General features: G+C 38.8%; 1 protein-coding gene across 4 annotated transcripts; it reads right to left on the bottom strand.

Moving 5' to 3' along the window:
- Nucleotides 1-29,105: 29,105 nt before the first annotated feature.
- On the bottom strand, nucleotides 29,106-49,981 carry LOC307172112 (NACHT, LRR and PYD domains-containing protein 3). 4 transcript variants are annotated; one of them, XM_079894174.1, is made up of 14 exons: nucleotides 49,930-49,981; nucleotides 48,857-48,978; nucleotides 47,139-47,226; nucleotides 40,568-40,678; nucleotides 40,333-40,443; nucleotides 40,004-40,172; nucleotides 39,664-39,883; nucleotides 37,814-39,578; nucleotides 37,401-37,574; nucleotides 34,761-34,934; nucleotides 34,507-34,674; nucleotides 33,638-33,811; nucleotides 33,400-33,446; nucleotides 29,106-30,257 (listed from the first exon to the last, which is right to left on the bottom strand). In XM_079894174.1, the coding sequence occupies exons 3-14, from the start codon at nucleotides 47,207-47,209 to the stop codon at nucleotides 29,740-29,742; spliced, it is 3,702 nt and encodes a 1,233-aa protein (XP_079750300.1). In that variant the 5' UTR covers nucleotides 47,210-47,226; nucleotides 48,857-48,978; nucleotides 49,930-49,981; the 3' UTR covers nucleotides 29,106-29,739. The 4 variants fall into 4 exon arrangements, with proteins under 4 accessions (XP_079750300.1, XP_079750302.1, XP_079750303.1 ...); XM_079894176.1 differs by having other exon boundaries at nucleotides 40,004-40,169; XM_079894177.1 differs by lacking the exon at nucleotides 40,568-40,678.
- Nucleotides 49,982-72,089: the final 22,108 nt, after the last annotated feature.

Here is a 72,089-nt window from a genome sequence, read left to right as displayed (position 1 = left end):
TCTATGACCTCTGGAAGCATCTCTTTCAGTAGCTTAGTCGGTATAGGGTCTAACATACATGTTGTCGATTTAGATGATTTAACGAGTTTAGTAAATTCTTCCTCTCCTATAGCAACGAATGAATCAAATTTTTCCTCAGGGAGACTACAATGCACTGCCTGATGCGATACTGTAGTAGACGGTTGCATAGTTATAATTTTGTCCCTGATATTATCAATCTTATAAGTGAAGAAGTTCATAAAATCATTACTGCTGTGCTGCTTGGAAACTTCTGTGTTTGAAGCTTTCTTTTTCGTTAGTTTAGCCACTGTTTCAAATAAAAACCTAGGATTATGTTTATTTTCTTCTAATAGGGTTGAAAAATAAGCAGATCTAGCAGCTTTTAAGGCCTCTCTGTATGCAATCGAGCTCTCTTTCCATGAAATGCGAAATACCTCTAGTTTTGTTTTCTTCCAGTTGCGCTCCAGTTTTCTGGCTGCTCTCTTAAGGGCCTGAGTGTGCTCGTTGTACCACGGCGTTGGATTATTTTCTTTAATCTTCTTTAAGCGCAAAGGAGCAACTGTGTCTAAAGTGCTGGAAAAGAGAGAGTTCAAAGTTTCTGTTGCAATATCAAGTTCTTCTAAGCTATCCGGGATGCTAAGATGATGAAACTGATTAGGAAGATTATTGATAAAGCAATCTTTAGTGGCAGAAGTGATAGGTCTAACATATTTGAAACACGGAGCTTTGCAGCCTTGGCTAAATGTAATTTACACAAGACTAGATAATGATCTGAGATGTCATCGCTCTGCTGCAGAATTTCAACGGCATCAACATCTATTCCATGTGATAATATTAGATCTAGAGTATGATTACGACGATGAGTAGGTCCTGACACGTGTTGTCTAACTCCAATTGAGTTTACAATGTCTTTAAATGCCAAACCCAATGCATCTTTTTCATTATCGATGTGTATATTAAAATCACCAACAATTAGTACTTTATCTGCAGCCAATACTAACTCTGATAGAAAGTCTGCAAATTCTTTGATAAAGTCTGTATGGTGCCCTGGTGGCCTGTATACAGTAGCCAGCACAAATCTTAAACGTGATTTATCATTTATACTATATATTTTTACATTAAGCACTAACACTTCAAAAGAATTATATTTAAAACTTGATTTCTTAGTGGTTTTGAAAATATTACTATAAATTACAGCAACACCACCCCCTTTGCGTTTCAGACGAGGCTCATGTTTATAAGAGTAATCTTGCGGGGTGGACTCATTTAAAGTAATGTAATTGTTTGGTTTTAGCCAGGTTTCTGTCAAACACAGGTCACATGTGACCAAAACATTTTTCATTAGAGTGTGTGGGGTGGGCTTCTTTTTTTGCATTTGTATCTATGATTTCAACATAGAAGTAGTAGTAATTTGAGAGTGTAAGGAAACAGACTCTATGTAAAGTGCTTCATGGGAATGGGTGGAGCTCTTTTAGAGCGATTTGCTTGGCGCCAATCTCTGATTGGTCAAGTGTTTATTTTTCTTTTCTTTTTTTTGACTGAACAGCCCATACAACTTGTACAGTGGCGGCATTTTCTTTTTGGTTTGCTTAATTGACAGTGTGGGGTTTTTGTACGGGCATAATGCATTTGTCAAAGGTTATTTTTTTTTATTTTATTTTTTTCTGACAGATCGGACCATCAAACACACAGATCAGCGGCCTATTGGTTGTTTTCTTAATTGACAGTGGGCTGGCCCAATCACATATTTAAACACCTCCTCCTTTGGGCTCTGTGCGAGTGATGAGCGTGCAATGTCAGTGTGCATCTGTCAAAATAGTCGGACAGATGGAGAAGAAACACAAGGTGCAGAGAAATTGTGAAAAAGAAAAAAAGAAACAGGCCATTCAATGATACAGACATGCTTTCTGCAGCAGCGAGACCTTCATCAGCTCCCGTGGCTGGCTGTTGATGATAGTGTTGGTGGTGGTGGCAGCACCAGCACACACAGTGAGGAAGATAAGTAGAGGGAGAGAGATGAGGGAGTGAGTGTAGAGCCTGCGATAAGCAGAACTGCATTCAAAACATGAGTGTAGAAACCAATTACCTCTTGATAAAACTGAGCCAAAAACACAAGTGGTGGGCAAACTAGCTGTTTGCAAAATTATGGTGATAACACTGCAATACAATAATTGCATGCTATAACGTCTCAGTATTTTCCATCAGAACGGCTAGTTTACACATTGTGTACAACTTTCTAAGACAATTAGCAGATCTTTAAGCTAGTTTGTTTTTTGTTTTTTTTATCTTCCCTGCTGTTTTTTAGTGTCTCTGATACGTTTTCTTGCTGAAATTGAGAACATTATTTTGTTAACCACCATTCATTAACAATAGTAAGTCAGTAAGTCAACTGGCAGTATTCTTGTTTAGTTCATTATTTATTCCATCTATTTCATATATGTATTGTTATGCCAATGCAGCTTATAGCTTGTTTTAGGATTCATCACTGTGGAATGGTAAATGGTAAATGGACTGCATTTATACAGCGCTTTCAACAGACCCATGGCCTCCAAAGCACTTTACATATTGCCTCACATTCACCCATTCATTCACTCATTCATACACCGACGGCGGTGTCAGCCATGCAAGGTGCCATCCAGCTCGTCGGGAGCAGCTGGGGTTAGGTGTCTTGCTCATGGACACCTCGACACTTGGTCAGGTGGAACCGGGGATTGAACCACCAACCTTTCCGAATACACAGTTTAATTTTTTTAATAACTCTCACTCATACCTGCTTACTCATTACATGGCTTTAGTGGTTTTAAGGAGAGTGGGAATTGGTATTCAAGGGTGCGTAAACATGGGTGGTGTTTATGATCATATGTAGTGGACCAGTCTGGGCCAAAATTCCAGTCCAGCCCTGCTTTCAAGGAAAGTCTGTTCACTCTGTGGTCTGCAGGCTGCTATTTTGGGCACCTAAGTCCAAGTCATACTTAAATCAGGTAATCCTGATATCTCAAAAACTACTTGCCATACTTACATTTGAATGTTTCAAATCAGCAAAAAAACAAAAAGGACATGAACTGTCCCATAAATGCTGTTTCTTATACTCAAATAGCATTAAAAAAATTATATTTCAGACTGTGCCAGCCAATGAGCATCTGCAGTCCTTAGCATGTGTCTCAGGACACAGACTGTTTCTACTGCTGACTGGCTCTTTAGAACTTATATATTCTATAAAATGAATATTAGATCTATAAAATAAATAAAAACTTTTTGGTAGCACTTTCTATGAAGACCATGCTTATAAAGAATTATAGCTCCATTTGTAAATATAAGCTCCATAAGTAAATATTACTATTTTATAAATATACTTATAAAGACTCATTAATATCTATACTGCATTACAAGTACAGTTATAGTTACATTTGTTATTTTTATAATTGCTTATAATAAGTCATGAATTTTATTTTTCAATGTGCATGCTCATAATCCATTATACACTGATTTATAAGTATTAATGAATCAGTCGTATGGTTCCATGAATGTATTTATAAAAATGCAACTTGCATTGCTATGTTTAAGTTGTTTATTTGTAAATAACTAATGAACAATAAAAAATAAATAAAAAAACAGAGATAATTAATACTATTAAAAATAGACCTAAGTGGAAATCAGCCTTTAAAATTACTTACAGTGCATATATAATAACAATGAGGCAATAAATAATAAGAAAGTATCAAAAGCAAATAATTGTATGGTTTTATTGAACAACACTGTTAAAATACATAATGTAATATACATAATATAAACAATAAATGTATGTACATTATGTGTTATAACAAATACCTGCCGAGGGTACCAATGACCTGGTGATTATTGTTGTTACACTTTACAGCAGATTTTTTTTTTTTTTTTTTTTTTTTGGGGGGCATTTTATTAAAAAAGTCCACTTAATCTTTAATATTTGGCCACTTCTTTACGATACAAATGCTACAGCCACTGTCATTTCTTGAGCAAGAACATGTGGACATCAAAACATGCAAACATGCGACAGCTGTTGCTGGTTTAGCTTTTATTTTGAAATCAGGGTGGGGAAAAAACACATCAATGTATTCTCCTAAGCATAGATTTATAAATGATAGCACTATGCTATGCTATATTAGGATTTTTAAATGGTTTTAATAAATCCAGGGGTGTAATTTGGGGGAGGTAACCCCTTCCCAATAACCAAAACAAGCTAGTACGTTAATGGAACCCTATTTACCGCACCCATTCCGCACCAAACATACAAGTAAACCTAGGCCTAGCTATCCAAAATCTTTGTCTGCAATTTAATAATACTTACCTATCAGTGATGCGCGGGTCAATGTATAAACAACCCGCACCCGACTAACGTTTTCAACTAACCCGCCCGCAACTCAGACCGCAAAAAAAGAAAAAGAAAATATTGTCCCCGACCCGCTTCCTGGCTCCATTTTTTAAAAGTAGTAAATGCTCATTGTAGCGTCATTGGTCCATAGACGTAGGAACTAGGGGTGTGGAGGAGTAACAGGCCCACCCAAAAAAAACAAAAAAAAACTTAATATATTCTAATTTTGTCAAGAATTATAAAAAATCGTCAATAAGCTCATACTTTGTACTAAAATAGTCTAAATGTTTAGTTTTAAAACAATTTTAAAAAGCTGGCTATGTCTATTTTGATGTTTCTGCGCAAGTTCAGCAGACAGTGAGGTTCGGGTTTGTTCCGATCAGAGCTCGTGAGAGGAGAGCGCATTTCTGAATATTCCGCTCCCCTTACTCATTCCGTATAGGGTCGCTCGCTCAACCCAGAATGGCCTAAGCCTGGTTCGAAAATATGTGGAATAAGGGCTGCCTCCGACTATTTTTTTTTTTTTTTTCTAGTCGACTAGTAGATATAGCCTATATTTCTCAAATCTGTGAGGAACAAGCGGAGTTTCGGCGCCCTCCAGTTCACATGCAATGCAAGTGATCGTGCACATTGTCTGCTATATATTTGCTTCTTATTTATTAAATAGGGGCAATTGATTGATAACACATTGATCAAAATTAAGATACAATTTATACAAAACGAAAATCTTTTAAAAAGAGTTTTCTATAAAACAAAACGTAATGAAGTCGTCAAAATCATTTTACCAAAAACAGCGCTGTTGCTAGGAGGGCGCCAGCGCCTCTGCCTCCCGAGTGGATGACAGCCCTGAAGACGCCTAGCAATGATATACCTTTAGTGGTAGTAAACCTTTAGTTAAGTTATATGTCACAGGTCGGGGTGGAGCGCCAGCGGGCCGCCCACCCCTTCGCTTGCGTGCCGCCCCTGAGGAGCCGGCCGTGGACACGAAGGACATGGCGGACACAGAATTCAAAATAAATATACTCTTTATTAAATAATAAAACAATCTTAAAAGTCTCTTCAGTTCAGGTTATCTCTTCATGCATCTCTTCGCATTTCTCAGCACCTTTGGACAGAGAGAGGAATGGACATAATCCACAGCTTCTGCATTCCCTTCAGCGTTCTCTTCGCGTTTCTCAGCACCTTCAGACAGAGAGAGGAATGAACATGATTCACAGCTTCCGCGTTCTCTTCTTCAGCGAGCTCTTCGCGTTTCTCAGCACCTTCGGACAGAGAGAGGAATGGACATAATCCACAGCTTCTGCATTCCCTTCAGCGTTCTCTTCGCGTTTCTCAGCACCTTCAGACAGAGAGAGAAATGAACATAATTCACAGCTTCCGCGTTCTCTTCTTCAGCGTTCTCTTAGCGTTTCTCAGCACCTTCAGACAGAGAGAGGAATGGACATAATCCACAGCTTCCGCGTTCTCTTCTTCAGCGTTCTCTTCGCGTTTCTCAGCACCTTCAGACAGAGAGAGGAATGAACATAATTCACAGCTTCCGCGTTCTCTTCTTCAGCGTTCTCTTCGCGTTTCTCGGCACAGCATTAGCAGGCTCTTCACTGGACTCAGACAGAGGGAGGAATAGACACGTGTAACTCACAGCATTAGCAGGCTCTTCACTGGACTCAGACAGAGGGAGGAATAAACACGTGTAACTCACAGCATTAGCATGCTCTTCCAGCATTAGCATGCTCTTCCAGCATTAGCATGCTCTTCAAGCATTAGCCGGCTCTTCAAGCATTAGCCGGCTCTTCAAGCATTAGCCGGCTCTTCAAGCATTAGCCGGCTCTTCACTGGACTCAGACAGAGAGAGGAATAGACACGTGTAACTCACAGCATTAGCAGGCTCTTCACTGGACTCAGACAGAGGGAGGAATAAACACGTGTAACTCACAGCATTAGCAGGCTCTTCACTGGACTCAGACAGAGGGAGGAATAGACACGTGTAACTCACAGCATTAGCAGGCTCTTCACTGGACTCAGACAGAGAGAGGAATAGACACGTGTAACTCACAGCATTAGCAGGCTCTTCACTGGACTCAGACAGAGGGAGGAATAAACACGTGTAACTCACAGCATTAGCCAGCTCTTCACTGGACTCAGACAGAGGGAGGAATAAACACGTGTAACTCACAGCATTAGCCGGCTCTTCACTGGACTCAGACAGAGAGAGGAATAGACACGTGTAACTCGCAGCATTAGCAGGCTCTTCACTGGACTCAGACAGAGAGAGGAATAGACACGTGTAACTCACAGCATCAGCAGGCTCTTCACTGGACTCAGACAGAGAGAGGAATAGACACGTGTAACTCACAGCATTAGCAGGCTCTTCACTGGACTCAGACAGAGAGAGGAATAGACACGTGTAACTCACAGCATTAGCAGGCTCTTCACTGGACTCAGACAGAGAGAGGAATAGACACGTGTAACTCACAGCATTAACAGGCTCTTCAAGCATTAGCAGGCTCTTCACTGGACTCAGGCAGAGAGAGGAATAGACAGCTGTGATTGCGAGTGAACAGCAAAAACAATTCCCACACTCACATTTCCACCACACACTGTAAGGTTTCACTCGTGCTCACTTCCACAATAAAACTGCAACTCAACAGACCCTCAGTGTACCAAGGCCTCCGCCCGCATTCCAGCCGAAGTTCTCTCTGGCCCTCTTATCTGTCTCTCTCTCTCGTCCTCTCTCTCCCGCGGCCTCCCGCGGCCTCCCGCCGCGACCGCGGCCACGGCCGCTCACGTGCTGCGCGCCTCCCCTCTCACCGTGCCCTTCTCTCCTTTTATGCTCCTCTTAGACAACGTGTCTCATTCTCAGCCCTCGCTCACCTCGGGGCCCAGCTGCCAGTGATCTCGAATAATTAATTCCTGTTTACGGGGCGCTTACGCTGGTTCAGGCTGTGTAGGTGTTTCACTGTTTAGGTTCCGGGGGAGTCGCGACAAATTTTAGTTCCGCTCTACAGGGGACTGATGTATTTAGTCACCCCGTGACATATACCTTAAAAGAAGAACTCCGGTCAATTTTAACATTGAGCTCATTTTTTTGTACATTTGGAGTGCTGTCAATACAGAGAACAACGACAAAAATCGGTGTTGCCTACACCGTGTTATCCTCTTTTTAAAATTTGCACCCTGTTGACTTCAATGGGGCAAGTTTTAAACCTGCTTTTAGCCTCTTAACATCCTTGATGTGTCATTACAAGTGCACAGGTCGTGAGTGATTCCTTCGGAGTGAACGCGGGTCAATCTGACTGCAGTAGATGTGAAAGATATTAATAAAAATGATGTTTATTCAGCCAGCGCACATACCTGTATTTACATCCTGTTTTCGGTCAAAGTCCATAGTAATCGATTGTCGAGTTCGGGCGCATGATCGTACGTACTAAACCTATGCGCGTGAACTCGACAATCGACTACTCTGGACTTCGACCGAAAACAGGATGTAAATACAGGTATGAGCGCTGGCTAAATAAATAACATTTTTATTCATATCTTTCACATCTACTGCAGTCAGATTGACCCGCGTTCACTCCGAAGGAATCACTACTGCACCACTCTGGCTGTAGCTTGCAGATGATTTATTATTAAAGTATATATCAAATTAATCATAATTCTAACATCTAACCTTACTTCTCCTTTAGGCCTAACATTCTGACAAATGCACTCTGAAGTTTGTGTCGAAACCAGTGGAAAATCCTGAGATGCTGGCTAGACAATATCAAAAATATAACAGTCTAGAATAGTCTCATGACATATTGAGTAATCAGCTGAACTTCTAACCTTTTCCATTGTTTTGTATGATTTGATATATAAGTTGCTTCTACCTAGTAAAAGAAGGGTTTGCATATGAAGAACCAATCAAATTGTGGAGAAATTATGTAATGTATCATGTCATTTTTGCCATGCTCCTATTCTAAAAAAACAGTTGTATTCTTTTTGCTGAAGGGATTCTCTCTGAAATTTGTCTAAGATCCTCAGGCCGTGATTAAAGCATATCGTCGCTGCCCGATGAAACTCACGTATTTGTCCAAAACAGTTACTTTTCAGGAAGTGAAAAAAAAGAACGTCGCGTTGTCATACTTGGTACGGCATCTTTAAATGAAACCATATTCTTGCCAGTGTAATGATATAATCCACATTTGACCAAAATCGAGTTTAAATGGACATACGTACATATTTTACAGTAACAGTGGTCGATACGCGTTTTTACGATCATTAATTAGAATTGCCAAGTCGCGTTTCATATTGACAGATGAATAGGCTACGCTCAGTTTATTAAATAGCCTACGTCTCAGTTTATTAAATACGCTCAGTTTATTAAATGTCTCTTGCAAACTACGAAGGGACAATGAATCAATACACTGACATGGCAATGCTAGACAGATACTTTGTTTGCACAGTCCTACTGTAATTTTGCCACTCCTCTCCACTCCTAGACGTACGTCTGGCGTCAGGGGGGAAACGTTTACCTCGATAAAGTTAGGCCTTCTGTAAAGGAAAGTCATTGTCTCACCAGGCTTTGTTTATTTGGCACTGTATTGCAGAAAAGAAAAGTGAAACTTAAGATGAAACTTCACGAGACCGGCGAGATGCCTCCACAGGGTGGGAGATATGCGGCGTGATTGACAGCTTTGACACCAAATGGATATACGTGAAAATCAGATGACATGATTTCACAACTTTTCATTGGTCATCTAGATACAGTGCCCTCCACAATTAATGGCACCCCTGGTAAATATGATCAAAACTGGCTGTAAAAAATAAATCTGCATCGTTTAACCTTTTGATCTTTCATTCAAAAAATTAATTGAAGTAAAAGAATTGAAAGTGGGGGGAAATCACATTATGAAATAAATGTTTTTCTCCAAAACACGTTGGCCACAATTATTGGCACCCCTAGAATTTTTTACGAGTAAAATATCTCTGAAGTATATTCCCATTAATATTTACCTTTTTTAGCACACCAGGGTGACTATGAACATGAAACTGTCCAGCTATGACTTTGTGTTTCACAGGAGTTTAAATATGAGGAAACACAAAGGCCAAATCCCCTTAATCATCCATCACAATGACTAAAACCACAGAATATAGTTCTGATGCGCAGCAAAAGATTGTTGACCATCACAAAATAGAAAGTGGCTGTAAGACAATAGCTAAAGAATTGTAAATCCCCATTTTGACCATCAGGGCAATAATTAAGAAGTTCCAATCAACTAAAGATGTTACGAATCTGCCAGGAAGAGGACGTGTGTCTATACTGTCTTAATGCACGGAGAGGATGAAAGTTTGAGTGGCCAAAGACTCTTCAAGGATCACAGATGGAGAATTGCAGAGATTAGTTGAGTCTTGGGGTCAGAAAGCCAAAAAAAAAAAAAAAAAAAAAAACTACATCCCCACATGTTGTTTGGGAGGGTTTCAAGAAAAATCCTCCTCGCTCATCCAAAAACAAACTCCAGCAAATTTAATTGTCAGACATGACTGGAACTTCAAACGGCACAGGGTTCTGTGGTCAGATGAAACTAAAAAAAGAGCTTTTTGCCAGCAAACACGCTAGATGGGTTTGGTGCACACAAGGATAAAAAGTACCCCATGTGTACAATTTAATATACCATTGGATCTTTAATGTTGTGGGCATATTTTTCTGCTGGAGGTCCTGGACTTCTTGTACAGATACATGGCATCGTGGATTCTATCAAATATCAACAGATAAAAAAACCTGACGCCTTCTGCTAGAAATCTTATAATGGGCCGTGGTTGGATCTTCCATCAGGACAACGATCCAAAACAAACATCAAAATCAACACAAAAATATGTTGCGGAGCACAAAATGAAGCTTCTGCCATGACCGTCCCAGTTCCCTGACCTGATGAGTGGGCTGAACTGAAGAGACGAAGCACAAACATGGATCTGGGAATCTGAAGGATCTGGAGAGATTCTGTATGGAGGAATGGTCTCTGATCTCTTGTCAGGTGTTCTCCAAACTCATCAGGCATTATAGGAGAAGACTCAGAGCTGGTATCTTGTCAAAAGGAGATTGCAAAAAGTATTTAATAAAAGGGTGCCAATAATTGTGGCCAACGTGTTTTGGAGAAAAACATTTATTTCATAATGTGACCAGTAATTTCCTATTACTTAATTCTGAAAAAAAAAACAGAGTTCTAATGATTGGACCAAAAACCTTTGCACATACTTTTTTTTTCACCTTTGTTGCCTTTGGCTTTTGGCTTGCTTAGTTGGGGACATTAAATGTAACATTTAATTTAATTTTCAACAATATTATTGATCTATTATTGATCCGACAAGTTCCATTTCGCCCTGGATGGCACCACAATACCATCCATCACTGAGAAGCTAGTCAAGAGTTTGGGAAAACTCTTTGATCAGAGCCTTAGAGATGTGGCAGCTGTCCAGTTATCCATCAAGGAGTTAGAGACCTGGCTTAGCAGAGTAGACAAGTCAGGGCTGCCAGGAAAATTTAAGTCCTGGATTTACCAACACGGCATCCTGCCCCGCATTCTCTGGCCTCTGCTAGTGTATGATGTACAAGTCACATTAGTAGAGGCAATGGAGAGGAAGATCAGCGGGTGCCTTCGGAGGTGGCTAGGATTGCCACGCAGCATCAGCAGCGCAGTTCTGCGACTTCCATTCAAAAGCATCACAAAAAGCACTAGAGAGGCACTGCAGTACCGAGACTCAAAAGACCCCAAAGTCTCAGCGGCCGACATTGAAATCCGCACAGGCAGGAAATGGAGTGACATTAGGGAATTGGAGGTGGCAGAAGCAAGGCTGAGGCACAAGGCAATGGCAAAGGGAAGAGCAGGCTTCGGGAGCTTTCCATCGCCTAAGTACAGCAAGGCCCAGGGCAAGGAGAGAAGGTGGCTTGCTCAGGAGGAAGTGAGAGCAGGGGGGAGAAATAAGATCAAGTAGAATGGCAGGCATAAGACAGCAGGGGGCTTGGATGAGATGGGAGAGTGCGATGGAGCGAAAGTTTACATTGACCGACATCTGGCGAGCAGAGCCCCAGCGCATAAAATTCCTGATCCAAGCTGTGTACGATACCCTTCCCAACCCGGCAAATCTCCAGCTCTGGGGCAAGGCTGATACACCGTCCTGTCCTCTCTCTCAGCTGCACAAAGGCCCTGGGGGATGGCCGATACCGCTGGCGACACGACCAGGTGCTGAATGTAGTGGCCGAGTGTGTCTCCTCAGCAAACAGAGTGCAGGCACCACCACCCCCCCAGAAAGTACATGTCATTTATAAAGGCAGGAGAAAAGTTCAAACCACAGCCAAGAGTTGCTGAAGGCCTGCTCGCTACAGCACAGGACTGGCAGCTGATGGTCGATCTAGGTAGACAACTCAACTTCCCGGCACATATCGCAGTGACATCTTTGCGACCTGACATCATCATTCTGTCAGAGGCCACGGAACTGACTGTGCCCTGGGAAGACCGCTTGGAAGAAGCATTCGAGAGGAAGAATTCCAAGTACCAGGAACTTGTGGAAGAATGCCAGAGGCAGGGGTGAAGACCACATTGCCACCCAGTAGAAGTAGGATGTAGGGGTTTTACGGGACGCTCTCTCTACAGAGCCTATACTCGGCTGAGTATGAGCGGGCCATTGAAGAAAACAGCCATCGGGGCTGCAACAGAAGCAGTAGAGAGAGCTTCTAGATGGCTGTGGATAAAGAGGGGAGATCCGTGGGCTAACGCTGCTGGGATGCAAGTCGGGGCTTTATCAACCCCGGCTGGGTCGCCTGGGCAAGGGTGTATGATGTTGTGAGACCCGAAACACCCAGTGAACCCAGGATACATAACTGATGATGCATCCTAGCGCATCCGTAGGATGTATCATTCACCATCTGCCTGCATTGACACCATTATATGAGAACTGAACTGAGCTGGACGATGACGTCACAGTTTTTTCCAGAGCGGTTATATAAAGTAATTAAATGAATAACTTTTTACAACAAAAATGAAACCTCACAGAACTTACTTATGCTGGACTGTGAGCATATTTTCTTCTGGAAACAAACTTTGTTGCATTATTTTCCTTTTATCTCTGTAAAGCTGCTTTGAAACAATCTGTATTTGTAAAAAGCGCTATATAAATAAATAAACTTTTTTTTTTATTTGTAACTCTTTGGCAGATTACACATTTATAATTTCTATTACATTACTATTAGTACTGTTACTACTTATAAAATCGATCCACTTAGCGGCGCCCCGGTTCCATGTCGTCATCTGTCTGAGCGATTCATGCAAATGGTCGGCTATAAATCTCCAAGAATGCTATGTACGATACATGATGACAGTGGTCTCCCAGTCCCCTTTTTTGCAGGAGATAAAATACCAGTGAAATTATGTGATTTCTGCAATAATCTGCTGTCAGAAAACCATCGCAAAGTTCTGTTGTTAATTGTAGGTTGCATGTACTCCAGTGCTCAGGTTACACTACAAGAGACCCTCACAATTTGCAAGCTCTAACACCCCATACTTCATACTATAAATCGCACAGATGAAGGAAGGGAAAAAGATGCTGTTCTTCTGTTCAGCCCTGTTTTGACCTGCCGGTAAATTTGCTCCCCACAATGGGAAACAAACTCAATAAAGAAGCCCACTAAGCTTGAACCCAGCCGTGTGTGTGGCTGCAACGTCTCAGGGGTCCTGACGAGCATGTGGGTCTGTGGAAAAGTAATTCAACGCCATGGGCTTGTGTTGTGTTCTGCTAGCCCTGCTCTTCTATAATGAGCTTGGGATTAAACCAGCCCAAGTTGACATGTGAAACAGGCATTACTGGCAAGCTCCAGACTTCTCTGAGAGAAGCGGCTCATTATTAAAACATATTGCCCAAAGCTGGAATAATCGAGGATAGAACATAAGAATCATGTTCCTTCTCTATTTTTCTCTTTTCCTCGTTGAAAGTGAGCATGGAGGCTATGGAAAATCTAGATGTAGTTTTAGGATGATTTATGATGCTTCAATTGAACGTCACAATTCGCTACTGATGTATTTGTGTTAGAATCTTAATTTATGATTGCTTTGCTTTTTTAGCTCAGTCTGAAATCTAGTAACAAAAATAATTTATTCCCTAAATGCAGTAGCAGGTAAATTCAGAAAACGTGTACACTTTAAAACAGCTTTCCATCAAAAGGGATTAACAAATATTACAGTGAAGAACTATTTCACACCCTCTCCCCAGTCAATTTCAAAATAGACAAGACTTTTTAAGTATTGACTAAAAGCCATTGAACATGTACTTTATTGGCCACATTTTTTATTTTATTTTTTTTTACAATTAACTCACGTTTGTGTGTGTGTATATACACTCACCTAAAGGATTATTAGGAACACCATACTAATACTGTGTTTGATCCCCTTTCGCCTTCAGAACTGCCTTAATTCTACGTGACACTGATTCAACAAGGTGCTGAAAGCATTCTTTAGAAATGTTGGCCCATATTGATGTGATAGCATCTTGCAGTTGATGGAGATTTGTGGGATGCACATCCAGGGCACGAAGCTCCCGTTCCACCACATCCCAAAGATGCTCTATTGGGTTGATATCTGGTGACTGTGGGGGCCATTTTAGTACAGTGAACTCATTGTCATGTTCAAGAAACCAATTTGAAATGATTCGAGCTTTGTGACATGGTGCATTATCCTGCTGGAAGTAGCCATCAAATGATGGGTACATGCCATGGTGGTCATAAAGGGATGGACATGGTCAGAAACAATGCTCAGGTAGGCCGTGGCATTTAACCCTCTGGGGTCGGCGCGTTTTGCTGGATTTTCTTCACATAGTAGCACAATAAACTTAAATTTCTCCATCATTTATGGTCATAAAGAAAAAAGAAATATGAAAAAAGAATCTGTGATATTTCTACTTTTGTATGTGTCCACTTACAATCGAATCAAAACATTGTGCTTTTGTAAAATAAAGAAAATAAACAGGGTGTGCTTTCTGCCTCTCTGTCGCGGTGAACTTTTTTTTCTTGAGCACGTCTATAAACTGAAACAAAACTCAGCGAATACTTGTCACACATTTATGAGCCATATACCTTTATAAACATTTAAGTGTGTACTTTTAAATGATCGGATTCAAACTGAAAACAAATATTCTCTGTTTAAGTAATTTGTATAAAACCAACAAGATGTCCAGCTTCTCACGCGCTTGCTAATTATTATTAATTTGACCACGCCCACGCGTGCAAAAGAGATTCACATGCAAATCTCCACATGGAACGCGAACGCGCACGTTACCTCAAAAACAAAGCAAAAACAAACTTCACAAGTCTCTGCTTTTCGTCGAGTTTGAAAGACGTGCCGTGAGCTTACATTGGATTTACCTCCTCAGAAGAAGAATGCGATTTGAAGACAAGAAAGATGTAAGGTAAGAAATTCTTAATTATTAGTTCATGTTATTGTGGCATAAACTTCACATTGCAGTTGAACTGTTGCTAGATATATGGTGAATATTATATTTGGACCCGTGTTTACTGTTACTGTGTTTGTGGATATCTGCTCAAACGTAGATATGTATAATATGGTAACCATAATGTTTCATATTTTGGAGCGAGCTCTGGTTTTGAATGTATCGCGATCGCGTTTGAAAAGCAAAACGCACCAAACAAAGGCTTCATGTTTTTACTATTATCTCATTTCATATCATCATAACGAATGGAAACATTTGAAGTAACATATGATAATCAATATTTTTTTCTCTAGCGTAGTTGTTACTGAAATGTTTTGGAAGATTTATATGCTGCTATAGGTTATTGTTATTATTATTTTATGCAGCACTGTGCATAGCCTATGCTTACAAGGCACAACAAACCTGGTGTTCATTATATTATATATTGTTGGAAACATTTGTGTGTGTGTGTATTCTGAGAATTTTAAAAAGCAATTTTAACCAGAAAAATCTAAAATTTATTCCCAATAAATGTTAGAACTATATTCCCTATAGTTTCTCTTTATATCAGTATGTTCACTTTTTTTTTTTTTTCAGGGACCAGATGCCACTGAGTCCTGCTGACTTCAACATTCACATGAGTCTCTGTATATGAACATGGTAAAGTGAAAATCAAACACCTTGGAAATTAAAAGTATGTATAATGTTTTTAGGAATGGCACAAAGGTCTCTGTCTTTGGATCATTGTTTTGAATAGTGTGCTTTTTTGTCATTTGTTGTGTATATTTGGATTATGTTGTGTTGTAAATAAATCCAAACAATCAAAAAGCCATTCTTTTTTTAAATATCCTCATTCTTTGTGCAAGGTTGCTCAGAATGACAGGGCCTGATAGCTCCTAATAGGGCAGTTAGGGAGTGTCTTTGTCTTTCTCATGTGTGAAAGGCTTACATATTAATGAGGTGATCCGCCCCTTCGCATAAAGCTTTCTCACACAAACACGTCTTACAAATTTTAAATCAATATATTGTCTTCTCTGAATGAGCAGTCAGGATGATTTTCACATAGTTTTGGAGCAAATATTCTAGGCTACGTGATACAATTTTCAAAAGTCTTGTGAAGAAATAATCAGTAGGGGTTTCATGACCTTATTTCAGTGACAATTTTTTTTTTGTATTTTCACAAACCACGCATAAATGTCATTATCTCAAAACTACAAACTTTTACATACATGCTGCTGATATATTATTGTAGCAGAGTTTGTGCTGAATACAGTGTAATCAGACTTTAGCCATGAAAATGTCACAAGTAACAGAAATAAGCACAAATGTCAGAGCATGTCAGAACACCTCCAGGCCCAGAAAACCCCTCAGATCCCAGAGGGTTAAACAATGCCCAATTGGCACTAAGGGGCCTAAAGTGTACCAAGAAAACATCCCCCACACCATTACACCACCACCACCAGCCTGCACAGTGGTAACAAGGCATGATGGATCCATGTTCTCATTCTGTTTACGCCAAATTCTGACTCTACCATCTGAATGTCTCAACAGAAATCGAGACTCATCAGACCAGGCAACATTTTTCCAGTCTTCAGCTGTCCAATTTTGGTGAGCTCGTGCAAACTGTAGCCTCTTTTTCCTATTTGTAGTGGAGATGATTGGTACCCGGTGGGGTCTTCTGCTGTTGTAGCCCATCCGCCTCAAGGTTGTGCGTGTTGTGGCTTCACAAATGCTTTGCTGCATACCTCGGTTATAATGAGTGGTTATTTCAGTCAAAGTTGCTCTTCTATCAGCTTGAATCAGTCGGCCCATTCTCCTCTGACCTCTAGCATCAACAAGGCATTTTCGCCCACAGGACTGCCGCATACTGGATGTTTTTCCCTTTTCACACCATTCTTTGTAAACCCTAGAAATGGTTGTGCGTGAAAATCCCAGTAACTGAGCAGATTCTGAAATACTCAGACCGGCCCGTCTGGCACCAACAACCATGCCACACTCAAAATTGCTTAAATCACCTTTCTTTCCCATTCTGACATTCAGCTTGGAGTTCAGGGGATTGTCTTGACCAGGACCACACCCCTAAATGCATTGAAGCAACTGCCATGTGATTGGTTGATTAGATAATTGCATTAATGAGAAATTGAACAGGTGTTCCTAATAATCCTTTAGGTGAGTGTATATACTGTGTATATATATATATATATATATATATATATATATATATATATATATTAGTGGTGGGCCGTTATCGGCGTTAACGCGCTGCGTTAACGCGAGACTCTTATCGCGCGATAAAAAAAATATCGCCGTTAATCTATTCCCCAAATTGGGTTGGGAGATGATGACGCAATCTACCCGCGGCCGCGAGGTAAACCCGGCTGCAACGCATATTCGTCGTCATCTTAAGTAAACACGGCTGAAAGTGAAAGCTGCAACATCCATTATTTGGACTTGGTTCGGATTTAAGCCGTCCGACAAACAGCAGCAAACTATAGACAGAGTGTGTGGGGTAACGGTTCGGTAAGTTAACACACGACTAATCCGTTCTATCACCTCAAATTCAAAACGAAACATGATATCACTGAATACCAGCGCGCGCGTATTATTCTCATTCCAATATATCTTAGTGGTGTAACGTTAACACATAATCTCTGTCTATGCCCGATTTTAAGAATCGTTGGTGTGTTTCTTTTTAACTGAAAAGACATCAGTTAGACAATATTATCACTTTAAATTTGGGGTTTCATAAGCTCAAAGCTATAATAAACATTAGACCTACTTAAGTCTCTGCAGCTATAGTGTACTTAAATTTTATTTATCTGCAAAATTATGTTGTATACTTACAGTTTTGCACAATATATGTTCTCAAAACTACATATAGGCCTACCCTTTAAAAAAAATACATTTAGCAGTTGTTTAGCAGGGTCTGTGTAACCTGTTCTGAAATGGTTTTATTATAATATACTGTATATCGTTATCGCAAGAGGCTGCAATGTATATCACAATATAGATTTTAGGCCATAGGCCTATCGCCCATCCCTAATTGATAGTAGTTGATAATAACATAGGCCTACCTAATGTTGCCTACGGACGGTAACAGTACAGTAGTAACCTTTACAGTCTATGAGTAGAACAGCTTTCTCAAGCAGTTTGTGATGCATTTTGGAAACAGGAGATGAGCCCCTGGTCTAATGCGCCACCTGGCTTGAGAAACCCGTTCACAAAGACTTTTATAGTCATTATTTGGGTAGCACACGTATTCTGAATGCCTTCGGCAGAATTCAAATGAGCCATTTTAATCTAGATTAATCTAGATTAATTTCAAAATTAATCTAGATTAATCTAGATTAAAAAAATTAATCTATGCCCACCTCTAATATATATATATATTAGTGCTGTCAGTTAAACGCGTTATTGACAGCGTTAATGCAAACCAATGGCGTCAATTTTTTTATCGCGAGATTAACATTCTTTTTGGCCTAGCAAACTTTGTAGTTTGGATCTAGCTAGACCGGAAACAAAACAACAGGCACACTGCACACACTTGTTTGGGCTTGCGAGCCGGCCGAAGAGTAGTAGGCTAACATTAAGTTTTGAGTGGATGGTGAGCACGAGACGCTGAAATGGATGCCAATAAGATTCTGAATGGAAAGTTTACTTTTAAAAAGTTTCCAAATGGATCCATTGACAAGACCAAAGTGATCTGTGTGTTTTGTCGTTGTGAACTGGGCTATCATCGCAACACGTCCAGTCTGAAACACCACTTGATGGCCAAGCACACAGCTGATGCGAATTCTCTGATGCGATTATTTGCTCCAAGTGAGAATGTTTGTGTGAAATTGAACACTACAGTATATGCCAATGTTATTTTAAATAAAAAAATAAAACAACATTTGCACAAAGCAAGGCGATTCACTTTTCCATGTTGATAAGAGCATTAAAATGAGAAAAAAATAATGGGACAAAAAGAAATCGAGGGACATTTAGAATAGATAAAAATGTGCGATTATTTGCGAGCTAACTATGACATTAATGCGATTAATCGTGATTAAATATTTTAATCGTTTGACAGCACCCCGGGATTTTTCTACACAGAATGGACTTCAATGGCAACCAACTATACCAATGTTCAAAGAAGGTTCAAATGTCCGTCTCAATGCAGCTTCAAAGTCTCTACACGATCCCAGGCGAGAAATAAGGGTCTTATCTCGCGAAACGTTTGGTCATTAAAAAAATAAATAAATAAAAAATAAAATATATATATATATATATATATATATATATCACAAATGCCCGTCTTTTACCATCTCTGAGATGTGCCACGCATTGCGTCATCACGTTGAAAAGGTCACGAAAAAAATACAAATAATAATAATAAAAAATTAAAACAAAGATGTCAGACGATTTTGAAGTTGGAGGAGAAAATGAGATGGAATTTTTCGTCCTTCCCTACCTTTTTGAACCGGAGTACACAGACAAATAACTTAGATGACGTGACGCGTGACCTTTCCAACGTGATGACACAATGCGTGGCACATCTCAGAGATGGTACACGACGAGCATTTGTGGTTAAAAAGTATATTTAAGTATATATAAGTATATATATATATATATATATTTTTTTTTTTTTTTTTCTTATGCGTATTGTTTACGCACCATACTATAGGCCTGTATGTATTTGGGCTGTTAACAATTTTTATATAAACAAATATTAAATACAAAAATACAAAAGCGAAAATTATAACAATGCAATAAACTGTAAAAGAGTGTCAGCTTAAGCCAGGGACACAGTTGTGAATGTAATTTGATACTTACAACTGATCATGCCCAAACGCGCCGAGTCAGAGACAGCTGTGTTCAGTCTGTGTTCACAGTCTGTTTAAAATCTGCTCAAGGAAAGCTTCAGTCTTGGGCTCAATCCCAATTCACCCCTTGCCCCTACCCCTTGGCCCCTACCCCTCCGTTTTGCGCGTTCCCGTGAAGGGGTAGGGTTGTCTCGATTCTCTTTTGGTTGGAGGGTTAGGGGAAGGGGAAGGGCCAGATAGCCCTTGAAACGAAGATTTTTTGGGACCACACTTCAAACGAAGGGGTATGAGAAATGTACCTGCATACACCGGCTACAGAGGAAACATGACTGCCATAATCATTTTCTTTATGTCACATTCAATCTTGTGTTCATATTTACGGTCATGTTCTTCAAAGAAACGGTTACAAAAAATCAACAATATGACGCGTGTAAAAAGCAAAAGTTTGAAGCGAAGTGGACGCGCGAATGAGGCGAATTCGCGTCCACCGCGCCGCGCTAAACGCCTCATTCGCACCGCAAGACCTCCAGACGGGCGTAAACGTGTCTTAATATTGAAATCACTCGCGCCAGACGCTCTATTCGTGTTTGGTGTGAACGCAGCTTTAGGCGTCGAAGATATCGTCATCTCCGTTGTTTTCAGAAGAAAAATGCAAAAAAAAATAGCTGCACGCAAGACTACAGCTGACGACGGCATCTTGGAAGTTTGTGATAAACATTGGCGCATCTCCTGTGACGTAGGCGCTAGCAACGACGTATAATGACGTGTAACGGTGTAGTAGTGGTGTCCCATTTCTTAGGGGAATATTTTCACCCCTACGCCTTGCCACTCTGTTTCAAGGGCAAGGGTAAGGGGTAGGCGAAGGGTTAGGGGTAGGCGAAGGGGTATAAAATAGAATTGGGATTGGGCCTTAGAATGTTTCAGGCAGCTATATAGTGGTTAAGTGTGTCCCTGTAACGGTTACCAGCTGGAGTGCCCTTGAGAACCACCAGAGGGCACTCCACACCAGACTCTCACGTTCACTCACAGACTACATCTCCCATCATTCTCTGCCTGGACTCATCAGCACTCATTATCACATTCCCCTGTATCTCATCTTCTTGTTTAGTTCACCCCATATAAGCCCGGTTCACCCCTTCACTCACTGCGAAGTTTTGTATGTTGTTGCACTGCATTTCCGAGCGTTTTCCATGGTTTCATGTCTCTTGGTTTTTGGATTTCTTGCCTGTTCCGTGGATTACTCTTTTGCCTCTGACCCCTGCCTGTTTTGTTTGTTTGTTTGTTTGGACGGCCTACCTGTGTTTTGACCTATTGCTTGTATATTGGATTACGTGTCTGGATTGCCCCTTTATTAAAGCTGCGTTTGGATCTTTCATGTCTCGGAGCAGTTCGTAACAGTCCCTGGCATTAAGGTAGCTATAAGCATTTAATGTGGTTAAATATCAAAATAACTCAAATATTGTACACTAGAGTTCTGTTGGGTGGGGGTAAATTAAGCGTGATCTTCTGTGAGGTCACAATCATGGTGCATTGTGGTCTATGGATCTACCCTTGGTCAAAATCGAGGGGTCGGGGGTCTGTCCAAATAAACTTCCCTCATACACTTGAAGTGCTTTGGGGAGTTCGCGAGTGCATGTCTAAAATTGTACTTGAACGCAGCAGATTGGGAGTGCCCTTGGATGCCAACATGCCCAGTGCATTATAGGTATTGAAGTTTTCCTACCTGTTTGACAAAAGGGAAGACAACAGCCCCTTTTCTCTGTTTTCTCCAGCTTTAGCACCAATTTCAAAAATGTTTCACCTTTCTACAGCGTAGGCAGCCTAGTTTTATTGAAAGCCCATTTTGCCAGCAGTGAATTACCCATTTAAGCATTATATGATGTTATAATTTTTGTTCAAGACTTATCAAATCAATGGAAGTTATTACAGAGTGTGACTGTACCTTTAATATTAAGACATGTTTTCATGGAGAGAGATTGTTAAAGAATGCTACATTATAATTTACGAGGTGCTTTGTTTTCATTGTCACTTCCCATGAGCCCACATTCTCACTGTCCTTTGTTCTGATCAATAGTGTGAAGGTGACGTTTCCACTAGTAAGACAGGTTTCCTTCCTTGGCTCTGGTCAGGCCATAACTCACTGTCATAATGAATATCTCCAGGAGGGGCAGATAGGGGCCAGATTAATGATCCTCATTGCTTATAGTATAAGCTCCTTACTCCTATGGATGCAGATTAAAGTACAGCGATGAAAGGTTCAATAATAGTTCATGTGTGACTCCCACCGAGGGCTGCAGTCACTCAGACTCATACTGCTACACAGTACACTGATCTCCTGTGTCTAAAGTGTGTGAGGTACAGCCTCCTTTAGAATCACAGATGAAATGTCAGAGCATTTATTTATTAATCGTGTTGTCTGTTTGACTAGTATACATCAGTAAACCACTAGTGCATGAGAAAACACAAGGGATTGTGCAGAAAATGTTTTTGAATAACCTTGGACTATGCATGAGGGGAGACAAGTTGGAATAACAGCACGTCTGATCATCACATGGCAGCAGGTCATCACTGTGTTTGAGCAACAGTGCTGTAGTTATTCAGTCTTTGATTTAAACCTCTGACACAAATGATTATACTTCCATAATCAATTCATTTGACTTCATTATACAGACTTCATCCAAAACTTATTGTTTGTTGACCATTTTTTTTTTTTTTTTTTTTTTTTTTTTTGCATATATTTGCATATTGTCATTGTCTTTAATACATGTGTTAACATTCACATGAGAGGCAGAACTGCATTCCATTTATGCAGGATTAAATTCTAAAAATGTAACTTGCCTAAATCTTTAACACTACTCGTCTGCTGCCTTGCAAGTACTTTAACAAATCTTTTATGAAATACTGGACATTGTACACCCTTCAAAATGGAGGTTCCTTAAGGGTTTTTTTCTCAGTGATGCCAGAGAAGAACCATTTTGGTTCCTCAAATAACCTTTCAGTGTACAGTTCTTAAAATATACTTTTTTTTTTGTCTTAGTGTGAAGAACATTTTAATAACTGAAAGAACCTTTTTTCCACTATAAATAACCTTTTGTGCAATGCAACTTCATGGAAGCATAATTGCCAATAAAGAATGCTTATTTCTGTGTACAGACCAATAATGTTTTTGTTTTTTTGTAATTGGAACATTTAGCAGCTGCAATAAAGCAGGCTCTAGTCTTTATTCTTTATCCAGTGTAGATTTGTGGCATGCCAAAGCAGCATGCCTACAGATAAAGGATAACCTCCACAGTCCAGCATCGGTGAGAACATGGAGTTTCCTGGTGTAAGTAATTGTGTTGCTATTGGCATTTCACACACACCAGGCTGTTGCCCAACTGAACCCCTACAAGATTGCAGCCTGCTCAGCTCCATACTGGGGGTCTGAAGCTCACCCTGTGCTGACTGCGTGAAGATAGGTGTGTCCAAACATACCAAACACACTTAATACACAGGGGAAATACAATTTTTTCCGAAGGCTGAATGCAGGGTTTAATACTTCTGCTCTGCCCCATACTGAGGAAGCTCTTCCAGCCCTGTGTTTGAGGTGTGCAAGAGCCATTCATCGGGTTATTTCAAACTTGTGATGCATTTGTATGGATAACACATTATGCAGCTCAGCAGGTGTCACGCTCTAGCTGCGTCTCGCTTCAGGTATTGCTCGCTGCAGGCCATCATTTTGCGGGTGGTGGGTTTCATAAATAAGTAGAACAGGTAGTAAGGACTTCCTGGAAGCATCCAGCTAGGTATTGCGAATTTCTGTTTTTCGTCTTGAAGTGACTTCATGGTTTTATTTGTAAAAGGATATGCCATCCCACCCACACCTATTCTCACTTCCAGACATCTGATACTGCCGCATGTCCAAGAGAAATTTATGTCAGCGTACAGATGACACAAGCAGTATATGGCTGCGGTAACCCATTTCTTTGAGAAACATTATATGTCAATATACTGACAACACAATTGCTAACAAGCTTTTATCAATACTTAAAGTCCTTTTTCTAAACTCTTAACACAGCAACACACCTACATCACACAATTAGACAAATTGTTAAAGCTACACTGTGTAACTTTTTTAGTTGATTCTTAGCAAAAAACACTTAGTTCTTTCAAAAATATATGTGCTCATTAATGTATATTTACTTCTTTCAAGTAATAAAGTATTCTCTTAAATTTATAATCTGCCATTGAAAGTACATACGGGTGAGGGGTTCGAATGCCGGTCGCCATGTTGCCCCTCCATCTTGAAACTACATTAGCCAAAGAGGGACATACCTGTAAATTCAAGCTTCACCTTTTGCGTTTTTCACTCAGTGACACCTGACGAATGCGAGGGGGAGATTACTCGCGAGCTCACGAGTGCCGGCAGATTTGAAAGATAGTGTGGTGTGTGTGTGTGTACTCACATTTGAACGTCAACGCGACAGACAAATCAGCAAGACCATAGTCAATATTGGAGTAACTTTTCCCAGATGGAAAGAGCTCATGAGGAGAAAAGATTTTAAAACGGACGCCGAGGTTGCCTGCTTTCTTCTCGACAGGTAATTCAGCCTGTTGTAATTAATTTGTGTAAATTCGAAGTTTTATAACTTTGCTTGTCTAAACATAGCATGGTTGTGCATAACGCCAGAACGACCTCTAGTATAACTTCATCCTCGCGTCAATGGTGAAAAAGTATTGTTTACCTTGTAACATAAATCTGTGCTGCGACGGATCACAGGTGATGAATAGTTTTAAAGGCGCAATTTTTTAAGCTATATATAAAAAAAAGGACACTGTAAATTTTAGTTATTTTTAATTGCTTTTACTTTGTACACATTGTAACGTTAGCCTAATCTGATTATGCTGGGATAGCCGATTCCAAGGGTGACGTTTACCTCCTGACATCTGTCCTGTAGTTTTATTCATTTTAGACGTATTGTTTATTATTGTCATGGACGAAGTCGATAACTGGAAGCCATGTTAATCTTGGAATAATACGGCCACCGTAGGAGTTAAAACGCCCTCGGAATTGAGAGGAACAGAAACTAATATTCACTGGGTAGTCATATACAATTTCACCGCTAGATGGGGGTAAAAATCACACAGTGTAGCTTTAATTTTCTGCCCAAAACCACATTTTGTTAAATAAATACAAACTCTATATTTCAAAATGCTAAAAACATTTTTTAATGTTTAACTCTATAAAAACAACAAACCAAACTCAAAATTGAGTAATTCTGTCAAAACGTTATCACTAGTTTTCTATTCAACATGAACATATAGTAAATCATAGTGCAATGATATAATGATATATGAAGGAAATAGATATTCATCAAAAAGTGAATAAGTCATTACTTTATAGAATGTAGAAAAAAACGAAAAAAAAACAAACAAACAAAAAAAACATAAGTGACTGCCACTGGTCAAATGGGTCCCCTATTCAGATTTTCAGTTGCCCCCTCCATTAAACTTGTTTTCAGGGGGTGGGGTGTTGATGGTGCCCCCAGTTAGTGCCCTATGCAGAACGCATATTCTGCATATACAGAACAGTGGTAATGGAAAGCTTTTCATAAAGATTTTACTGAAATGAAAACATGCAATTAAAGCAGTTTATCAACACCAAATCCAACATACATGACCTTTGGTTACTATAGAACAAATTAGTATAAAAAGTATAGATAATTGTAAGTTTACATCTCACAAATCTGACTTTTTTTTCCCCTCAGAATTGTGAGATATAAACTAGGAATTGAGAGGGGTAAAAAAAAGTCATAATTGTGAGATAAAAAGTCATTTATTTTCTATTCCATGGTAGAAATAAGCTTTCATAGGTTCCACATGTATAAGGGGGAAAAACATAAAGATGCATCCAGCACACATTATTCCTTCTCTCCCTGAACTTTTCTTCTCCCTTGTCCTGATTCAACTACTCCTCTCCTCCTTCAACTATTCCTCTACCTCTATCAATTATGCCTCGCCCAGATATTATTTGTCTTTCTCTGCTTCTCTGAGTTCTGCATGCACATCGAACAAAACCAATTCAAAGAGTTCATTTTTTACTGTGTATGTCCAAGTTATGGAAAGAACTTCAACACTTGACTATGCCTACAACTAATATTGGATTCAGCTATTTCTAAATATTTCAGTGATCCGTTACCTAAACAAGTTTATCATTTGTTTCAATATATATGTGTGTAATATATATATGTATATATATAATTATTATTATTTATTTTTTTATTTTTTTATTATTTATTCAGTACTTTGGAGCTGCTGTTGTTGCAGAAGTAGATGTGTTTTACTGTATTTAAGGTTTGAAACATTAGTAGTCACAGTTCTGCAAGAAAAAGGGACCCAGAATGAGCAGTGACATTTTATTGACAAGACTGTAGACATGGCACAACAGGGGAAGTGAGGCCTGAAACAGTTCAAACAGTAGGGCAGGAAAAACAATGACTGGGATGCACAGGAGTAATGACTAACTTGAACAAGACTAGACAAAAAAAAAAAGGATACTCTAGACCTAGAAACAATCAAATACAAAACTAGAACTAGAGCATAGTGATGGGACAGTTGATACCAGGGCTCTGATGCTCAGAAACAGTTTTCAAAGCTCTATTGTATCACACACTGTACCGATGCTTGTATTGAAATTACAATACCACGTGATTGATGACGTTTGAAGCTTAGAACGGCATGCAGTATACGAAGGTCGGAACAGCAGGTTTGAAAAAATTGCCGTTCCGCAACCCCACCTGATGCATAAAAGGCAAATGATTATTGAGAAGGCAGTATTTATTTAATTGATTTAACAATTTAGCTACTTTCCTATAACATAAATTGTAATTGTAATTGTAATATATATATATATATATATCGATTACTTAGTAGATCACATAATGTATATTTTTTATTATCGATCAATATGTGAATCCGTTGACCAGGCTACACATGACACAAGCTCTGGTCTCATTGGCACAAATGAATTTAGATGAGATTAGATCAGATTAGATATAATGTAACTGTACTGATACCAGATTGATTCCACTCGTGTCATGGACAGTGATTTGTTAGTCATGGTGGAGAAAACAAGTCTGACCACCAGATGTCGCTAATGCGCATTGTGTTAAAATGTTCGAGTAATGAAACGTTTTTCAACACAATTTGATGAGAGCCTCAGACGCTTCAGAAAGCCTTGGTTTGCCATCACTACTATAGCATAGATAAACTGCAGACACAGGCAAGCAAACAGGAACACACCATAGGAAACAAAACAAAACAAATCAGCAAAGACATGAAGGAAAGGAGCACAATATAAAGGGAGCAGAGCACATGAGGCATAGGTGAACATAAGCAAATGAGGACTTGACAAGGACTAAACAAGGGGGTGTGGTAATGGGAAACAAGGAGGCAGGATGGGAGGAGCACATGGTCAACACAAACAAAGACAGAGCCATGTGCTCAGACACAAGACAAACAAGGAAACATTAAACAGTGACAAAACAGATAAGACTGTCAGAGTAGGACCCTGACTATTAGGTCTTTATTTCTGTCATGCTGAGCATTTGTAAATAATACCAGAAAGATCCATGATTTTGGTATTGGGCAAGCTTGTGTGAAAATAAAATTGAAGTATTTTAGAAATCAGCCTGGTCTCATAGTTACAGTTTTTCTCAATCGATTTGACATTTCTTCAAATTAATGTAGTTTCCCTCAAAACAATTAACACAGCAAACTAAACACACTCTAATGTTGGCAAAACATTTCAGTATTCACTGCATAATGAAGCACTGCATTGTATTCTAGTCTGGCATTTATCAAAAATAAATACTAACATCAAAACTACAAATGTGCTCTCTGTTGATTTTTTAATAAATTCAGCTGTAGATACACAAATACATGAATGAAAATGAAAACATATGTTTTTCATGTTCTTTAATCGTGTTCTTTTAAGTTTTTTAATGATCAGTTTAGTTTTATAACAATGAGTTTTCACACAAAAAACGAAAATAAGTACATAAATACATAAATGTACTGCAATCATTGAATCAATGAACTTTATAGAATTTGCTTTTCATTTATATCTGGTCAGAGAATTTCATCAACACTGTAGCGAATCATCTCAAATGAGGGGAATATATAATTAATAATTAATCATACTGGTTATGATCAATTATTACCTACACATTTTAAATCGCCCAAAAGGGAATACATAGCCCATATATTTGTATCTAGATAATTAACCACAACGAATTACAATCAATTATGAATATAGATAGGCTATAGATCAAATTTCAGAATACCTACAGAATTAATTTCACATTGAATAATTCGTTCGTCCACCGAACCGACCATACCATTTTCTTATCAACTCTCAAGGAGGATTATTCTACCGAGGACGTCTCCAATCAACGTTTAATATATAGTCTACCTAACTAACTTGCTTCCTTAACTAGCTTTCAGTTGCACAGGAATAATCAACAAACAGACTTTAGCAAATGTCCTTCAAATGTTTAATCACGGCCGGAGGATCTCTCAAGCAGTTCTCAGAGAATCTTCCCCAAGAAGAAGCAAGGCCGGAGGATCTTAGACAAATTCCATTGAGAATCCAAACAGCTAATAGAATACAACTGTTTTTATAGAATAAGGAGGTATGGCAAAAATGTCATGCTGCATTACATAATTTCCCCACAATTTGATTGGGTTTCATAGACAAACCCTTCTGTTACCAGGTAAACCAAACTTTGTTTTAATGATTACTTCATTGTTAATCACAAGGTTCAAATTTAGTCATCTGTCTAGTTTCAATTCCCAAATTTGTCAAATACACTCACACAACCAAAGTAAAAGGGGTATGGCAACACAACATACAACATTCAAAAACACAGGACAGAACGTTTTAGTACAAGTGTTATCATGTTAGGCCTAAAAAGAGAAGTAAGGTTAGATGCTACAAACATGGTTAGTTTAATATACAGTTTACTATTTTATCTATTAAAAATCCACCACACTCTCAAGAAAGGCTATTCTTCTGGTCATGAAGAACACATTTACATTTACATTTAGTCATTTAGCAGACGCTTTTGTCCAAAGCGACTTACAAATTAGGACTAAATTAAGCGAGTCATCGTGAAGAGGCAAAAAACAACGCAAGAAGTGCTCAAAATACGAAGTTCAGTCATTGTTCAGAGTAGCATAAGCGAGGACATAAGGGAAAAGGAAAGGTAGTATATAAAGGAAAAGGAAAGTTTTTTTTCAACTTTCCTGTTCTATAAGATTACTAACTTGTAGGCTAATCAACAATATAAAGCGTGTAGCTTAAGATCACACATGTAAGAGGCTTTGTTCAGTGAGCAGCAGACAGAGACAATCAAGCGTATAATGGGTTTTTAATAAATTAAACTATAAAACATACAACTACATTTAACAAAGAATATATATATATATATATATATTATACACCCATTATACGCTTGATTGTCTCTGTCTGCTGCTCACTGAACAAAGCCTCTTACATGTGTGATATATATATATATTTATATAAACAGAATAACGTAAGTAAGTAAAGAAAGAAAGAGCAGATCACAGAATGGCAAAATATCACGAACAGTTAACCTTTGAGAGCCAGCAAAGAATCAAATCACCTTAAAGCAGGGGCAGACAGATTACAGTTTACTTGTAAGCAGAGTTGCCGGAAATTCAGGCTAAGTCCATTTCACTCGTAGATAGAAATGAATGAGCCCGAGACTAAGACAGGGCAAGAAGCCGGAGATACGACTAATACAAAAAGCTAAGAAAACAAAAGTAATACACAAAACGAAACACGAATTCTTTCACGCGCACCATAGACGCGCGTGCACACAAAATATGACATCACACTATGCGCATATGTTTTACAACATAATTTAACTTATACATAGTCCTAACACTTTTTAAATAGCCCACTTAAAGTGTTTATTACAAATTAATTACTAAATGCTTAAAATGAAGAAAAGTAAATGAAGAAAATTTTGCGTTATATATTTAAACTCGTGAACGACTCCCATTAACACCTGAATGCCCCCGTTGAACGTCTAAATTCCTTTTGAAATATCTGCTCACTCTTAAGGTTTATGTCACTTTACACAGAGTCACTGAGGAGTCAGGCAGAAGAGTAAACCCTGTATATAAGGGGCCTTTGAATTTAGTGTGGTGCGTGTGTAGGTGCCTGCATCCATCACAAATACTGTAATATGACAGACTTCCACATTCTATGTCCACATAAACTCCAACTCTTTTGGACTGAGTAATCACTGGGAATGCACAAGTAATCTCATTATTCTGCCAGAGTTTTGATTTGCCATTCTGACAGAGGAGAGCAGGGAAAGTGTTATTAACTCCCAATATACTCTCTTTTCTATCTGAGGTCTTATAAGCCACACCCACACCAACTCCACCCTCACACTCCACCTCAAAATAACAGCGACCATTCAGAGCCTCTGTGCATATGGCCTGGGGATACAGTTTGAATCTTTCAGGATGCTCAGGATATTTCTGCTCCTCTGTAGTTTCCGATATTCTCTGGTTTCCTGCGGAGAGTTTCAGACGTGGATGTACTGTGTTTGGATCCACTGTGAGCTGACAGGCATCTGCAGAAAACAGGAGATTTGTTGTCATTTGTTTGTGGCAACCAGTTTTGAGTGTAATGGATTACAAGTAACACAAGTTACTTAATCAGATACTTTCTTAAGTAACTAGTGAAGTAATGCATTATTTTTAAATCTACAACAAATATCGGAGTAACTTTTTCATTAAGTAACGCACTTTACTTTGTTTTCCCATTTATTGACTGACAGCTCTCCTGTCCCTATATTGAGAGAAATCGTAGAGGCATTGTGTGCGCTATATAAACATGATGGTTATTATACTTCTAGACTAAGGGCCCTATGCAAGTATTTTTTGCTAGTTTCAGTCCGACACAGTTATCATTTTCACGTCCTGTTGAAATGGCAAATGCATTTGCACCCATTTGTGTGCCCATGAAAATGAGGTGTGTTGGCACGTTGCTATTTTGAGGCAACTGAAATAGGCTGCGCCATTGACCAACTGAAACCTGATGTAAAGTCAATGGGGCAATATTTTTTTTTGTTATTTTAAGAGCGCGTTATTAATGTGCGCCTATAGGCGGGTCCACAATTGCCACTCTGCTTTATACACAAACAGGGTACACACACGCGCAGCAGCACACAAACTAGCCAAATATTAAAAATAAAAGGATTACAATGTAAAAGATTGTGTACATAAAGATATAGTGGAATTCGGCTTGTCCCGTAGATGGTCTGCTTGTGCGCTTTAACCTCGCACACGAGTAGATCCGTTTCCAGAGAAGCATTCAGTCTTTTCGCTTGCAAATTCCGTCATGTAAATAGTAATCCGCCATGGTGTGAGTGCAACTGGCTTTTAAAGGGAATGGGAGATGAGACTCTGGTTGGTTTATTTCACGTTATGCCCAAAATACACCCATTACTCATTAAGAGAATAGGGACAACCCTTTTAGACCATGAGCTGGGCGCGCCAACCATTTTTCCCGTCATTAAACTAGCAAAAGTGGATTCGGACACGCCCTAAGTGCACTTGCACTGTGCGCCTTAGACCATGCGCTTAGATCTTATAAGTTGAATTATCAGTCCCTTCAGGATTTCGTGGGACTTTTTTCAGATTTTTGCGGTCTAAAATTTGGCGGCGGCTTTTCTCAAAATTTGCGGCAATATTTGCAGCATTTCTTGTGTAGTTTTTCAGGCTGAATCTAACATTTTTATTACTTTTCTGACCTCAAGAACCATTGGGCTCTCTAATTTCTAAAAGGAGAACACTGATAATAACTTAAACATAATTAACACCAAAATAAATTAGTTGGTACCACACCAAAAACACCAAATAAAACAATTTAAAAAAAGTTTTTTACACAGGATTTTTTTTTTAAACTATTGCGGCTGTCAGGCCCTCTGGGGGAATGCTCCCCTTGTAGATTTAAAGGTTTTAATTAAATGTGTATATATTTTGTATCAAATATGATTCAACAAGCTTTTAAAGAATGCTTTTTTGTCTCAGTCATCATTGTAGGCCTATTGCATTACATTGTTTTGCCCCAACGATAAAAAATAATAGAGCTTTCATCTTAAAACTAAGCATTTAAATATCATCTTACCAAGGCATATTACTTGGAGATATAGAGTGACAAATGATATTTATATGTATTTTATGTAAGTAGTCTGCTATACTGTTATAAAGATATCCTAGATTAACATTTTTGGACATATAACAACTGCACCAAATTGCTATTTTTGAGCTGTTTTTCTCACTATATCATATATGGGCCATACAATCCTGGTTTATTAAATATGACAAAACAAAACACATGACATTGTTTTACTTTTATATTTTGTCTAAAGGTGAAAAGGTTCCATTAAAAAAAAACATTTTCGGATATATACCCTGGAAACCGCTATATTACTGAATTGACTTGCTTCTTGTCCATTTTGGTGTTGTTTACAAAGTGTGCGAGTCTCTTTTATGTAGCATACAGACACTGAGTGACATAATTTCCATCAATCGGTTCAGTTTGTCAACAGAGTGTGCACGGTCGTGTGTGTTTGTGAGAGATGTGCGCTTACAGCAGGAGTGGGTTGCAGTGGTTGACTGACTGACTGACAGACAGACAGATGCATTGCTGAAGCAATGGCGCAAACAAAAGTTCAGATCAATTCAAGTTCAACGCACGTAGCCTACTTTGAAGTGGACTTTCCTTTGGCTAAATGTGCACTGTGATGATGTCACATGACGTCTCTAGACCCAAATTCTGCAGGAAATCTGCGGCATTTTAGAAAAATTGCAAGCTCCTCTGAATTTTGCGGAGCTTGATTTTGCATTAAATTCTGCGATCGTAGAATCGCGGAATCCTGGAGGGACTGAATAATATCCAAATGTTATCCCTAATCCTGTCATCTTCCTTGCCATCATCTTTTTTGATCCTTTTGTATTCAGTGCAATAAAGTTTTAACAAACTTTTCTTTCACTGTTGGAGTTCTGACTTATTTTTGTTCGCCTATTTTTATCAGCCCGAAATTGCCTTGCAAATAGCACCGGAGCCCTCTATTAGTCAACTACATGGTGACTAAGGAGAAACTAAGGAGAAAAACGCAATAATGCAATAAAATGCAGCTTATATCTGTTGCTTTCGGTGACATAAACTGTGATAAATCTGATCAGTAAAAATGCATGAAGTGACCAGGTGTAAACAGGCCCAGAGAGAGAGAGAGATTAAGCTTGTATGAAATTCCCAAGTTTGTGTGTCTCTCAACAGTGTTCGGCAGTACTCTACTAATAGCGAAACTGTACATTTATCTGCTTCAAGAACAGCGCCGTTATTACCTAGCTAGTGAGAAATGTCATGTAGCTTTTAAGTTGTTAAACTATTTTACTGATAAAATCGTCAGAGCAGCGCTGACAACACTGTGCGATAGTGTGTCCGTAAGTTGTGTATAAGAGGGAGAGAGACCGGAAGAAATAGATTATGTGCTTTTCCATAATACATAATAAATACATAATAAAACATGGAAAACATGGAAATAATTACTTTAGCTGTGCGTTTCCCTAAAAATAATTGCACACCTTAGAAGATTCTGATGGTTGACGAATGAAGCATTCAACAGCCACATAGTATAAATGTTGATTATGTCTTTCAAAATAGAATTAACAGTTACATTTTGTGTCTTTGCATGAGATACCTACATTTTTTCAGACCTGGATGAATCCGACACTCTCCTCCTTTCTCAACACTGGGGGAATATACAAACACTGAGATTTAAAATATAATCAACTGTTAAAAGAGCAGCATTTGAAATACAGAGGCTTGTAGTATTCTAGAATCTTATGATCATGAAGTATGATAATAGTCTCACGCCATGATGTCCTCTTAATCGAGATTCCAACATGTAGTGTATTAAATAATAGCAAAATAAGCACATACTTTAGTTTCTCCAGTTTACAGGTTGGATCATCTTTTTTATCAGAGAGCAGTTTCACCCCGACGTCTCCAGGGTGGTTGTAGCTCAGATCCAGTTCTCTCAGATGACCACCATTTGAGTTGAGAGCTGAGGCCAGTGAATTGCAGCCCACCACTGTGATCATACACCCCGACAGACTGCAGGTAATGTTGCAAAAAAAACAGTGTTTCTAGAGCTTTTATATATATATATATATAACAGATATTAACCCAAGATCATGACAAATCACTGTCAAATGTCTTTTACACTTTGCCACACAGTCCCAGACTTGTAAGAATTAACAATAACTATATTCTATACATTGTCATGAAGATACTGTAATGGCATTTGCCTGTGCAAAACTCGCTGTCATGATACTAGGGTGTTGTAAGTGGTTGCCAGGATGTTTTGTGTGGGTTTTATTCCATTGCTGTGTGGTTGCTTGAGTTTTCTGTTCTGGGCAATTTCTATGTGTTTGCAGTCATGCAAAATGAGTCCACCCTTAAGTCACTGTGTCACATATTCAGGTCTCTAGATTTGGCTTGCCTACCTCCTTCAGTGTTAGACTGTGGGACTTGTCTATGAGGTCTTCGCCTGTTTAGTTGTCATTAAGTCAGGTCATTAAGAAACAGCATACCTCTTAACAAGATGTATCATTCATGTTCACAGCATAAAGTTTAATGCTTAAACTTTAATGTTTAACTTTTAATGTTTAATGCTTTAGTTCCCTCACCCGAATGATAACCCATAATAATAGTGATGCCTGCAAGGAGGACCACTAATAAAATAACCATTGGTGACCTTTGGTTCTAATATTATAACACAGCGATTATGTCATCATAGTTGTGCTTACCCCAGTTTCTCTAATGTACACTGTGGATCCTGTAGTCCTGTTGAGAGCTGATTTACTCCCAAATCCCCCAGATCATTGTTTTTCAGCTCCAGCTCCTTTAGGTCTGAGTAAGATGATTTCAGAACTGATGCTAGAAGTTCACAGCTCGTGAGACCACATTGCTTTAACCTGTAGAAAGAGGTAAATTACATCACATACCAAATTAGTTGTTAAATCTTCAATCTAAACACTCTCACAAATAAGGCAATACTTACTTGAGTTTCTGAAGTTTACAATTTTGACTAATAAGTCCAGCACAGAGTTGTTTTACTCCATCATTAGTTATCTTATTGTAGCTCAGATTCAGTTCTCTCAGGAGTGAATTTGATGATTCGAGTGCTGAGGCTAGATTTGTACAGAATGCTGGTTGGATATCACAGCCAGCCAGCCTGAAATGCAGAAATAAAAGACACCACAACTAATAAATTAGCAGTAACCATCAACTCACATTTATCCAATGTATTCTACTTGGTGAAATATTTGCACCAACATTATGAGGAATCATTATTTTTGTCTAATAATAGAGTTTTATTTTCCAATTGCTAGGACCATTTTCTCAATATTTAGGTCACGTTTTCAAAACCTTATTGCGGAAACATTGTGTGCCATGCGTGCCCATTTGCTATGCCCATTTTGCTATCCACTGTCTGAATCTAAAAAATGGTTAACACTTTATTTTGATGCTCCCCTTTACACATTCTGTTGACTTTAAGTAAGCACCTACTGTACATGTCAACTGTTACATGTTGCCTGCGTTTGCCCCTAGACAATTAAAATGTTTCCTGTTCCTTGTGCCATGCTGTAGTCCTTTGTTGGTTTTCCCTGTTCATTAGTCTTGAATGTTACCATATTGAAATATATTCTGAATCTGAAATACTATAAAAAAAATATAAAAAAACTGTAATACTCAAATAATACTCTAATAAGAGTTCCCTTCCGTGGAACTACGAGTTACGTCGTGACGACAAATGGGGTTTCGCTTAGAAAGCCTCTCACCTTCGAGTATGAAAGATGCTTGGAATCTGCCACTCCAACCGATGCTTTCAGCTGCCCGGGAAAGCATGGCCGTCAGCTCTGGATCTGACTCGGCTAACGTTGGCACTTTCGAGGGAGGCAACGCAGTCGAATCCTCATTTCCAGAGGAATCAAGCGTGCCTTGTGATGCTGTGAGTGACATGACATCATCCGCCAGAGCCCCGAATGAAAACACTGGGTCTCTGAGAGGAACCAGGCACACACGGAAGCTCCACGGTTTGCGATGTGGAGGGAGGCAAGGCCCGAGGAATGACTCGTCGGTTATTGTGCCACATCGTAACTCTCAGATCACCCTGGCCACCAGCCAAAGTATCCCCTCTCGAGGAAGAGATAGATTGGGGTGTGGCAGAGGGGACTCTACTCACATGGAGATCATTGAGTCTCGATCTAAACATTGCGATGGTCATGTTCCCGCAATGAAAACATGACTCATCCACGAGCGCGATTAGGCACTCACATCCACGCACTCACATCCAGAAAACACACTGGCGAAACGTCTTCAAAAAGATGTGTCACGTGCAGCTCTTTTAGAGAGATAAAAAAGCTCAGCAGAGTGCTGAAGCACCCAGGGAGAAGCACACACAATGTCAGCAGATCACAGCACAGATCAGCAGCAGGCAATGTGATCTCGCTGGAACGCGCCGTTGCACCAACACACTGGTGAGCCGCTCGTCTCGTAGAGTGAAGATAATTCAGAATGGCTTGTGGGAGTGAAAAAAAACTCTTGGCTCCAATGCGAAAACATAACTGCATGTTGCCAGCGTACTTCCTTATATACCCATAAGGTGGGGCGGAGTAACACTATGCAAATTCCGCAGACCCATGCCATTTTCTTGCCATTGGCTCGTTTTGTATACTCGAAGGTGAGGGTCTTTCTATGCGAAACCCCATTCGTCGTCACGACGTAACGTCTCCGTTCCCTACTCAGGGAACGAGGGTTACATACATAACCGATAAGTTAGTTGACATGTAGGTACAACATTACTTACAGTCAACAGAATGTCTAATGGGGACCATCAACATAAAGTGTAACCAAAAAATAAAATACTATCAAAACAATTAGATGTAGCTGAACACTTACACAGCTGTTAGTCTTTCAATTCAATTACCATCTATACAATAGGAGTCTAATTAAGAATAATTTCGTACTGTTATTTAAACATGAACCATGTTACATATATTGTTGTGAATTCTTAACAGTAAAGAGCTGTCATTCTTGTTTTAAATACATTTTACAAAAGAAAATATTGTATAATGCTAAACATTGATAGTGTTTTAGGTAGATGCCTCATGAGTGACAAAGTGTTTTTGTTGGGTGACAACCTTTACTTGTCTTATGAAGAATCTGAGACATGAAGTGTTTTGGTAGTTTTAATGCACTCTGAATGTGAAATTGCCTGCTGTTCTCAACTGCTGAGTTGGAAGTTCATTATGAGAACTGTTAAGAGTTTTGAAAAAGTGACCTAAGAGTTGAGAAATGTGTCCTACCAACAAAAAAAAATTAAGTGCAAGAAATTCTGAGTATTCTGGATGTATGTAGAAGGGATTTACAATCACAACATATCAATTCAAATAATCAACAGATATTCATAGTCATGATAATGAAGTGCATTTATCCAGGTTATGTTTCTAATGATTTATTAAGGTTACTGTTGATGTGTATATTTTTGGTGTATAAGATGTGATTAAGGGCAATAACAGTGTTTACTTGTTTAGCCTGGCTTCTAGAGAATGCATATCAAATTGTGCGATCTGCGATTCTGACAAGAACAGGATTTCTAAGAGATACCTCATACATATTGACTACTTGGACTACTTACATCAGTTTTTGTAATTGACAAAGTGGACTTGCTAGTCCAGAAAAGAGGACGATCGCTCCAGACTGGCTTAGTTTATTGTTGCTCAGATCCAGCTCTCTCAAGGGTGAGTTGACTGACTCTAAAGCTGAGGCGATTCTTCCACAGGACTCAGATGAGAGATTACAACAATCTAGTCTGTAAACAAGAGTGCATTTTTTTTTTTTTTTTTTTGTTCAGACAAACCATTCATATTGTTACTGTGTGTATTTAAATGTGACAATGCAACAAAAACGTTCTAACAAAATAAGGTTGTTATTAATGTCTCAGTTCACTTGGCTGGAAAGCCTTTTCATGATATTTTAAATATCTGGCGGTGTAACAGTGTACAACATATTATAAACAATTTGTATACAATAAGGATAATAAAAACAGACCTGGCCATTTTGCAGATTTTGAGCACTGGCAGCAGTCTTATCTGGTTTTCTGTTGATGTGCTGAACTTCTTCATGTCAAACTCATCTAATACCTTCCCAGAATTCAACAAGACATAAGCCAGTGCTGACCATTGCTCTGGCTCCAGCTCACTACCCAAGAGTGTTCCTGATTTCACGGCAGTCTGAATTTCTTTAACAAGAGTGTTGTCATTCAGCTCATTTAAACAGTGGAACAGATTGATGATTCTCTCTGGTGATTGTTCCTGTTTGATCTTCTCTTTGATGTAACTCACTGTCAAGTTATTATCTACACAGGGTTTACATGAACTGCCTTTGGTTAGAAGATCTTCCAGGAGATTGCAGTTAGGGTCAACAGAAAGACCCAAAAGGAAGCGAAGGAAAAGGTCAAGATGTCCATTATCGCTCTCTAAAGCTTTGTCCACTGCACACTGATGTACATTAGAAAGATTTGTGGGTTTGTCTTGTTCAAGAACATTTTTCCCATCATTAACACATGCAAAGTGAGCATATATCGCTGCCAGATATTCCTGGTAGCTCACATGTACAAAGCTATAGACCTTCTCCCTGTACAATCCCAGCTCTTCTCTGAAAATCTCTGTGAACACTGAGTACTCTGAGGCTTTACTCGCATCAATGCCACCATTTTTTAGATCATCTTCTTGGAAAATAAAATTCTGATTCTCCATTTGCTTGAAAGCCAGTTCTCCCAGTTTCGGAATCAATGTTTTGTCAAATTCAGACAGTTTCTTTGGATTATTGGCATCAGCTCCATTGAACTTCTTATGCTTGAGGCTGATCTGAATGAGAAGGAAGTGAGTGAACATCTCAGTTAGAGTTCTGGGTATTTCATCAGAGTTTCCATCACTCATCATATTTTCTAGCACAGTGGCAGAAATCCAGCAGAAGATGGGCATGTGGCACATGATGTAGAGGCTCTGACATGATTTGATGTGTGCTATGATTTCACTTGCCAGCTTCTGATCACTGATTTTCTTCCTGAAGTATGCTTCCTTTTGATGGTCATTGAACCCACAAATCTCGGTGACCTGGTGGACATACTCAGGAGGGATCCTATTGGCTGTTGAAGGTCTTGTAGTTATCCAGAGGAGAGCAGAGGGAAGCAAATTACCCTTGATGAGGTTTGTAAGCAGCACATCCAAAGGAACTTTCTCATTTATATCAGAGCAGTAGTCATTCTTATGGAAATCAAGAGGATACTGACAGACTTCTAAACCATCTAAAATAAAAAGCACTTTCAGTTTTGAAAGATTTTCTTCTTTCACCTCAGGAGCATATTGTTGAACCAGCTGTAGAAGACTACAGTTCCCCTTTTTCTGGAAGAGGTCACGAATTGGTAGATGGATGATAACGTTGATATCTTGATTTGATTTTCCATCCGCCCAGTCTAGAATGAACTTCTGCACAGACACATGCTTTCCAATGCCAGCTATGCCCATCGTCAGGACTGTTCTGATTTGTTTTCTTTGTCCTGGCAGTGTCTTGAAGATGTCATTACATGCAAATGAAGTTCCTTGCGTGTTTCTGCGTTGTGAAATCATCTCAATCCTCAGAACCTCATGTTCATTATTTATCACTCCACTTCCACCATCTGTCATGTAAAGATCGGTGTAGATATCCTTCAAAAAACATTGTTTGCCTTGAGATGAATTTCCTTCGTTTAAATGTTGACATTTGTTCTTAAGCTTTGCTTTATTGGCATCTGTGATTTTTTGAAGTGGATTAGCTAGACAAAAGTAAGAGATGTTTAGCTGAAATGAAAAAAAAAAATATATATCTTAATTTAAACTTAAATGAAATAATAATCCTACCATTTGCCACGAAGTGACATGCGATCCTCAGTGCTGCCTCTCCTCCAAAGCTCTCCACCATTTTCTCAGCAGCATCAGAGGGACTGAGCTTCTCTGGCTGATTCCCTAAGCATTCTAGGTAATCCTCAGATAGTTTTCTTTTGAAGGTTTTGAAGAATTCTGTTCCCATGTTCACCATAATATCATAAAGTACGGTTTGACTGCCTGGCACATTTGATTTCTGTGGTAAATTAAAAGAGTACCCAATAGAAAAATGTTTATCAACCGTAAACTATATAATTTGTTTTAAAATTAAATTGTCTGTTGAATAACTGAAAAGATATTTCAATGAAAAACTAACCACAATGTAGAATTTACTGTGGCCTTGGTGCTCTTGCCCCATACAGATGCTACAGATGTGCATGTTATCTGTCTTACAGAACACCACTGGAGCGCCGTAATGCTGCTGACAGACTCTTTTAGCAGGTCTGCACTCCACCTGGTCTTGGGTTTCTTCCACAGACAACCTCCTGCAGTGATATTCAACATTAATCAGTTAACTTAAATTAATATTTAATATCAATTATTAATATTTTGTCTATGTTGTATTATCTAGGCATTTTAAAGCTATTTCAGCATGTTTTCTCATTTTCATGCTAACTTCTTTGTAAATGTTTAATTAGACAAAACCTTTTTATATTTTTCTGTGCTCCACTGCTGAAGTTCAGTGGTAGGGGGATTGATCTGTCACTCTTCAGAGACAGATGTGATGTTGGTGAGTCTGATTCCTCCTGTTTGGTGCTACAAGTAAAACACAGAACGTTTATCAAAGGTAAACAAGTATGTTTATCTTTACACATGAAAGACAGTTTAGACTTTTCCACTTCCATGTTATATTTACTGTAAATGTTACATTAGATCAAACCTTTCTGTATTTCTCTGTGCTTCATCACTGAAATTTAGTGGTAGAGGGATTGATCTGTCACTCTCCAAAGACAGATGTGATGTTGATGAGTCTGATCCCTCCTGTTTGGTTCTAAGTAGGGGGATAAAAACTGTGGACTGAATATTTGTCACAAATAAACCACTACTAAGTTTTTTTTCTATATCTCAATAAAATGTAATAAATAATTTAATTGTATCGTCATGCCCTTTAAACAGATAATGTTAACACTATATTTAAAGCCTTTATATATAATGCATTATAAAAGTATTTTTAATGCATTAATTTATGCCTTGTTGTAATGCACCTTATAATGCATTCTATGGTTTCTAAGCTTAACCACAATTACAACACGTACAATACTTATCTATTCATTGTTACACCTTTCGAAAGTATATAGCATTTAAACATATGATAAACAACCAATTTTACAAGGAATATAATTCGTTACATTTATATAGCGCTTTTTCTGAGACCTCAAAGCGCTTTACATAGATGGGGGAATCTCCTCAACCACCACCAATGTGCAGCATCCACTTGGATGATGCGACGGCAGCCATATTGCGCCAGAACGCCCACCACACACCAGCTTACTGGTGGAGAGGAGACAGTGATGAAGCCAATCAGTATATGGGGATGATTAGGAGGCCATGATGGACAGAGGCCAAGGGGCAAATTTGGCCAGGATGCCGGGATTACACCCCTACTCTTTTTCGAAGGACATCCTGGGATTTTTAATGACCACAGAGAGTCAGGACCTCGGTTTAACGTCTCATCCGAAGGACGGGACGGGATAATATGCAAATATTATGATGCATTTTAACTATGGCTTTAAGTAAAGTGTTAACCAAATAGTTTACCATATATAAGCTAAGGGTCACATGTACTGGTGTCTGCCTGTAAGTGGTGCTATAGCTAAACTGTAAAAAATGTCAAAGCAAGTCTCTTGTGTGTCTCAAATGCTGCACGATCTTATCTCTTCACACGCATCAACATTCTTCATAACTGTTAAAGTCAAAGTGTGTTTCAATCAGCTTGTGTTTTGATGATTGTTAGTGTATGTTTGAAGTCAGTTCCCTTCCAGTTCGGTCACGTTCGACGTACCGTACTGATTGGGATCACGCTTAGGGAGCCTGTCATCTTCGAGTATTGTTAAAATCAGCCAATGCACATTGGCGTGCGTGAATTGCATCTAGTGCTCCGCTCCACAGCGCGGGTATAAACACGGAAGCGGATGCACACACCACTTGTCTTTCGCTTCGGAGCCGATCGGTGTCAATGTCTCTGATTGAGTGCAGTTGTTTACAACGAGCGAATGTGATGGTGTTCTTATAGGAAGACTCTTGCAGTCCTGATGGTTCTACAGCACGAGTGTAGTGGTGATCGCGAGCTTTTGAGCTCGCGATCACCACTACACTCGTGCTGATGTGTTAAAACAGCAGTTATATATATACACACTTCCTTTTTTCAAGTTAACTGTAAACTTTTCATTATATCAAACCTTTCTGTATTTCTCTGTTTCTTAAAGCCTTTATATATAATGCATTATAAAAGTATTTTTAATGCATTAATTTTAACTTGATGCTGTTAAAACAGCAGTTAATTTCTGTGTTTGTTGATGGCTGATTAGAGGGCGGAAAAGTGAGTGCTTCACTGTTTCAGTTCACTGTTCAGTGTTGCCGCGGTCATTCCCCTGTGTGCTCCGGCACTGGTGATGGGTCCCATTTCCTGAAAGAGCAACACGGGTGCATTTGCATCTTTTTCAAGATGCCATTCATTACACTTCAGTGTTTCTGAATGTGCGTCTGTCGTTCACGCGGCCATCGCATTCCTACTGGCGAAGGATGCAATTGAGCCGTCCCTCCAGCCGATATGAAGACCGACTTCCGACTTCATATGGCAGATGCAGCCGCATATAACCAGCTATTACCGCTTCAGCACTGGCTTCATGACCGAGTCCTGAGGAGGTCGTGGCAGAGCGGCACGCTCCGTGTGTTAACTACCATAGTACGATGCATCGTTGGAGAAATCAACTAGCTAGTCACGACTGTTTCCCGAAACCGTATGTCGCAAAGTATCGTTCAACCACGTTAGTTTATGACGTCTCGCACGTGGTGGACTAATAACTTATTTTAATTAACCTGTTTGAGATCGAATGAACGCTAGTTTTGTCATATAAGTTACAGACATGGCATCTGAAGACCATTTCTAATTTTTCTCAGTTATTTTGCTCTATTACCAGACTCAATATTTGGCTCGTTCTTACATAGAGCACGTTCGCAGATGCGCAGTCTTCAAAAACGGTGCTTTAAATCTCTTGACAAACTAAAAGACGTAAATTACATTTGTATGTATTCTAAATAAATAACACGGGTTATACTGAATGTCAGCTTGCTTATTTTGCTAAAGATAAGGATTTATTCAGTCTACATCTCATGTAAACTAGAAACTATGCTTCTAACCACAGCTCGAGAGCTGTCGTTCCAACCACACAAGTTTACGAGGAACACAAGGAACGATGGTTTCGGGAAACACCAAATCATTGAACTATGCTGATAACGACGGAACTTGCGACCATAGTTGGCTAACGATGCTTTCGGGAAACGCACCCCAGGGTAGTGAGCTCCTACAAAGAGAGAGATAGCTCCTTTCTGGGCGTTGACAGAGTGCGTCACTGACAGATTTTTTAGAGCTGCGGGCTGGGCGGCACCAGCACATGTTATCGAGCCAGTGGCTTTCCGTGGGCTCCCTTCACATGAAGCCAGCTTCACTGTTAGCCCGATTTGTAGTGTCGGCTTGCTGCGCCATTCCCCTCCTATGGACTGGATACGTGCACCATTTGCTCCAGTTGAGTTCCCCGTTAGCCAAACTCTGTTGAGTTCCTCCACAGCCCTTCAGCGTTGGACGTGGCGGAGCGTCCGGTGTTAGGCCTACCACTCGTATGCACTGGTGGAACTTGTGCTAGGCTGGGTCCATATGTTGCGATCCCTAAGGGTATTCCATTTGTGTACTCTCCTCTGGCGAGCCCGTGTCTTCCCTTGGCAGAGCCTGCTCTGCCGTCACTGACCGGTAGTGGTGCAACGAATCATCATTGATCCGTGATCCGTTCGGATCAATATCTTCGGTTCGGCACACACGTGATCCGCGGATTGATTTATGAAAAAAAAGAAAGTTGTGCGCATGTTCAGTCCACACACAGCGTGGTCATGGCGAGCGGAGGAACGGAGGAGCTTGAACGCCCCGCGTCATTTAATTCCCCTGTATGGGAGCATTTTGGCTTCCCTGTCAAATATAATGATGAAGGAAAGAGGTTAGTGGATAAAACCGTGACGGTGTGTAGGCACTGTGGCACAAGAAAGCCATATGACAGTAGGGCTGTCAACGAATATTCTAAATTCGAATATGTATTCGAATAGTTTTAAAAAACAGAATATCGAAGGTGAAAATTAATATTCGACTGTGGACAAACGCCCGCGGTAGCAGAGGCACGGCTGTCTGCTTTGTGAGTGGGCGCGCTGCCTGAGGGATCAGGGACAGGTCATTTTATTTAACGTTAAACAGAAACATTACTAAAGTGTAGGTAGTGTAGGTAAGTGTCGGTAAGTGTAGAGTGTGACGCCTCATTCGCGCCGCAAGATCTCCAGACGCGCGTAAACGCGTCTTTACACTGACTTAACATTGAAATCACTCGTGTCAGACGCTCTATTCGCGTTTGGTGTGAACGCAGCATGGGTGAGGGCAAGAGAGAGAAAGAGGTCTGCGGGTCTTGGCCATTAGTTGATTTACTTGTTTTTGTGTAGGTAATACGTTGTCAAATATGTTTAAACTTAAATAAACTATCTATACAAGTAGTTATATGTCTCTTTGTATTAATTTGTCCTGTTATTGACATAATGCGCGTCATTGACAAAATGCGCAACCAGATGTTCGAATAGTTCGAATATGTGTTTTTTTAGAGGGAATATTTTTGAGCATGTTTAACAGTGGAAACACATCAAGCATTGGTCCATGTTTAAAGGAATGTTGCACTATTAGTTTACAAGTTTATTATTAGTTTACACTATTAGTCTAAGTTGTTTTTCATTAATAATGTTAAAAAGAAGATATTATGCCTTGTGCACTTTAAGTTGATTTTATATATTTTATTTTAATAATTTAAAAGTGTTAATAAAAAAATAAAATAACATTTTTTTGCTGATCCGAAAAATGATCCGATCCGTGACTCTGATCCGAGAAACGATCCGAACCGTGAGTTTTTTGATCCGTTGCACCCCTACTGACCGGTTGCGTCTCCCCCGTTATTGCCTGGATCCACCTCAGTGACACTCCATATGTTGTACTGCCCTATTCGCTCACTCCATATGTGTTATTCTCCAAATGTTACCTCCCTACGGGCAGGATGTGGCTTCGCAGCATATGCCTTCCAAGAAAAGGTTAAGGCTTTCCCAGTGGTCTTGTGGAACAGGAGTGACTTTCCTGGCCTAAGCCCTGTCCTATCTCCGCCTCAATATGCGGGAGGATCAAGAGGCTTTTGTCTAGGCACTGGAATATGGCAGCATTAGTGGCGTTTTCATGGGGATCCCAATCAGTACGGTACATCTGACTACGTCGAACGTGACCGAACTGAAAGGGAACGTCTCGGTTACTTATGTAACCCTCGTTCCCTGAAGGAGGGCCCGGAGACGTAGTCATGTCGCCACTATTGCTGGACCACCGCTGACTCCGAACTACGCTCGGCTCCAGCGAAAATCAAGTGGTGTGTGCATCCGCTTCCGTGTTTATACCCGCACTGCGGGGCGGAGCGCGAGATGCAATTCACGCACGCCAATGTGCATTGGCTCATTTTAACAATATTCGAAGATGACAGGCTCCCTTAGCGTGATCCCAATCAGAACGGTACATCCGACTACGTCTCCGTTCCCTCCTTCAGGGAACGAGGGTTACATACATAACCGAGACGAGAATTCAAACAGGTGTCCAACAGAGGAACAACAGGTGTAAAGAATCACATTAACTAGCAACATCATCCACTTACCACAAACAAACACTTACAAACACAATACTGACTGTGTTGTTTACTCTATTGTTTTAGCATTTCAAACTTCTTTTAGTCAGATGTTTTGCTTGAAAAATTTGTACATCCATCCATCCATTTACCAAACCGTTTGTCTTGAGTCACAGGTATGCAATCCCCGCGTCTCGGGTCAAAGGCAGGGGAACACTCTGAATGACCAGTCCATCCCAGGACCAACACACAGACATACTGTACACTAGGGGTGTACCGGTACACAAAAATTACGGTTCGGTACGCACCTCGATTTAGAAGTCACGGTTCTGTACAGTAGGGGGGAGAAAACTAAACACAAAATTGCTTCTTTCTTTTTTTTATTAATGGTGTTTTGTTTTTCTTAACAAATGTGCCTCTGTATTGAAATAAATTCAATTATTATAAAAAAATTCTTAGGGATAAAAAATATATCTTAGCTAATGTTGTAGATTATAAAGGGAGCCCTTACTTACACATTACTATACTATTAAAGGTTAAAATTAACAACAGAGCACAAATTGTTAAATTCAGTTGCCATTTATTTTTAGATATAATAATCAACACTCAAATAAAAAAATACAAACATGTAAATTGCACATGAGGCAGGTTTTGCATGAACTTCTAGATCTAATTATAAAGTACATTTTCTACTCCAATTCATTTTTGAAATATAATCATTTACACAGTTACTGTCATAACTTGTTTTCATGACAAATTTATTTAAACATACATTAAATCAGGGTTTCTCAAACTCGGTCCTGGAGGGCCTGTCCTGCACAGTTTAGCTCCAACCCTGATCAAACACACCTGAGCAAGCTAATCAATGTCTTCAGGATCACTAGAAACTCACAGCTAGGTGTGTTTGATCAGGGTTGGAGCTAAACTGTGCAGGACAGTGGCCCTCCAGGACCGAGTTTGAGAAACCCTGCATTAAATGATCAAGACATTACTAACAGGTTAAGTAAATAAAATGAGTAAGCTAATATAGTGCATATACAAAATGCTTCTCTCTAGAGTTAATTTCTCTAGCGAACTAACCTGCTGTTGACACTAAATGCCTGAGGTAAATGTAATGCTATGTGAGATATTATTCGCAAGCTGTTTTTATTGAAGTCTTTCCGCAGTTGAAACACTGGTTGATACATTACAAGTAAACATACCAATTGATCATCTCTTCATCTTCAACACTTTTTACTAATAGCAAATAGTGTTGCATTACCGCACGGATGGAAGTGTGGATCGCCTGTGACCAACTGTATTCATCGTGTGACTGCATACACCAAACCGTGATATCCGTACCTTTCGGTTCGGGATGATTACATGTACCGTTACACCCCTAACATGCACACATTCACACTCGCAATTACACCTACATATAAATTAGTGTCTCTAATTCATCTCTCATTTGTGAGGTGTGGATTTGTGATATCTTTAAAATAAATGTCAATTAATCAATACAAAGCATAATTGATCTTGAAATGTATGTGACTTTCTCATTGTCCTCACCGTTCAGAGTTAAGGTCTTCTTCTGGACTGCTCATAGGGACAGAGCCATCATCATTCTCTCCAGCACTCATTTTTAATTAATGGACTCCTGTCAAGACACAAATGTAAAAAATTTTCCAATACAAAACTTTTTTTGGCTGCCATTTTGTGTATGGAACTCTGACTGTACTGTAAGTTCATATTTTGGTATTCTCCTGTTTGAAACCAACATACAAAACAACAAAAACTATGAAGGTAATATGATGTCATAAAGAATCGCATGTGCAGGGTTAGATTTATGAAAGTGTACATAAGATTGCAAGCGTAAATTAAATTTGCATGCGCAAGAGAAGATTTGTAAAGGTGTAAATCGCCTTTCAAGTGTAAGAAAAAAATATTTGCAGCATTTTACTGTTATTCGTAAGTGTAATTCATGTATTTTGAAACTGCAGCTTCGTGCTAATGCAAAATAAATAGAATCTGTATTCTTCTGACTTCCATTTTTCCACGCTTACACTTTTGCCACGTTTTTTTTTTCGCACAAATACGGCCAAAAGCACTGCAAGCCTGTGAACAGCAATTAGCAAATGTCTAAATGGCTTGTTGTGTGCATGGGGCAAAAAAGTTCCTGAAATAACCCGATTTGTACAGTTGAAGAACATGAATAAGGTGGACCCGTCCTCCTCTTCGCGCTTGCATAATTCAATGAGTGAGAGAATCGTGCCAAAACTTGAAGCGCAAGTAAAAGAAAGACACAACTGTACAAATCGGGTTATTTCGGGAACTTTTTTGCCCTATGCACACAACAAGCCATTTAGCCATTTGAAACAGCTTATTTTTTACACAAAGTTTGATTTTACGCAATTAATCTGTTTTGCAGTTCCTGACTCTGTTGTTTTCGGTTGCAAATTGCTGTTCACAGGCTTGCAGTGCTTTTGGCCGTATTTGTGCGGAAAAAAACGTGCCAAAAGCACGGACAAATGGAAGTCAGAAGAATACAGATCCTATTTATTTTGCGTTAGCATGAAGCTGCAGTTTCACAATACATGCATTACACTTACAAATAACAGTAAAATGCTGCAAATATTTTTTTTTTCTTACACTTGAAAGGAGATTTACACCTTTACAAATATTCTCTTGTGCATGCAAATTTAATTTACGCTTCCAATCTTATGTACACTTTCACAAATCTTACCCTGCGCATGAGATTCTTTATGACATCATGTTACCTTCATAAAAAAAAAATTCATTCAAATTACTTATATGTTTTAACATACACATTCTAATAATACAAAGCTGAATAAGACAGCAATTTGATAAATTTCAACAATATCATATTGAAATATATTCAAAATCTAAAAACAATCTAATTACTTAAACGTTTTAACATACACATTCTAATAATACAAAGCAAAATAAGCAATTCAATACATTTCAACCATAATTTCATATTGAAAAATATTCTAAATCTAAAAAGAAAATGGAAAACTATCAAAACAATTAGATGTAGCTGAACTCACTGTATAGTTACTTTCAATTTCTTTACCATCTATAGAATTGGAATATTTTGTACTGTAATGTAATCATGGACTGTAACATAAACTACCGTGAATTCTTAACAGTAGAGAATTGTCATTCTTGTTTTGTAAAGAAATGTTACAAAAGAAAACTCTTCACACAGTTTTGAGGGGGAAAAACTGTAATGTAAAAAATATAGAAAGATGTTGGAAAAAGCTCACCTGCAGTAATGTGGCAACTAGGAACAACTTCCTTTGAAATGTGACATTATGCAAATTTAGTGATTTTTCTCCAAAATATTATGTAGGCCTGTGTCCCCAATGTCGATCTGACCACAAGGAACCTACAATAATTGGAATGTGAAAATATCAATTAAGTAAAGTATAGTAGGCCTACATTTACTTTCTAAAATAAATGAGAATAAGTGTAAAAATAGAGGTACTGGCAAAACCTCATCTGTAGATCTGGCACTTGGACCGTGCCAACATTTTAACGCATTTAGTTTTGGTTTACATTTTAACGCAGTTGGTTTTAAGACAGTCCCTTTTCTATATTTTAGCGAATTATAAATATTCAGCCATAAAATGTGTTGGCGGTTTTGAGTAATTTGTTGTTGTGCCCATATACAGTTGTTAAATATATTGTTTAAACTAACTGTGGTATTTATGCCTATATATTTGTAAGACAGGTGTAGGCTACATCTCTGAACAGAAGACCGGGAAAACTAATAGCGAAACTAACTTTAACGCGCCAATTAAACTAAGTAGGCCAAGTTAAACGGTTGGTTATAACCCTATGTAATCATTTCTGGTCTCTCAATGCGACACTCATGAAGAAAACCCTATTTTACATTTTGTATAAATCGTTTTATATGCATATAGGCTAACTTAATAAAATCAATAAACCGTTTACGGTCCACCAACACAACCGGTCTCTGCATTTCTAAATTATTAGGTTAATTTATTGAACATTGTACACAAGAGGGTACTGGTCACCTCTTTCTGTATCATTTACAGCATAAATGTTATCAATATGTTGCCTACTTATTGAATCTTTACAAAATGCACGTCAATCGAAAGATCTAATACTCTTAGGCCTACATATAACCAACATTGTTGGCCTATTTAAAAACAGATTAGGCTACTGAATGTTATTTCGTATGTCGTTTTCCTGCAGTGTGCTCCAAAGTGCTGCAGGTTAACATAAAAACATCAGCGGGGATAGTAGTTTAGTGATCTAGCATAGATTAAACCAATAATGATTCAATAGATGAACAGTGTTTTTTTTAACTCACCGACACGTAGGCTCGCGGCACTAGCACTTTCACTTTCACTTATAGTGTGTGCATAGACTGTAAGGGGCGCAGCATTATATTCAAACGGGGAGGAGTTATTTTCTGGGAAGCAGGCGCATGCTATTTAAAGACGATGTACTGAAGTGCCCGTTTAGAGTTAAACATTTATTCGAGACTCTTGCGCACAGTAACAGCTACTTTTGGATTTGGAAATTGATTAGCTTTGAATAGTATTTTTAAAATGCATTTATAGGATAATTTAAATGATTCCCCTATGTGGCTTAGACAAAAGACAACGGTTTATTAAACTTAAAGTAACAAGAGCAATTCCTATAACAAAGTGCAATGTGCAGATGAACTTACTTTATTGGTGAGCAAAACTAGATGACCCTAGATGACAATAAATGCATAACTTCTTAGTTTGAGCTTGTGTGTCCGGTCTCCCGCATGCAGAAGTTAAGTCTGGAGCAAACGTACCCAGCAAGCAATTTTGCGTCTAATAGACGTCTAATAGCCGTCAAAACACAGCCCAGACGTCTAGGCTAAAACAAGGCTAATTTTGGGCTGTCAGTGAAAATCTAATAGACGTCTAAACATAGCCCAAGAATAGACAGCTATTGAATGACTACATATATATGTCAAATAGACGTCTAACCATAGCCCAAGAATAGACAATTAGACAGCTATCGAAAGACTATATTTATACGTCTAATAGACGTCTAACCATAGCCCAAAAATAGACCAGTCATCAATTAGACAGCTATTAAACGACTACATATATACGTCTAATAGACAGGCAATATGGGTCTAGGCTAAAACAAGGCTGATTTTGGGCTGTCAGTGAAAATCTAATAGACGTCTAACCATAGCCCAAGAATAGACTAGTCATCAATTACACTACATAGACATGTAATAGACAACAAAATGAGGCATAAGGATTCTTTTCACTCAAATATAACAGGTTCTCATAAATGAAAATCCATCCAAACTAATTGAATATAAAGGATTTATTTAGAACAATTATATTAACAACTTAGACAACATTCAAACATAAAAATGAACAAATAAAATATTGGAAAATATGTAAAACAACTTAAGATACTAAAATTTTTAAGAATTAATTGTTAGCTTCATATCCATAAGCACCACCCCCTGCTCTCCCTGGTGCTTGTTTAAAATTACCAGAAATTGCATTTTTTATTTCCCATTCAGTCGCCGAAGAAAAGTTGGTCATCACTGCGTCTGCCAAATGAGAAAAAGAAAAAAATTATTGCTCAAGAAAAGCATTGATGACAATCATTTTGAACTAATTACAGTCCTTCACTTTTGCTAGGATGCACACTAGAGCTGGCCAATATAGAGTTAACGGAATATAGATTGAGACTATATCATTTATATCAATATAGACAATAATTCATATCAATATTATTAATAAATTAATAACAAAAATTGAAATTTTTTGCCTGCATAATGGTGATGCACTAATTATATATATATACACACACATATACATACATACATATATATACACATACATATATTTTAGGGGTGTAACGATACACGTATTGAACCATTCTGTACGAGGCTTTCGGTTCGATTTCAGTACGGATTTTTAAACAGAACTGTTCGTTAGACAATTTTTCCTGCTGACCAAAAATTTTTAAATACAAATGTAGGCACGTCAAAAAGCCCGCTCATAATGTAAGAGAAATCATAACAAATCGTGACAACAATTGTGCTCTTTCAGGTAGTGACCATATAGACCTGCATTATATGACTGACTGACAGACAAGAACAGTTTGACTTAAAAATATCAAAATTGAAACTACTTCAGAAACAAAGACACCTACATCTTGGATTCCCTTAAGGTAAGCTAAAACATGCCAAAATTTTATTTCAAAGTGAACTATCCCTATAAATCATTCTTTATCACTTACTCATATAACTCTAATGAACATAAAAAGATACTTATAGGGGTAGTTCACTTAAAAAAAAAATCATGTAAGCTTTTACTCACTTTCACTTGGTTCCAAACCTGTATGGCTTTCTTCTGTTGAACACACACAAAAAATATATATTTTGAAGAATGTTGGTAACAAGACATTTAATGGTAGTCAGTGACAAGTGTTCTGTATATTCAATTGCTGTACTTTGTTGACTGATTGCTGGATAATTTGCAATAAACAGTGTCTTTAAATCAAATAAAGTGGATTACATCACTCCAGTTGTGAGGTTTTTACACTGGCCATTTGTCTGTCAAAGAATTCATATCAAAATACTACAGCTGGTTATTAAATTAATTAACATTTTAAGGCCAAAGTAAATTTATAATCTGATGCATTATGAACCATCCAGAGCAGACCTCTCAGGTCATCTGGGACAGTAGCCAGACTCTTTTATATCAAATTTATAAGTCAAAATTTAAAAAAAAAGTCAAAACAAAACATGGAGAAGCAGCATTCAGTTTTTATGCACCATATCTGAAACAAATTCACTGAAAACTGAATGTATGCTGCATATTTTAATTATTTTAAATCAAGTTTAAAGACTTTACTGTTTGCCACTACCTTTTATTAATTGGAAAGGAAAAAATATATTTTTTTATAATTTCTTTTCATGTTGCACTATGTTGCTGTTAAGTTTTATGTAAAGTACTCTGAAAATTTGCATTAAATCAAAAACTATTATTTCTTACTCTAATCTAAAAACAAAAATATATTGGTATCTTTAATAATAATAAAAAATAGTAATGATAATATTCATAGTTTCATGTATACCACCTTGAATTTAGATATGGGCACACAATTGCAATAACACGTGCAGGTAACGTTAACTTGTTGGAGAAAAATAGTACTCTGCAATGGTAATGTTAAAATGTCACGGTTTCTACACATTATAACAACTAACTAATTTAAACAATGAACATAACAAAAATAACACGCATACTTACAAGATCGAAGTAGAAATTTGAAGGTTTTCAGAGTGTTGCTCGCCCGTTGCTCTCCGACATGCCTCGTGTCAAATAAAATTGAAAATGGAGGAAATGTGTATCGCGAGATCTGGCTAAAGTGATCTAGTCGCGCAATGCCAGTAGTCCCAGTAGTCATGTCTCAGTAGTGTTTCGATAGCGGTTGAGAAATGCCATTGCATTTGATTTAATTTGAAATGATAGACAGTCATATCGTAGATTGTGTAGTAGGCTATTTGTTAGCCTATGTTTATGTGTGACAGCAAACATTAAGCTGTGTGAGCGAAAACATTTTTGAGACTAATATTCTTATACTAGCTCGCTGGTCTGAATCAGGGCTATAGCCAAGCCGTACGTAGACCAGATTGCTTTGATTTCGCCAGGTGGGCTAAAGCAGACCGCATATAGCCCGTCCAATTCGGAGCTAAATCGTGACTACAGATCGACCATGTCGTTAAATGACACATTGAACCTTGTAGATATCATTACCAATGCGAACATGATGCAATATCAACCATTTCATGCACTTCCTGGCAAAAAACTACAATTAATCAGTTTTGACTAAAAGTGGGCTACAATAGCCGGGTCTGAATACGAGCTAAATCGTGGCTACGCACAGGCTACATAATATAACATGTAAAATAAAGCAAACCAAACAACTTGTAATCACAGTTGACTTTGCTTACATGATGGAATATCATACATCTCACAAGTTATTTTGGAAAAAAATACATTTATCCAGATTAAATGTTATTTGGGCTAAAAGTGGGTTACACATAGCCGGACTATATCGGGTCTATATTTAACCCAGACGTTGAAATGACGGCTATTGCTTGCTGGGTAGTAGCCTAACTGCAGACAAGTTTTGTATTTCACTGCATCTGAAAGTTCAAGTATGGTGAACTCTGACCTGAATTTGCATGATGAGAATATGTATGACCAATAAAGGATCTGAACACCACAGATTGGCCTTTGACTGAATTCAAAGAACACAAACTTTAAAGGGGGGTGAAATGCTATTTCATGCATACTGAGTTTTTTACACTGTTAAAGAGTTGGATTCCCATGCTAAACATGGACAAAGTTTCAAAAATTAAATTGTACGTTTGAAGGAGTATTTCTGTGCCAAAAATTGTCCTTCCGGTTTGTCACAAGTTTCGGAAAGTTTTTTTTCGAGTATGGGTATGTGTGACGTCAGATGTAACGGAATTTCCTTATATGGGTCCTAAGGGCACTTCTCCGGTAAGATCGCGGGCGCGCGCGCACTCGTACACCAGAGCAAGAGAGCGAAAGCAGTTCGCCATCAAAGCGCCCTGCCCGGCTTTTGGGAAGCCAATGTCACCAAAGAAGTGTGTTTTTGGTTGCCAGGGCAAGACAGCCCTGCACAGATTCCCAAAAAACCCGGCGTTAAGGCACCAGTGGATGGAGTTTGTTTTTCCTGAGTATAAACGGAGTTGTGTAGACTGTTTGTTCCCTGCATTTCGACGATGATTGTTTTATAAACAAAGCCCAGATCGACGGATTTGCAGATCGTCTAATGCTTAAGGATCGAGCAGTCACAATGATAAAGGTTCGGTGAGTAAAACTGCTTCTATTGTCTCTGTGTGTTGTTACTAGCTCGGCGCGTTAGCACAGCTTTAGCGATCGCCCACAGGGCCCGCCTCCAGCCGCTCGTTTTTTTCCGGAAAGACTCGGTACAGCCTATCTTTCTTTTATAAATATAATAAAACTAAAGACTTTTTGGAGATATGAAGGATGCAATACTACTCTATAGGTACTCAAGATTAACAGGAGATTGAGTGAAAATGAGCATTTCACCCCCCCCCTTTAAATTGCAAGTAGGCCTATGAAGTGTTTTGGGAAAGTGAGAAGATTGTATATTTTCCCATTTTGTATTATTTCCTATATTTTAAAAAAAGGAAGTTAAGTCAAGTCACCTTCATTTATATTACGCTTTTAACAATGTAGATTGTTTCAAAGCAGCTTTTTACAGTGATAATAGGAAATTAAAGTAACAGAGATTGTTTTGGCTATATAGCAGCTGTAGAAAAAAAAAAGATATTGTCCAGCTAAAGTTAGTTTTGACACTTAAGGACTGCGTTGTCGTCGTGTCCAGGCGCAGGTCCTTCATCAGATCTGGATACGGCCTGGATCTGGCGGACTGCGGCCCAACCTCGGGATAAACAGAGAGACTAATATTAGCATAGACACCATTCTTCTTATGATGTAATGAGTACTGAACATCCGGATTTATGGGAAGAGTTCCCGGTTCTGGCTGACCTATGCAGCCTAACATTGAATTATAGAAGTCTATAATCTGTTATGTGTATGCTAGGTCAAAGAGATGTGTTTTTAGTCTAGATTTGAACCGACAGTATGTGTCTGCTTCCCGGACAATGTTCGGAAGATTGTTCGAAAGTTTTGGTGCTAAATAAGGATCTACCGCCAGCAGTCAATTTTGATATTCTAGGTATTACAGTTTTTAAATAAAACCAGATACAAAATAGAATATCCATGTGACACCCCTTTACCCTCATTTGCTATTCCCCACATTAGTCCACTATAGTCCACTAATATAATTCACTTGAGGGAGTGAATGTGTCGTGTTGTCAGTTTGTCTTGATTTCTGTTCTTATCTGTGTTTGGTTAATCTGTTAAGAAGTTCAGGGGCACGTTTAAGTTCAAAACGGTGCGCAACGTTTTGCTACAGTTTCCGGGTTGAACACCATGTTTCCTGGAAACGGCGTGCACCGGTATGCAATGGGGTTTGAGATACGTTTTCTCTTGTTTGGTGGGTGTGTCAGAACTGCAGTCCAATCAGCAGCAACATGTATATAAAGCATATATATTAAAGCATACAGTATTAAAGTGAACTCGCACAATGGGTTCAAGGAAATTAATTTACAAATGTGTTCGATGCAGCTCGGTATACGCAACAACTGAGGATATTAGAAGACATGTTTGTCTTAAGTTTTATTGTAAAAATATAGGATATCAACATAATGATGTAGTTGTTTATATTTTTAGCTTCATTGCAAGTGTATGACATTTGGTATAGAAATAAACAATGGTAATTAAGTGCTTTTCCTAAAAATGAGAAAGAAAATACAGGGTATTAAAACAGTATGAACTACAAATAAAGTCAGTATGTGAGGCTAAATAGATGTGTTTTAGTCTGAATTAGGTAAGATGTGTGCTTCCATTTCAGTTTCCACAAATCCCTTCACTCGATTGGGATGTTCTCTTTTGTTCTGGGCGGCAAGTGCAGTAACTGTAACATCGGGCATATTTTGTAGTATTAAACACATATTTATACCGACTTCATCAGGCTCAGAAAATTCTTCAAAAGAATGGCCTTCTCAGCTGCCATAGTTGCAACTCTTGCGTCATCAGAACAGTGTGTTCAACGCATCACCGTTTCTGTTTAAAAAACGTTTCTGTTGTGCAACGTTTTGTCGGGGCTGAACGCAGCCCTGTCCTGTCTTTCTCTGCCCCCTGCCTGTTTGTTTCCATGGTTACTGATTTGATTTGAGTTTCAGTTCAGGTGTGTCTCATTAATTAGTCTCATTAGTTCCTCTGTTTGTTGTCTATTTAAGCCTTGTGTTTCTGTCAGTTTTACGTTGCATTTAGTTGATTGTTATGTTCATGATCCTGAGATTCTGTTTTGAGTTTGTTTTTGAATAAAGCTGCTGCATTTACATCCTGTTTCATGTCTGCTGCAACCTTGTAACAGAATGAAAACTAATGAGAGAATTTGGACTCTGTTTGTGTGCACTGGAAGGGCTGTAGCTTTTGTGTAGTTGGCCTATGCGCTTGCTGTTTAATAATAATTTGAAGCTTAGCAAACTGGCAGCCCAGTAGTAAGATGAAAAGATTTATCTTGAATAGTCATGGAATCTATAAATTTAATAATCAATTAAAAAGGAATTTCTACCTTTATGATATTACACTGTTGCCACATTGGTCCAGCAGTTTGGAAAATGGAGGCATGGATGATTCAGCGGTGTGTGCCATATTCTATGCGAGGATTCATTCGGCACGCAACACTCAAACTGCATAATGGGTATTCTCTAGCTGTTGCGCATACATCCTATAAGCCAATTGAAGACAAGCCTGAAACCTTGGCCAAAAACAGCGTAATGACAAAGAGGCCTTTTTTATGTTTGTCAATGGAGGAAAGGCTTCACTACACTGAATAAACCACTTTTGTGAGGAAATAGCTTATCATTTAAAGAATCGACAGCCCATCGGCTAATTTTCAACATGCTTGCTCTTAACCTGTTAAGCTGCAACCCCACTTTTGAAAAATCCCCAGAAATGACATACCCAAACTGAAACAGATACAGTTCATGAACCCTTTGCACTAAAAGCACAAGTATGATCTCATTTGAAAGCTGACACCTGGTAGTTTATTGTAAATGTAGAATTAATTATTGTCATAATGATTTTTTTTTTTAAATAGCTTCAAAATTTTGTAAAGTTATTAGAATTTTTTTTTTTATGAAACATATTAATGAAAATAAAATTGAAGTTGGCACTGGAGCAATCTAGAAATGCACTACAGCTAAAGCCACATGTCTAAACATTTTATATTTAAAATATGAAGATAATAAGTCTAAAACTCTGTATTTAGTTAAATGTTTTTCAAGATCATGTCATGACTTTATTTTGATTAGGCTACTCTAAAAATGCTACTGATGTTTAGTCGTCTTCTAAGCATCCATTCAGACTTTTGTCTCTATTGTTTTGTGGTGCAAACGAGCCCCATTCAGTCTCAGTCTCCCCCTGCACACATTCACACCTCTCCAGACTGGTTATGGCTCGAAATATGCATTTCTTTTGTCTGCATTATAGTTACTAACGACTGGCTATTCACAGCCTATTCATAGGGTTTCAATCCCTAATTTCTTTTATCAAAGTTCTCACTTCACATTTGAAGTGCACTAAATAGTGGTCAAATGCACTAAAACATATCAGTAAGCATTCTTATTTAGAACAAAATTCATAAAAGAATAACCCCTGGTGGCAGGTGCACCTGGGCTAGCTAGCATGTTAGCTTAGCACACCATCAATACACGACCATTTATGAGATTAAAACCATGTTTGTGCTCCAAACTTACTTCATAATGCAATCGAGTGTTTTAAATAATCTTCTGTGATATAATTTGGCTTCAGATAAAAAAAAAATCAGACAGAAAACATTATTTATAGTTTTATGCACGATGATAAAGTCTATATCGATTAGCATTACATTATAAATATAATCTATTATTATAAAAATACCTGGCATGGCTTAAAGAACACAGGCAAATCAAATATCATAGCAAACATGTTTATTGTCTTCAAAACATGCATATTACAGCGGGATCTCTGTAGCTTTGTGTGTAGCAGTGACGTCCTGGAATGTCACATGATTATGGCTCTTCTTCATGTCCCATATATGGATTATTTTTTGTGCATATAGCGCCCTCAGGCTATTGGTATGAATTGAAAACACTGCACATCTCAGTAAGAAGCGATCATAATGATTACATCGACGCATTTGGGTATAAATTCAATAAATATTATTCCTGTCTTTAGAAATATGACGTGAATCTATGAGAATATATCAATATTTCTCCAAGTTTGCACATTTTTGAGCTAAAAGCCCTGAAGGACGCTGTTTTGTGTATCGCTGTCATGACGACAGCACGGGAGTTTTTTATGAATGGAACAGGCTGACGCGCATAATTCATATTAAAGGTATCGACTCATTTTTTCATTTCATAACTCCTGACACAAATTAAGACATAACTGTCACTATAAGTTTCTCAGAATACAATAGTGGTCAAATACTGAAACTTGAGTATTATATCTTTTTAATGATGTATAGTTTGTCAAGGTATAACATTAAATCTGATAGTAACTTTGAACTATATAAATAAAAAAACGCTTCAGTGCGCCCACGCACTGGTGAAGCTTAACAGGTTAAACATTCTTTTAGATTGATCTATTTTTAGAGTTTACACTGAAAAAAACAATGCTGTTTTATAAGAGAAGTCACGGACAATTGCGCGGCAAGTATGATTTAGTTTACGGCACTTCTCATTGGTCATTTTTAATGTTCTTCGTGCTCTGCAATCACTGATGCCATGCAACAGTTTACCGTGATTAGAAATATGTATTACCATCTATGTCTCTACCAATTCTGGATTGCAAAGAATATTTTCATCTGTCTCAGTTTTGACAAGCCTTTCCTCAAAAAGGAAAGGAGTCGTTCCTCAAACGACTCATCACTACAGGTACTCACAAATCAGGCAACCAACTGGACCTGGTTTACACACGCAACTGCACCACAGAAAACATTTTGGTGAGACCTCTCCATGTTTCAGATCATTTCTTCATTACTTTCAGTCTACAACTCTCTACCCCTGCACCACCACCCCCACCACCAGTCACTTTCAGACGAAACCTGCGCTCACTTTCCCCCTCCCATCTCTCCTCTGCCGTGTCATCTTCTCTTCCCCCACCCTCACAATTCTCATCTCTGGATGTGAATACCGCAACGGACACCTTATGCTCCACTCTAACCTCTTCTCTAGACATTATCTGCCCTCTCTCCTCCAGGCCAGCACGCGCTACTCCCTCCAACCCCTGGTTGTCTGAGGTTCTTCGTGAACACCGGACCGAACTCAGGGCAGCGGAGAGGAAATGGAACAAATCAAAAGACGCATCTGACCTGAGTATGTATAAATCTCTCCTCTCTTCCTTTTCTGTGGATGTTCATGCTGCAAAATCTTCATACTTCCAGAACAAGATCAACAGCTCCTCCAACACACGATCACTTTTCAAGACATTCAACTCTCTCCTCTGTCCACCTCCACCACCACCCGCCTCCTCTTTAACTGCTGACGATTTTGCGAACTTCTTCACCAACAAAACAACAGCTATCAGCAGTCAGTTCTCAGCTCCACACACACAGGAACCCAGACTGACCCCTTCCACAGCCAATATCCCTCTGTCCTCCTTTTCTTCGCTAACCGAGGAAGAAGTATCTACACTTCTCCTCTCCAGTCATACCACCTGCCCTCTTGACCCCATCCCCTCACACCTTCTACAAGCCATCTCTCCCACACTTCTACCATCACTCACACACATCATCAACTCATCCCTCCATACTGGCACTTTCCCCACAGCATTCAAGCAGGCTCGGGTTACCCCACTGCTTAAAAAACCAACGCTAAACACATCATTTGTAGAGAATTACAGACCCATCTCTCTATTACCATTCATTGCGAAGACACTTGAAAGAGCTGTTTTCAACCAAGTAACATCCTTCTTGTCTCTGAACAACCAGCTGGATGTCAACCAATCTGGCTTCAAGAAAGGGCATTCAACTGAGACTGCACTACTGTCGGTCACAGAAGCCCTACGGATCGCAAAAGCTGCTTCCAAATCTTCAGTCCTCATTCTCCTGGATCTGTCTGCTGCCTTCGACACTGTGAATCATCAGATCCTTATGTCCAGCATCTCAGCATTGGGCATCACAGGAACTCCTCTCCACTGGTTTGAGTCCTATCTCACAGGTAGGTCCTTCAAGGTCGCATGGAGAGGCGAGGTATCCAGAGCACATCAACTGACAACAGGGGTTCCCCAGAGTTCAGTTCTTGGTCCCCTCCTCTTCTCCATCTACACCACATCACTGGGACACATCATACAGGCACACGGCTTCTCCTACCACTGCTATGCTGATGACACACAGCTCTTCCTCTCGTTTCAACCAGATGATCCCACAATAGCTGCACGGGTCTCAAGCTGTCTGGCGGACATCTCCACATGGATGAAGGAACATCACCTACAGCTCAACCTGGCAAAGACTGAGCTTCTCGTCCTCCCTGCCAATCCGTCACTACAGCACGACTTCACCATCCAGCTAGATTCATCATCAATCACCCCATCAAGGTCGGTCAGAAACCTTGGAGTAACGTTTGATGACCAGCTGACCTTCACAGATCACATTTCAAAGACAGCTCGATCATGCAGGTTTGCACTGCACAACATCAGGAAGATCAGGTCTTTCCTAACTGAGCATGCAACACAACTTCTCGTCCAGGCCCTGGTCATTTCTAGGCTTGACTACTGTAATGCTCTTCTGGCCGGACTTCCAGCGTGTGCAACCAAACCCCTACAGTTGATCCAGAATGCTGCAGCTCGCCTTGTCTTCAACGAGCCCAAGAGGGCACACGTCACTCCACTGTTCATCTCTCTGCACTGGCTACCTCTCGCTGCTCGCATCAAGTTCAAGGCATTGACGCTTGCTTACAGATCTGTCACAGGCTCAGCTCCCTCCTACTTTCACTCACTCCTACGAGTCTACATCCCTACCAGACGCCTACGATCGGTCAACGAGCGACGCCTCGTGGTTCCATCACAGAGAGCCACAAAATCACTTTCCAGAACATTCTCATTCACAGTTCCGTGCTGGTGGAACGCCCTCCCCACCCTCATCCGGAATGCAGAATCCCTGACAACATTCAAAGCACAGCTAAAAACCCATCTCTTCCGTGAGCACTTAACCTCATAAAAAAAAAATTAATAAAAAAAAAAAACCTTTCCCTTTGAAACATCACTTATCAGGCTTATGCTACTCTGAATAATGCCTGAACTTCGTATCCTGAGCACTCCTTGCGTTGTTGTTGTTTTTGCCTCTTCATGATGACTCGCTTAATTTAGTCCTAATTTGTAAGTCGCTTTGGATAAAAGCGTCTGCTAAATGACTAAATGTAAATGTAAATGTAAAAAGATAAGAGGGGCCATTGTTGGCAAAGGTGGCACATTTGATTTCATTGGGAATTTGTAATTTCAGTTTCTCTTGCCCTGAGATGTTCTCACCTGCAGACCCCTGGAGGAAGTAAGTTTGGTCTTTGACTCAGATCCACAACTGCAAATTACTACATGCAATAGCTGGTGCTCCACTACACGTTTCATTTTTTCTAGTAAAGGGATAGAATCACCAGAGGAAGTAGGAAAATGAAAGTAGTTACATTGAAACAATCACCTTAATTTCCTTTCACAACTGTGATATGAGGAAACTCTGCATTTTACTTTGTGGACACTTAAATATACATACACGTATTAAATATTAAATATACATATATTGCAAACAGTAGGTGTTTGCAAAATATCTCCTAAAATGGCAAAAAATGTTGATAGGTTTATTTGTACATGCAACATTTCACTCTACAGTACTCTACATGTTTTCATGTACACGGTTTCTTATGTAGGGTTTCCAGCGTTCATAACTTCTTGACAGAATTTAAGAGTATATTTAAATGAATAAATTTAATAAATAACCTAAAAAACTCAAATAAAATCTATACTGAAAAACACAAAACTATCATATGGCTTCAAATGGCATGGAAAACAGAGTAGGAGTACGGACTACTTTTATGCCTTTTTGGAGCTTGACAGCCCCGGTTCAAATGTTTAAAATTAGTTTAGATTTAAGGTTAGGTTTAATCCTTCTGTATTCATCTGTCATCTGAAATTGTGTTGGTTGGTTGATTCCTCTGCTGATGCTGAAAAAAAAAAAATTGTGTATTTATAGTTCTAAAATACTTACAGTATAAATTTGTTAATTTTCCTGGTTGTTACCCCTTTATTCCCCGAAACTTTACATATTGTTACCTTACACCTACACATATGTACATTATAGGTACACAATAATTACCGAAAGTTATGCAGTAAATTCGTTTTACTGCATTTTTCACTCAGAAATTGCTAGTGAATTTGAAAAATAATTACAAATAAACAGCAAGTACCACCCAGATATCAAATATCAGGACAGAGCCGGCCTGGTCAGTGTCAAGGCGATGATTATTAATGCCTGGCTTCATTGGACAGGCCATGTTATACATATGGGCAGTTCCCATTTCCCTCGTATCCTGCTGTATCAAGGCCACATGAGTTGTGACAGAATTGTTACAAGGATCAAAGGAAGTCTAAAGTACTTTGATTTTCCTGTGGCAGAACTGGAATCCAGAGCTGAGGACAGATCCAGCTGGTGCTTAGCAATCAACCAAGCCTATAGAAAGTCCAAACAGTGGCTGCGTTCCAGTCCACTTTTAGAAACGCACAAACTTCCCTAAGCACTTCCCCTCGGGGGAATCCCTGCCGCCATTTTGAAGTGCGTTCCACTTCGTGAAGTGGACGGGGGAAGTTTATATGGACAGACCCTCGTTCCCTCGATTTTGACCGAGAGAGCGAGTCTACTTCATATGTACACTTCAGGCACCTATATGTCCCACACTGCAGTACGATTCTGATGTCACCACAGATCTCGTCTAATCACCACCACAACAACAAACAACTAATAATTAACAATTAAATAATAAATCAACTCCATAGCTGATTCCAAGTGATCAAGGGCTTAGGACTTTCCAATTCAGCCCATTGCAGTTTCCGCCTGTAGTGGGCACTCATGCAACTTAAGCAATGACGTACATCCGAGTGAACGAGATGGAGGGAAATTAGCAAGTGAAGGGTATGACAATTTTGGACTGGAACGCAGCCAGTGTCGGCGAGAAAGAGTCATGGCTACCATGCAACACAAGGAGAACTCCACAGCTGCACCTCTGAGAGCATCCTTTTCGTGCCTTTAGTATTCCAAAGTGTGCGTATCCAGAATAGGTCTTATCAGTTACACACGTTCCCACAAGAGGAAGACTGCAAAATATATATATATATAGATAATCGAAACTGTCACGTTCAGTTCAGTTCAGTTTAGTTTTGTTCATGGACTGTCTTTGTTCAGTTTCTCGCTACTCGTCCATCTCCGTGGTTACCATCATTATTAGTTCATGTGTGTCAGCTGTGTTTAGTAATTATCCTTGTTGTGTTCACTACTTAAGTTGTTCCTTCTCCTGCACTTCTTGTCCGGTCACCTTAATACCTACACTGTTGTGTTAATGTTAGCTTCCTTGCCTTTAACCTGGTTCTTGAGTGTTATTATTAAAGTGTTGTTTGGATTTCATCTTCTGAATCTTCAGCATGTTGCTGAGTACACCACACTGTTACAGTAACCAATAGTCAACCACCATTTTCTTCTAAAATGAATGTGTAATCTTTGTCGTGTATGTGTACATATTTCAATCAGGTGAGTTTTGCATATGCAACAGTGTATAAATAGCACATCAAATGAAATGTCTACATTACTAAAGCTTCTGGTGAATGTAATATGTGAATTTAATTCTTTGAAAAAAAAAAATGAAATCATTGTGTCTACATATTTCAGTAATAAGATTTAAATAATGAGATTTTGTTTTACATCAGTAATGCAAATATAATAAATCTGTATAACTCTCATAAAAGTACGTACACAGACACATGGGTGGTTGCTAACATCTGCTGGAATCAGATGAGCATGGCGTAGGCTGCTGATGGTGATGTCTCACCTCCACACTGTTAGGGTCATTCCATCAGCATGGCTAGCCTGATAGCATTGTGTACCGTATAAATAGGGTTTTGTTTGTGACTCTACTGCCCTTTCCTTACCTCCATTTAGAGAGGGGGATCAGGAACCATCAGCACAAATAGACAGCTTGAAGAATAGAGCAATTCCTCCTGGGATGATAATGTCAGAAAAGGGAGGGCAAAGAGAAAAAGGAATGACAAATAAACCAACACATTCATGACGGAGGCTCAACTTCTCTTTGCCTATTGACAATGACATGTCCGTCAAACCAGAAGTCCTTTCTAAACATTCTTCCTTATGATACTACAGTGCTAAACACCACAGAGAGACCATGCAATGCTTTTTATAAGCCATGTCTAATTTAAGACTTGTATTCACATATTTGCACTAGGTTCTGAATGGGTTCCTTTGTTTCCGCTCACCCAGATTCAGTTTGCCCGTGTCCGTTGCTTTATATCATTACAGAAATCAGAAAGTGTGCCTGTAATGCCTGCCATAAATTGCACATTTAATGACAGGCTCTCAATCTTGGAAATTTGACGACTTACTTCACGCCCACTGGATCAGGTCTGATTTCCATTTTCAGTGGCAAATTTGCACTTATGTACTTGGGACCACATGCTCCTTCACAAATGAGAGTGAAATGAACCTCCGTAAGTCCAATCCGACCACTAACAGGCAGTAAATAACATATTATTAAACACATATAATATAGTATAATGGGCTGATTCACGAGACATATCCTGATCCATACAGCCGTCAGAGGTAAAAACTAAAAACCACCATAAATTTAATATGAGGAAAAACCTCTGAGTAGAGATATGGACCATTATATCATGCCATTAAGACAATCTCAGGACTTTAATACCTGGTGTATGACATGCACACCAAGGACATTTATCTTGATATCAAATAATGCTTGAACTTCTCAATAATTCAAGAAAATTAATAAAGTGATATACATGAAATACAAAATGTGAACTGAGTTTTTGATGAAGTGTCACTTTCACATATGACCGTCAGTCATAAGTCGCACGGTATATTTGTGGCAATAGCCAACAATACATTGTATGGGTCAAAATTACAAATTTTTCTTTTATGCCAAAAAACATTAGGATATTAATTAAAGATCACCTTATGACTCAACCTTATGACTGGGTTTGTGATCCAGGCTTACATATCGGGTAACAAATAGGTTCTGAAATGATTTCAGTAGGGTCTTTTTTTCTATTTTAACAAATGGACAGTGAAAGTAGGTGCAAAGTATAGGGCTAAATGGTTGATCTGAATGACTTGTCTTCATCCCAAGCTGTAAAAAGGATCCAAGTCGCATCACAATTAAGAATTGTTATTTTTTAATCATGCAATAATAGGTTGAATAACAATTAAATAGATTAAAATGATGACACTGTTTATTGATTTTGGGAAAACACATTGTGTCTCGCTCGAAGAATGAGCAGAAAAATCCTGGACGTTACCTTTCTTTTCAGCCTCAGTGGACCAATGTCATGTTTATCAGGTTAATGTCACACCAGAACATTATTCACACTTTCCTCTGATAAGATTTTGAATGATAGAGCTGTTGCTGGGGGATCAAAAACATATTCCCCAGTTTCCATCCTTCTCCAATCCAGCGGATGTATTTTTACCAGGAAGGGGAAAGGTCAGGCCTGGCAATTTGAGCATAAGCCAACAAGAACTGTTCAAACACGAGGCAAATGTTTCCATATCTCGCTGAGTCCTTGAACTCACAAGGTGACTGGCAGTCATGTTGGTCCAACAGTTCACCCCTCTAAAAAATCATTCATTTTTCAGTGCACTTTCACATCTAATAGAATTTCTTATGACGGTACATACATGAGCAGAAATCCTCTGGAGCTTGGCTCCATGAAATTCACTATCCTATTAAGATGAGAAATCAAACAAAACAAATTGTATTCCTTTGGCGTGTCAAGCCACTCTTCACACTAGATTGCTATTTGCTATTTGTCCTTTAAGAGATGCCACAAAAAATAAATACACAAAGACAAACAAATGTTTTAGTGAGTAGGCCTATAACCTTTTTAAGGAAGTCTTGCATCAGAGGTGTGACCTCTCTCCCGATGACTTGAAACTGCCTTCTGTCAGGACAGGGAAATGAAAAATGGTTATCATCAGCCCAAGAGACGAGCGCTGTGCTCCCGTGACTCATAGCAGCCGGCTCTATTTCACAGAGGAAACAAGAGGAAATGAAAACTTAATATATATGTTAATGAGAGAAAGCATGTTTAAATCACCAAATAAAACAGCACATGAACTTACACAGAGGTCACAGAGATCTATCTATCTATCTATCTATCTATCTATCTATCTATCTATCTATCTATCTATCTATTTCACCATTGTTCTATCTTATATTGTATTGTTTTATCTATGAGAGAAATGAGAGAAAGCATGTTTAAATCACCAAATAAAACAGCACATGAACTTACACAGAGGTCACAGAGATCTATCTATCTATCTATCTATCTATCTATCTATCTATCTATCGATCGATCTATCTATCTATCTATCTATCTATTTCACCATTGTTCTATCTTATATTGTATTGTTTTATCTACTGTTATATATATATATATATCATTCTATCTGTCTGTCTAATTCTTTTGCATGTTTGCTCTAAAACAGATAATTAATTGGACCCTAAGAAGGCCATATGAAATTTAAGACAGTTGTTGACTTTGATTGACAGTGTAATCAACCTATGACAGTCGTACACTAGAGGAGTGACCCCAATTCACTTCATTCATGCTTTATGACAGATGTCAGTTGCCACACTCATATCACACATTAGGTTTTAGTCAAAGTAACTGAGATATAAAACCAAATGTTCTGTACACACAATTTTCTTTACAAAAAAGACAAAAAATATTCACATTCAACTTTGTTTATAAATACTTTCCTTGACTGTTTAAATGACATATTTTGCTTTCACAGTCTACCATCCCCAGCATCTCTCCCACTGTTAAATTCTCTGTTTGTGTCTGCCCAGAGGACGAACCAAAAGTCAAAGCCGTAGTGCTTTTATCCTGATGCTTTTACTGCTGACCTCCAATTTAGAAAACATGCAAAGACACACAAAGAGAGTGTGTGAGAGTGAGTAACATCTTACAGGTTTGCACAAAACACACTTGAATGACCTCTACTGTTTGGTCATGAATAATTGGTGACTGTTACTCTCAGGGTACAAAGACTCAGAGAAACACTCATCCTGCTTTAGCAGACACTGATGGGTTGCCATGTTTTGCACTTCGGCCTCATGAAGCATATGGCTAGTATGGAAGGTTAAGTGGGAAGTGGAGGAATGACTCTATTTGTTACAGTAATGTCCCTTGCGGTAATGTTCATTTCCCATGTGTTGTTATTTATGTGGAGTGCATCATTAATTCCTACCTTTTTTAACCAAATATATGTAGATGGCTGCTATTCCTTTCCCATTACCTCTGATGTTGCTGTTGTGTCAGAGCAAAACCTTTTCATCCTGATTTAATCACTGGAGATCAGATAAATGGATCAATGTTTTATTAGGTTGACTGCATTGCTTTAGGCATGATTAAAAGACACACAATCTTCCCAGGCTTAATATTCAAATTAAACCATTGATTTAATTTCTGGTTGCTAGTCTCTTTAATTGTTGTGGGGAAATCTGATCACTAGAAAGGACATTAGTTTGTTTGTTTGTTTGTTTGTTTTTGTTTTTTGCAATGTTTATGTTGGCTTTTGCAACATACTGTAAGTCAAGAGATTGTATGAAGTATTTTTTGTTTACAGGAGTCATACTAAATCTTTCACCTTCCTTTTCGAACACTGCACACACAAAATTCTACAAATTTCTACTTTTCTTTCTACAAAATTAGGGGTTGAAATATTTTTGTCAATTATTATGGGATGTAAATTCAAATTCAGATATGTAAGTTTATGCTTTCATAAAACATCCGTTCATTGTAATATAAATTCATGTTTTTAACGTATGAAATACAGACCCGCAAGTAAAGGATGATGCACAATGAGCTGGTAATTACAAGGCCCAAGCCCCAACATGGTCATCTATAACCCCCTAAAGGAATCAGTATTAGCCTAGAAATCTAGACGCACCCTAGCGGCAGCAAATTTTATTTTGCAGCCAGGGTAGTCTATCAACTCTCCGTTGACTTTCGAGCTGGAAAAACCACACTCTAGTCAGACCAATCACATCGTGTATAGAGTCGGTGGGTGGGCTTAACATAATGACGACAGGTTCCGTGTGAATTCCCTGCTACTTGAAAACAAAGAATGGCTGCTGCTGCTGGCGAACAGGCTTTGGCCGTGACTCTGGAGGACTTGGAGTTAAGCTTTTCTTTGAGAAAAGAACAAAGAATGGCACTTAAGTCCTTCTTAAAAAAGGAAGATGTGTTCGTAGTTTTGCCAACCGGATACGGCAAAAGTTTAATCGATCAACTAGCTCCGCTGGTGGAAAAACGCTCTGGATGGTTGTAGCGCTATCCTATTGCGTGCAGAGGGAATATGAAAAACAACCGTTTATACCGCCCCTCGGATTGAGTCCTGCCAATGGTGAGTTCCCAGACCAAACATCTTGATGTGGGTCTGGCTTGCCAGGCTAAATCAGTGTAGCCCTACCACATTAATGAGAGGCTTGAAAAAATGTGCAGGCTTTTTACTCATTGTCCTTGTGGGTCTCCAATTGTCCATGAAAAATGTACCATCCTCACTGTCTCCTTCTGCCTGAATGGCAAATTAATGCTGCTCTGAATTAAATCATATCTCTATTGCATTAAATCACAGTCAATGTATGCTGACAGTATCGTTCACTATACTTTATAGCCTTCATTAAGAGAGAGGTTAGATGTTAAAGGGTAAAAAAATTATGAACTGTGGTGTCGAGCATGGACACAATTATGTTGTTATGGACCAGAGAAGAGAATAAGATAGTACTAGAGCAATACTGCAGCATTTCATGAGGACTGAAGAGGTGAAACACTTCCAAAGACTTTCTCAAATAGTTTGTCAGTTTTTGATTATTTACATAGTTATATAATTTGACTGGCATCTCAAGTTCATTTGTTTTCTTATAAACACGGATAAAGCTGATAAAATCCGATCAACCCATCTCAGATGAGAGATGTGTAATCTAAACTGCTGCAGTCAGTGTGATTATTAATGCAGCCTGCGGTTAAATTTCACCTTCCATTTATTTATTCATCACCTAAAAGCAAAGTATTGATTTTTCTAACGGTTTTTCAAATCTGTAAAACACTCAGTTGGGTAATTAAAAAAAATTAAAAAATATGGAGCTCTAATAAATAATGTGGAAGGGACAAAAGTTGCCATCCTCTGTTCCGCACTGGAGAATTGGATGTATTCCTCAAATGGATTTTATCCAGTTGGAATTTTGAAAGTTTGTTAAGGAACAGTAATTATACTCATTTCTTATGTCATTACAGTAAAACATACATAGAGAATATGAATACAGATGCGTGAAATGTTTGGTTGCAAATATTCTCTTGATTTCCATTGCTGTGGTTGCTGCGCAAAGAACAAAAGTATTGCTGTAATAGCACAGAAATAAACCACCTTTTTACATGTACAATTACAAGCAACCAGTTTGATAATTACTCTAGCAAGCCTGAAAGTTAAATAAATAAATCGAGCAAAAATAGAGGGAAAAGGATGCATTTGACAGTCACATTTATTGAAACACAGGAGGCAACACATGAGCGTGAATAACAGGACGTGCTGTAATTACTGGGGTATAGGCAGTGTGCTGCATACATTTGTGTCAGCTCAGAGACAAATGACCCTTTTAGTACATGTCATAAGATTCTTGTGTCAGGACGTGCCGGTGCGCATATAAATCTAACAGGTCCATCTTCTAGACTCCATAATTACATCAAATGAAGGAATTAGTGCTTTTCTACACAGCAAAAGTCCCAGTGCCCCTCAATTTCTCAACCGCTGCGGTGTGGCAACAGACACCACACACCCTTTGTGCAGGAACACTGGAAATAATTGTGGAGCTGCATGTGGTTCATAGATCTACTTGGTGATTGTTTGTTAGATAATCTTTTAATTTCAAAGAGCCTCAGCACTTCTGTGACAGATAGATACATCAGTTAAATTAACATTCTTAAAGCAGTTCAACTGCACTGCTCATGTGATGTGACGTGCTGAGTTTAGTGTGTAGAACCCACATTTTTTGGACACTTCAATATTTCATCATCATTTGAACTTTAGGCCCAGACATACCTCCAATGATACACAGATCTGTCCTACAGGTCCCTTATGTGATGATGATAATGATGATGAAGATGACGACAATGATGGAGATGACATAATGATGAAGCAGATGACAGTGGTGAATGATGTTAATGATGTTGTTGGATTTATGATAAGAACCATACAGGCTCATCCCTCAAAAAGGTACTGTGATAACTAGAAAGCGTTATGCTGTGTATTGTACACAATGAAATACAGTGGACTACATTCAACATAATGACTGTATACACATCACCATGAAGATAATAAACAATGAGTTATGTGTTATTAGGCGCAGTTTGTAATCCCTGTCATACCCAGTCGGCTTCAGTATCTCGGGATCCGTGATGTATACGTCCTGCATAACACTCCATTCAGGGTTTTTTTTTTTACTCACAAACTGTACGTGATCATACTCAGAAATTGACTTCAAGGAAAATTAAGAAACTTCTAAAAACTGTTAAAAATCTGTCAAAAAACTGTGAGCAGCCAAATCACCCTGTGACCCAAGACTGGTTGCACTTTAAAAAATGATTCCGTGGCTTAGTAAATATTACAGTAATATTTATACAGTAATAACTTAATAAAATCTCTGAATATCGTTTATTTGATTGTTTGAGTTAAACATACAAAAGTAATTGACTAAAAATCCAACAGTTAATTTTATCTAAAATGTAGTTATATTTAAATCTTTTAAGAATTTGACTAACCAATTATTTATTTATAATACACTTAATATATTTGTGAAATTTCTATCAAAATATTTAAGAATGGAGAATTAAACTGATCTGTTTCAAGAAACAAAAATATTACTTAATTCAAATCAATATTATTAATATATAACACACTCAATTAGTGTGTACTCAATTAAATAGTAAGTTTACTCAATTAAAACAATGCACCCCTCCCCCACCCTCTGACATGAGGACAACTCAATGGTTGAGTGAGCGCGGGCTGTTTGAATTCTCTCCAGTCCAGAACAGTTCTCGCTTCTCGAATCTCGCAGAAATTCTGTGAAATTCAGGTTTGTGTATGTTTTATTTTATCTATAAAATCATTACTGTGCTTTAAATCATTTTATTTAATGCAAAACAATATACAGAGGCGTAATGTGCCACCTAAACGAGAGTCGCGCCTGTCTTTTCACGTGATTGAAACGCCTTGCATAAAACACACGACTTTATTCCTAATGATAATGAATATAATTAATTTGGATGATAAAATGTCCTCAGAACTGTGCACTGTTTGTTTATTGGCAGGTTATGGAGTCAGTCTCTCGCAGTATCTTTCGGCTATGAGTGAAACGCAGGACGGCGATATGAAGTTCGAAGTTCACCCGCAGAGCACGAGTCCATCTCCGGCACAAGAACCAGCGCTGATCCGGTGGAAATTGGAGAACAGACTGGTTGATTACACTTGAATTAGGCTACCTGAATGTTTAAATGTTTC

This window comes from Squalius cephalus, assembly GCF_949319135.1.
Source record: "Squalius cephalus genome assembly, chromosome: 15".
Classification (NCBI taxonomy): Eukaryota; Metazoa; Chordata; class Actinopteri; order Cypriniformes; family Leuciscidae; genus Squalius; species Squalius cephalus.
Note: the sequence above shows the minus strand (reverse complement) of the source record. Positions and strands in the feature narration are given on the sequence as shown.

Excerpts from the sequence above, each read along its gene's own strand:
- LOC307172112 (XM_079894174.1), bottom strand. The coding sequence starts at position 47,209 with ATGAGTGCTGGAGAGAATGATGATGGCTCTGTCCCTATGAGCAGTCCA. Across the intron at positions 39,884-40,003 it reads ACAGTAAATTCTACATTGTG|AAATCAAATGTGCCAGGCAG; the intron begins GTTAGTTTTTCA and ends AATTTACCACAG. Across the intron at positions 30,258-33,399 it reads TCATCCAGGTCTGAAAAAAT|ATGCCTGTCAGCTCACAGTG; the intron begins GTAGGTATCTCA and ends TGTTTTCTGCAG.